This window comes from Pelecanus crispus, chromosome 6 (assembly GCF_030463565.1).
Source record: "Pelecanus crispus isolate bPelCri1 chromosome 6, bPelCri1.pri, whole genome shotgun sequence".
In the NCBI taxonomy this organism is placed as follows: Eukaryota; Metazoa; Chordata; class Aves; order Pelecaniformes; family Pelecanidae; genus Pelecanus; species Pelecanus crispus.
The window spans coordinates 48,579,078-48,650,166 of NC_134648.1; the positions used below are offsets into that span (position 1 = coordinate 48,579,078).

The 71,089-nt window shown below is 45.7% G+C and overlaps 2 protein-coding genes across 4 annotated transcripts; one reads left to right on the forward strand and one right to left on the reverse strand.

The window, feature by feature from the left end:
- Nucleotides 1–1,658: 1,658 nt before the first annotated feature.
- On the reverse strand, nt 1,659–20,564 carry ANGEL1 (angel homolog 1). Of its 3 annotated transcripts, none has more exons than XM_075712367.1 (10): nt 20,547–20,564; nt 18,001–18,600; nt 17,239–17,465; nt 16,571–16,640; nt 15,719–16,152; nt 14,909–15,035; nt 13,915–14,025; nt 13,077–13,146; nt 12,491–12,654; nt 1,659–11,636 (listed from the first exon to the last, which is right to left on the reverse strand). In XM_075712367.1, exons 2-10 carry the CDS (start codon nt 18,365–18,367, stop codon nt 11,467–11,469), a joined length of 1,740 nt encoding a protein of 579 aa, XP_075568482.1. In that variant the 5' UTR covers nt 18,368–18,600; nt 20,547–20,564; the 3' UTR covers nt 1,659–11,466. The 3 variants fall into 3 exon arrangements, with proteins under 3 accessions (XP_075568482.1, XP_075568480.1, XP_075568481.1); XM_075712365.1 differs by lacking the exon at nt 20,547–20,564 and adding an exon at nt 20,346–20,409; XM_075712366.1 differs by lacking the exons at nt 1,659–11,636; nt 12,491–12,654; nt 20,547–20,564 and adding an exon at nt 20,346–20,409 and having other exon boundaries at nt 13,116–13,285.
- A 474-nt stretch (nt 20,565–21,038) lies between these two features.
- On the forward strand, nt 21,039–43,299 carry LRRC74A (leucine rich repeat containing 74A). Its single transcript, XM_009482017.2, has 15 exons — nt 21,039–21,191; nt 23,049–23,145; nt 26,836–26,946; nt 28,176–28,351; nt 28,993–29,100; nt 29,838–29,934; nt 30,362–30,411; nt 31,209–31,290; nt 32,990–33,075; nt 33,422–33,616; nt 36,117–36,212; nt 39,801–39,944; nt 41,119–41,226; nt 41,874–41,959; nt 43,236–43,299. Exons 1-15 carry the CDS (start codon nt 21,039–21,041, stop codon nt 43,297–43,299), a joined length of 1,653 nt encoding a protein of 550 aa, XP_009480292.2.
- The last annotated feature ends 27,790 nt before the right edge of the window (nt 43,300–71,089 follow it).

A 71,089-nucleotide genomic window follows, 5' to 3' on the forward strand; every position in this document is an offset into this window, starting at 1 on the left:
TATTTCAAAGCATTTCATTGTCTCTGAGGGGGTAGACAGTGGGATGATGATCCTCTTTACCCACTGCGATGCTGGTGAGCTGTCGCTGTAAGTCCTTTTGTGGTTGAGTGGGTCAGGATACGCCTATGCCACTGCCATATGAAAACAGGCACAGAGACCTCAATCGTCCCAGCAGTGGAGGCAGGGGCAGGCAGGGGCTGGTGGGAAGCCTGAACTTTGAGTCATCTCTTCATCAGCCTTCGCTCTATTAACTTCTAGTGACTGCTACTGTGAAAGCTTGCAGAAGGCACTTCAGTCACTGAGGTACGAGTTTTAAGAGTAAAGCGTTAAAGAAGGATTTAATGACATGAAAAGGTTTTACAAGCATTTTTCCTTTCCACAAGGGTCTTGCTCCTTCCTCACCATAGTGTTAGTGCTAGAGTTACAGACACCTGTTGGTGGGAAGCCCTGCTCAAGGAGATTGCAGCTGCTTTCCTGACAGCTCAGCCTGGAGCCTCCTGAAAGTAGTTCCCCACCCCAGTCGCAGAGCTGTGCTGGTGTTCTGGCTCTTGGGATAGCTGCAGTATTTAACAGCACCACTTAGGCTAGCCTTCCCCAAAGGGCTGGGCTGGGCCTTTTTGCCCACTTACTGCCTTGACTCTTTCTACGCTTCTTTTCAGGGGAGTGTTGTACTACTGATTAAGCAGTGTAATGCTTGTCAGAAATCTGGATTGTTGTCAGACCTCTCTGAGTCCTCTGGCCTCGAAACAGTGGGGTTGCCAGAAGTCAGAACAGTATGCCTTTGAAGTGATCTGGATGCACGGATCTAGGGGATGCAAAAACTGAGCTTGGGAATGGGAGCATCCTTGAGAGAAACTGAGTCTTGTTTTATCACAGCACTGACAAGGAGCTAAACCTTCTGAAATACGACATATTTAATTTTGTTAGAACTGGGCTTACTCTTTCCCGTGAACTTGTTAGAAACACGATGGAGCTTAGCTCTACCAGGTTTTTTGTTGCAGTATTGCTGTGCCACACCCTCATATAAGCAGTGCTATTTTGGTGGCAGAGAATGGGTTCTTATCCCGCAACAAATCAGCTCTTCTGTCGAGTTAAAGCAGTGTTAATCTCTGAAGCACCACCCACAAGCGATTTAACTCAGGCCTTACAGGTTCCTAATTGTACATCCCTAACTGACGTAACTTGCCGGGCGCTATAGCCACACCACTGCAGTCTGTCCTTCCAAGCTCTCTTTGCAGTATGTACTTTTCTGCTATGCTGTACGACCAAGAGGACAATCCACAGGGAGGTGGCAGAACTTGCTGCTGATCCAAGATAAGGTTAATCCAGAAGAGGATGCCAGTTTCCACAGTGCAGTGCAACACCTGTCCCCTTGCTTGCACTCCAGCTACATGCAACAATTTGAAATTAGACAGCAGTAGCAAGCCAAGCACCCATTTGAATGTGTCCTCTGGTCAATTCTGTGTGGCTGTAAATTAACATCTTTAGTGTCTGGATGCTAACAATGATGTTAGCTGTAAAGGTACCACAGTTACCTGCAAATAATATGGGTCACTTGGAGGCCACAAACAGCCTTTGCATAACGTTTGCTATGCAGCAGACTGAAAGTTCAGATGCCACTGTGAATTGTATGATAAACACAAGCAGCAGTCAGCAAAGGAGACTGAATGTCAGGTTTTATTAAAGTGGATGAAATCCAGAAAAAAACTTATAAAAGCCACTTAGACAAAACTAGGATGCATCCTCACTGTGACTTTGGTTGGTTGGTTGGTTAGTTAATTCAGAGTAACTGGAAAGCTCTTGAGAGTAATTAGTAACTTCATACAGAGCACATTCAATAGCTGGACAGACTTAAGCATTTTTAGATGGAAAGGAGGGAAAGTGTGTTGGGGGGAGGAAGACTTCAAAACAGACGGGGCAAGTGAGGCATCAGTTGCAAGCTAATGATGCTTTCTTGAAAGCAGGGCAAAAGGGATGCTCAGCAGTGTTAGATCACCAGAGCAGAATGGCTTAAAACAAAATGCTCTGTTTGACCTGGTAATTAAGTGCTTTCCTGCAGGACGTAACTGAGGCCAATAGCTTAGAAAACTAAAGGAAGTGGATGTTTAAGGAATGAGTAACAGGTAAAGTTCAAGGTCTCTTAATCTTCAGCTGTAGCCAGACAAGAATATCCTCTCTCAAGATTTAGTTGCACAATTATGTACGTTAGCAGACATTTAATTCTTCTTATGTATCTAATGTTGACGACTTCTGAAGATGGACACAGGAGCAGACATGAGCCCTTTACTAGGGTTTCTAATTCAAGCCTTCTACTACGTTTCTCTGTGTGGCAGAATTCCTGCCCCTTACTGCTTCTGTATCTCCAGTTTAGCAGATGGTGCAAAAAACTGGAAAATAACCAAACAATTCTCCCCTTCTTGCTCTTGCTCCCCCCGTCTTTGTAACAAGATGAATCACTTCAATACAAAGCTTAGCTTCCTTGCTAACACACAAGACAGCGTCCCCCTGTGACAGAGAGGATTAGTGGAATCCAGTTTTATGCTGCAAGAAACCTGAGGGTACAATGAAAGATGAACTTTTGCACTTCCACTTCTTTCCTCCCTCATCCACCTGCTCTGGCTTCTGGTCTGTCTGCCATTAGCCATAAGGAAAAAAAGGCTGGAGACGAGTCTTTTTCACTTCTGCAGTCTTTAGAGCTACAGAGAAGGAATGAAAATAAGGAACCAGACTGTAACTCAAACTCCTTAGTGCCTGCAGAACAAAAAAATGGATCTTGAGGAGTCCTGTTAATTATTCAATGTTAAATATTAATATGATCACTCATGCAGCTCTGGGGTGTAAATTTCATTGTTCAGTAGGTCTCATCTGATGTCTGTTCTGCAGTACAAGTCCTTCTGAACTCTGTGGAAGGGAACTGCGTCTATACACAAGGAATGGATAGACGCTGCCTATGCTGTATGTGAAGTCTAGGTGAGCTTTGAAAGACTTGAACAAATCCTGACCTACTGCTAGCAAAACTGTTTTAAATGTAATGCAAACCTTGAAATAAGAGTCCCTATTAATACTTTCATGGAGACAAGTCCCTTGATACCTGGCCAACTGCAATTTTTTTAATGGATGAATAGATCAGTGAGCAAAACTTTCTGCTACAGTGTCACTCTGATATAAACTTCATATACAAAAGAGCAGGGTTGGGTGTCCATCAGTCTGTGACACACTAGCCTTTTTTTAACTCTGATATGATAAGCTAAATGAGTCTTTAGGAACTTAAGGTATGCTAGCAAGTGTTTTAGCTGGGAGTGGAGTGCTTTTTTCAGTTGACTATTTTACCTGTGTGCCACTGTATGGGTCAGTACATAGTATGCTTGGGTCTACCAGAATAAATGACTCCAGAACTGTAGTTGAAATATAGTTTCTGTTCATGCAGTAGCTGTATTGCTGTTTTCAGATCTGCTTAACATGAAGAATTTTTTTTTTTAAGTATTTCAGGTGAAAGCCTTAATCAGGTGCCTGCCCCTTCAGGTAGGCTCAGATGTGGTGTTGTATAGACTGAAACATGATTGTCCTTAAAATTGCGGAGTTTAAGAAACCATAACGAACAGAAGAATGCTCCTGTTGCCAAAGGGCAAAAGTCTGCATTAGATGGGCTTGACCTTGCTCCAGTGGCTCTGGCTGATCACTTCAGGTGATCGCTTTAGCCACGTGCTCCTTCTAAGTGAAGTATTTCAAGTGGTTCTGTTGACTAGACACTAGATACAAGCAGGAGGTGCCCTCTGTCCCATGTGTACTGTGTGTGCAAGTCTGGCTGAAATAACACCGCATATTCCAGTGGTCTTGCGCTGTTGTCCTGTCAACATTAAGACCTGCATTATGGATTTATAACTTAACCTAAGAAAGCAAGTGCTATTCTGGCTTGGTGTTTGCTCTGCCAGAGCAAGGTGGAGATGGTCCCTCTACAGCCAAGCTGAACTCCTTAGGGAATTTAATATTTTTGTCTGTTTTCCGAGCAGGTGTTTACTTGTATCACAACCACTCTCCTTCAGTGGTGCCCTGGCCCTGTCTGCTCAAGAGCAACTCAACTTAGGCCCAGAAGGCTACTGATTCCCCCGTAATCTCTGCAGAGCAGAGTTTCCCTCCAGGTCAGGGTTGAGATGGTGCTAGTGGGACCAGAGTGGTCCCCTTTCATGCACATTAGTATTGTACTCTAGCACTGATAGGGTGCTCCAAAACCATTTACATCTTTATCACTGGTACAGCTCAGAACTAAGAAATGGAAGGTTTCTTTCTTTAAGAACAATATCATGTATGTCTTTTTGTAATTAATCAGTGTGGTTCTGTGTTCCTATGTAGCCAACACAGAACATGTATTTAGATTTAGTTCTTACTGCACTTCCCATAGCCCTCATGTTGATACTTCTTCCTGCTTCCTTTGACACTTAGACAATAAAATTCCCTCTGTACTGCTCTCAGCTTGTGCAGAGAAAACAAGATGTCTGTACTGTCTTTCTTTCCAATTTCAACTTTCCCGTTGTCAGTCAGCTGAGAAGTCAAAGGCACAGCCTTGAGTGATGGTGTCAGACAGATTTATGTATAGATGCCCTGTACTTGCAACACTATGGACATGGAAGACTCTCATTCTCCTTCAATCATCTGAACAGGCGAGTATGTCTGTACGCACAGAGGCAGCTGCCAGACAGTAAGAAGTATGTATGTGGCTGTATAGCAGACTAAAACTTATCTTTTCCTCTTGAACTGCCATCAGTCAGGATGGATGAAAAAAAAAAAAAAAAGTGAGTGGATGCAGCAAGAGAAATTTCAGTCTTGAAACAATGCTGTAAGGGTTAACACACACTTCTGCTTGCACTGCTCTACTCTTCAACATATGATCCGATCTCCCTTACTGGCCTGACAAGCAATTCTGCTTAAGGTCTGTAGTTTAGTGGCCTTCCAGACTAATGACCTCACCAGGACTTCTCAAGACAAATGCTGGGTTAATAAAGGACAGTCAGCTGCAAGATTCAGTGCATTTCCCCAGTAAGGGGGATCCAACTTTATTCAGGCTATCCTCTTTCAGGCATAACATACCCCTTCTCTCTAGGGAAATGAGTAACAGCTGGGACCAGGGCCAGGATGTAGGCAAGCCCACAGCATGTGGAGGAAAGGAATAAACATCCCCTACATAACCCGTTACTCCAGAGAGGAATGGCACGTGCAATAGTCCCTCTTAGGTAAGTTAATTATATGAACAACAAATGCCCTAAGGGGAAGTAATTGCACAGCACCTAGTAGATGTTATGAGGACACAAGGGAAGAAAGTAGCCACTTCATAAGCCTACATGGCCTGTGCTCAAGCCCAGGAGTTGACAATAGACTTCAGCAGCAGTCAAAGGCTTCTTGCTCCCCTATTAAATACTTAAAGATTAATAATATTAGCCAAAAAAGACTAAAATGCTGTGACTTCTATAAACCTCTACTTCAGATGCTTGCTTGAAAATACCCTCTGCCCTATGTCTTACAGATTCTGCTAAAAATCAGGTAACTCCTGAACACCCTATAGATGTAGAGATCAGGGTGATTGCTAGACAATGAAGTGAGAATGGCAAAACAGTGACTTGACCACAGCTGAGATTAAAAATAAGACTTTCTGCTCCCTCTTAGATCAGGCTTTCCCCCTGCTACCCATAGTTCCCGCAGTTCTAGGTTTTTAAGTCAGTTAGATATGACACTATTTGGACCTTAGTGAAAAACCTTTATTGTGGAAAGGATATACAACTCAGCAAAGCAGTAATTAAAAAAATAAATTAAGGAAAAAAAAAAAAGTCAGCTGCTATGCTGAGGAGCCCAGACTGCAAAACTTAAGGCTCTCACATGCCTAAAAGCATATAGAAATTCATTCATGAGAGAGTGAGCACCATTCATGCAGAGCCTGCAGGATTACAGAAGGCAAAGGCATATGACATGCTGTGGATAGCAGGCCGTTACAGAATTAAGTTAACTCAGCTGAGTTGGCTTTCTTGGATTATATTTTTATTTTGGCAAAGAGTGACTGCCATCGTATCTCCAACCTCACTCTGGGGGAGGAAGGGAGGAGAGCAATAGCTTTAGAATAACTACTGCATTCATCTACCCCCCCAGTTCAGGAGCGACTCCTGAAAGCGGCCAATAACTGAATAAACTTAAAACTGCTGTAGAAGGCTTTCCATCCAGAAAGAAAAGACTAAAAAACTAAATAACACTACTAAGGCTTGAAGTCTTTTTTGTGTATAACAGGAAAGACTGCATGGAACAAATGCATCTTTTGTTGTAACACATGTCAGCGTCTGGTCTAGTCCTTCTCCCACTTGCCACCTCAGCACCTTGGAAGCTGCTGTGTTTGTCTAACCAAAGTTAGGAAAAATTTTCCAGCTCTACTATACAGCATTCCTATTCCCTTAGAGTGCAAGAATGTGCAGTCTAGATCTGAAATAAAATAAATAAATTTTAAAATAAATAAAAGGAAAAAGAGCTTCAAGACTAGAATGACATTCTCAATGGAAGCTGGAGGACAACTTGCCTTGACAGGAGAAGCCAAACTTGTACAGCTGACAAAAGAAGGAGCTTGAGGCATGCCAGCTGTTAAATCAGTCATCTTGGTTATCATTATACCAGGTGAGTTCTCTACTGAAATTCAGTATCATACTTTGAAACAGGATGCAGTACATTCAATGGCAGTGATCATGCGGCTTGCGCATTTCAGTGTGACGGCGCTATGGAAAGCACTGCAGGCCAGGCAGCTACAGTCTGGTAAGGAGCAGGTTACAGCCAATTAACTTGCACAATCCAATTAACTTGCACAACAGGAAGCCTACTGAAAGAAGATGGTATCCCACTAAGGCTTGTGTGCTCCTCCTTTGGATGAAACGCAAAAGGCTTCATCTGCATTTGGACAAACCATGGATATGTCTGCAAATTCCTAACAGTACATCCAATAAACGCTCATTAGTGAGGTAGTGGCAATGGGAGGAGAAATTGCACTGCAGCAACACCCTGCTTTGCAGACTGCCAACACCACTCTCAGTCATTAGGAGCAGGACACATACCTTGATCTGCTCTTAAGACAGATTCTCTCCAAGATGCGGAACTGTTCTTAGACCATCTAAGAGACTCCTCAGAGAACAGGAGCTAAGGTCAAGTACATTTCAGAGTTCTCCTGTGCTTCACAAAGCAGGTGGCATATAGGTCACTAATGATAAATCTTAAACTTTTTTTTGTTGTATGTAACAAGAGTTATTCCCATCTAAGTGTTGGTTTCAGAGCTCCCACCCCTCCCACTTAACTCTTCAGGGGTGAGGGAACCCACTCTCTTATGGCTTGACGCTATTTAAATGTTGAGTTTCTAATAAGACTCATCCCAAAGAATTCCACCCATAGCTCTTAACCGAAGAAATACAGCTGCAGAAAAAAATAAACATCAGTAACTCAGAAAGATAACTGGATATGGCAGTTGTGGGAAAACAGCTGCTGGAGAGATACCTCGTAAGGAAAAAGCATGGAGAAAGAAGCCCTCAAGCAGCAGCCAAGTTTCATTTATTAAGGAAAGGAAAGAAACTAGAGCAATTATATTGTTTACCACTCCTCACATCCCATGTAATTAGGAAAATTGATTATAAAGGGCATCCTCCTGAAGCAATGAACTTAAAACTCTGAGAAAGTGAAGGAAGTCCAACTTCTATCTAAATAGCATAACTAAATACAGCTTAGCAGCGGTGGTGCAATCTAAGCTGTTGTCTAGCCAAGATACTTTGTCAAATACGTGTTTGCCTCTACAGCTGCATGTTCCTGCAGCTTAGGAGACTGATAACAGGGTCTGTACACACACTGCCAGTGGTCTCTGGCATCCCTTCCCCTAAGTACCTGTCTCCCTGAGCTCTACATCACTACTAACATGATGTAGATGATCCTACCTCTACGATAACTTCCCTTTCTGAGTATAGCAGATATTCCTGTTGTTCCACTTTCACAACCATCTACAGACCCTCTGTAATTCATCAGAAAGCTGTGCTAATGACAACTAGTCATGCATTTAGGTCAGGAAACAGTGTTAAGAGCTACATCTGGAATCTTAGTTCTGCATCCCACCACGAGTTTCTCATTACCACAGGCTCTTATTATATCAGTGTGTGCTATTCTTAAAGCATCACAGAACGCATTATTTTCTCCCTACAACTATATACTATTTTCTCTTTTAGAGGTAGTGACTCCTTCCACCCACCCCACCTCCAAACTTCTCCTCTGGTCCCCCACAGCCGGAGGCATTCACAGGTCTCCAGATCCATTTGATGTTAACTCCAAATTGCTCTAGAACACAGGGTTTTTTTCTTTCCTGAATCAGGCCAACTCTGTAGGGGTCTGTACCAGAGCTTCTGGGACGGTGGTCAAAACAACCACAGCGATCAACTCTTCAACTCTGCCTTTGTGTGTCTGCATGCAGTCGCTAGCAATGGTCCTGCATTTCTGCAATAGTTTCACTTATGAATGCTCAAGGAAGCATGCGTGAGCCAGGGCTTCAGGTCCCTCTGGGAGGTTTCTAACCTTCAGAAAGAAGAATCAGAGGACTTGCAGGCATTGTCCTGGGGTTTCTCAGCACATGACTCCATACCCAGTGTTCAACACCTTAACCATTCCAAGTCCATACCATACTATTTCATGTATTGGAAGAGAAGGCATTAGCTTGACCTGTGGAACATCAGATTTTCCAACAAAACATAGCTGGAACCTGAAAACCTCCCCAAGAGATGCCTTCATGCAAGTTACCCAAAAGAAAAGTCAAGTCTTTGGTTTAAATAAAATGGAAGAAGCACTTGTGATGTTGAAGCACAGCTCCTACACCTCAGTTACATCACAGGATTGGCAAAGTGCTTCAGCCAGTGCAGGGGCAACCAGTTGACCTGATGGTGTACTGTGCACACCTTATGGGTCTCAACAGGTGGGGCAGAAGGGCTGCTTTCACACAAACACCCTCCCCCTCATCAATTGACCATCAGACCTAGCCAGCAATTACAACTGAAGCAGATAACCAAAGCTGTAAGTGCCAGCACTATGTGTCACAGTGGTTTTTGTTTTGCTTTTGGTTGGTTGCTTTTAAACCTTTAGTGTCTTCCAAGCTTCCTATTACAATGTTACCAACTGGTGGGAGTTACCTGCAACCAGGCTGCTTTCTGGCAACCTCTTTTCAAGCCTGGCAGAAAATAAAGCTCTCAGTTCACTGATTTCCCTTTCCTCCCCTCCCTTTACAAATACAACCAGTTACAAAATCAGAGTAAGAGTACTTGCAGAAATTCATGCAAGTGCCTGATAACCAGAGCCATAGAAATACACAGCTCTGCATCCCTCCCTCTGTCACACCACTATCACACCAGAACCATCACCTGCGAAACTAAGGGCAAACAAAGCTGCAAACTTATTCACCCCCAGATTGCTGTTCACTTCCACAGGCTCCTACATGTTATCCCAACTGGGGTAGCAAAAGCCATCCACACATCACCAGGCAAATACCACGCCATCTGGCAGGGGCAAGAAGGGAATTTGCAGTCCTTACACAATCATATGGGCACAGAACGCACTCCCCACACACCCCCCTTGTTTCTGTACAGTTTACAGAAGCGAACTGTAAAAAATCAGCAGTACTTGCTTTCACTGGGAGGAGGGGAAGGGTTCCTGAATGCAAACCATTTTGCAAGACAAACCCAATGCCAAATAAACCACCTCCAGGATTTGGGGATGTGCTGGGAGACAACAGCTAGGCCCACTTCTTCCCTCTCTTCAACCCTCATTACTACTATCTTATGTAGCTAATTTGTCTTCTCCTTTTTCACATCACAGCCAGCAAAGCCTTGTTGAGCAAGTCCTCAGAGGGTTCAACTGCCAGGAACACAAGGTGCTGCAGTTACGTTATGTTTTTTTCTTAGATTAGAAAAAATTTATTTTTCAATAAAGAAAGTAACATTTAAAATATGAAAGTCCCCCAATATAACCCAGGAAGAGAGAACGATATTTCAAGTCTCCTTGTACCTTCCCACAAAAACCTGAGGTGGGACCAGATCTCCCTGCCTCATTTGTGAACAGAAGATTGATAATGTTTCTGCCAACAGTGCTGTCATCTCTCACAGAAAAACTGAGCACCAAATGTCAGGCTGAACTGGGGAATCTGCCACAGGAACAGGTACAGTTCTATTGGTTTTGTACTGGCCAAGCCACTGCTGACAAAAGTACACTGATAGGACACCAAAGGTACACTGGGACCAAAGTGATTGACAATCTGCTCCAAGTTGCACAGCCTTCCCCTCCCTCCCAACACTTGTCAAGAGACAGGAGTCAGTCCTACAGGTTCTACCTACCTAAACATGGCTGGCTCCAGAAGAAGGCAGTAGTATGAATTTCTGCCTGGTGCAAGAGGATGCTACAGGTTGGCTGTCTGACCCCTGGCAGACCAAATGGAATAGGGAGGGCACAGAGGAAGAGTAGAGCAAGTGACAAGTATCAGCTCTTTCATCTGATGGCTCTGCTGCCTCTCACATGCCTTCCATTTCCATCTCTCCTTTGGGACCTCCCAGAGCTATAGCCTCCTGGGGTTGTCATGCTTTACAGGATGATTTTTTCCACCTGATATTCACCTGGAGGATCATAAATATTTTTCCTACAAGTGCCAAACTAGGTACCATTCTGAGACTGCTAGAAAGGAAGGCAGCCTTCCCCAAGGCCTCTAGGCTTTTGCTGCAGTTCTAGAGCTCCTGTGGGTGGTTCTGTAGAACCCCTGGCTCCATTCCTGGCAATCCCATTCCCTGGTCCATTAGTCACAGCAAGCAGCTTCTTGTAGAAACTGTTCAGCTACACAAACCCTTCTGCCAGCAAGGTAGCCTTCACACACTATTAAGTAAAAGCCATTTCCAAGCAGTTAGCAGAGCCAACACTCTCAAAGGCAACACAATAGCTAGTCCTAGAAGGACCATACTTCATGAACTATCACTGAGAAATTGAAAGAACCACTGTTTTGGTGTGAAGGAATATTGGTGTATAAATTGCTCCTTGGTAGCAATTAACTAACCAGAAGTAAGCAGCGCTGCCCTCTCTTTCCCAGCTCCTTGAAGATCTCACACAGGGACAAATAAATATAGGAGTTATGTTGGTTCCCGCAGCACTAAAACATCTGCTAAACAAAGCAGTGGAACAAGAATCCCTTTAAGAGATGGTAATGCCTGAACACAACTGGAAGCCCACCAGGAACACAGCTCAGGTTTGCAGAGACCCACAAAATACCAGTGCAAAAAGCACTCCAACTCTCCCATCCCTGCTTTTTGTGAGGGTGTGAGGGGAGAAAGTGACTTTTAGGGTATGACAAAGAAAAGTTTTCTTGCAAGCAGGTTGTGCAATCCAGAGCCTCAACTGCTGTATTCAGAACAGCTTTTCTTTGGGGGAAGGGAACCAACACTAACTCTCTCTGAGGCTGGAGATCTCCAAGCCAAAGCTAGCCAGCAGGCAGAGATGATCAGATGAACAAAAAGGATTTGGTAAGCCATTTGCCAGCAACAGGACATCTTCAGAGAGAAGGGAAAGGCGACCAAGCAGCTTCAGGGCTCCATCCCGGTATAGCCTGCGACCTGACAAAGAAAATGGAAAGAAACATCAGTCAGAGACTGGTGCTGTAGATTACCTCTATACATTCACAGAGGGATGCTTGTCAATGCTTTCCTATTCCTTCCCTGATGAACGAAGACAGCCTGCACAAACACTGCATGCACCTTTGGGCTTAGATGTGAAAGCAGTGAGCAGCCTCTAATACTGCTGTTCAATGGTTTCATACACTTGCAGGCACAGGAATCAAGCATATACTAAATTAACCAGGCAGTTGCTTACGTGGGAAGTTCCTTTCATGGTACTAAGTCCTAGCAATACCTTCAGATTCTCCCCTGAGGGGGAATTAATCTCTTCATTCTTAACCTCCTCCTCAAAGTTGATTCTGACATGATCCAAACCAGCTCAGAGACAGTTCCTGGATGCATTTACATGCAGTCTTTCATCAACATAACTCCTGTTTCAGGTAGCAGAGAGGCAGTGCCAGTGTAAGGTAACCAGAGTCACCACCTTCTAAGGCCAGTGTGTGGTCTCAATCAGACCAGAAGTCCAAGCCTTGAACTTAGGACCCCGCACTGCCTGTTACGAGGAGCACAAGTAAGATACTTATAAAAAAGAACAGAATCCCTTCTGTTCTAGCTTCTCAAAAGTCTCTGAGTCTAAGCTAAGCAGCTTCAGTTTTTCCACAGCAAAGATAAACAGTGCCTTCCGACACCTGAGCAAATGTTGCTTCCACCTTGTGCATCATTTCCATCAGTCACATCCTGCAGATCCACCCCAGCTAAACGAAACGCACTGCCCAACACTGAGCTGCACTCTGGCATGCCTCACAGCCCCTCTCCCAACGTCACAGGGATAAGCCACGCACTGCCACACTCACCTCCCCTGTTCCCATTCTTCACAGGCTCTGCCGAGTAGAAGATATAATCAACGGTGGCTCCAAGCCCCATGGGCATCGTTGTGACCTCTGGGCGTCCCCTCTGTGGCAGGAAGTGGCTGTAGACGGAGGTCAAGTTGAGGCCATGCTGGATAATGCCTGAAGACCTGCACATGAACAGCCACCGTTTACCAAAGAAGGAAAGAGAATGATGCAGTGTTCAGTACTGCTGTCACAGCTGAAGTTGCTGACGCAACTATCCAAACTATTTCTACTTTGTGAACACATAAAAGACAGTCTTTCAGAATTATTCACTCCACTTACACCAAAGACAAAGCAGACTATGAAATTCCTTGTCTCCAATACCCAGTCCTGCCTATGCCCTTCATTCTCAAGCTCACCAACACAATGCTGACAAACAGCGCCGAGCTGCTAGGACCACCCTGGGTGGATCTGGCTCTTCCAGATAGCCCTCCTTACTCTCTTCCACATTCACATTTATTTCAGTCTTTACTTCAGCCAGATTTTCAGTGCTTAGGAAAACGAGTCCAGGCTTGAAGAGTGGAGCCATTAAGGTGCACGAAATTACCTTGGGACGAATGGCTGGGGATCAGGGTCTTTCATTATGGCAGCAGGCTTGGGCCAGTGTGCAGGGCGGTCTGCAAAGGAGCAAAGAGATTCCAGCCAGACCTACATAGATCCTGGAGCAGGCTGCTCATCCCAAGTCTGAGAAGCTTCTCCTGAGACCAAACGTATCTTTTTGCCCAAGAAGAGCAGATAGCTTCCAGTCACAGCCACCTTAAAGAAAAATATTCAAAGGAAACCCCAGCTCTAAGACTAACAGGAACATCCTGAGAGTAGATCAGTGCAAACAACTGAGAAGTCATATTCTGTCCTGCTAAGGACATGTCCTTAAAGCATTTAATATTATCAAAACTCAGGGTATTTCAACCTTTGCTCTCAAAGAAAGTTCATTTGCCTTAGCCTGCAGCTTACTCAAAGGATGTCTAGAAAGGCAGAACAGAAACGGAGAGAGCAGAACCAGCCATGCCACAAGGCCCAGAGGTGAGGCAGTGTCTACTGGGTACCAGTATCCAGAGACATCTATGTTGTGGCCATTGTGACATTACAGTCTTCAGGTTTGTTCTCCCCCACCAAAAATCTTGAAGCAGAAAAAAAGAAACATATATTCCATTTTATAAGAAACAGACTCCAAAAGAGGCTGAACCTCAGTGTATCTCAAGGAACACAGTCAGTGTGTATGAGTGTGGTAAGATTGTACTCCTCTAAGCTCTCATGGCGTCCATTAGTAATCACACAGAATGCACCCTTCTGCCTTCCCCTTTTCTCACCAGGCATTACCTCCACCTCATGTTTTCATCAAAATTGAGCTAGGAGTCACAAGCTGAAAAATCTCCCATTAATACCTGGTTTAGCATCTGTCACACCTTCCAAGAGGACCAGCTGTGGTGGTCGTTCACAGGCAACATCGCAAAAATGAAACTGAAGCAGGAAGTCCCGGCTGTACTTAAGTCTGCCTGCAGAGAAAAATACAAGTTAAAAGAAGACAATAACTGCAGCAACATCACATCTACAGGGAACATCTGCACACTCTTTAGACCTCTTAGACTTCTTTAGTTTGAGAGAGGTTTTTGTGCCCAAGCACTCTGATACCATGAGAATGGGAATCACTTTATAACCTAAACATAGAACAGAACAGACGCGTAAATGTAGAAGAACAGAGCACAGTTATTGCTATCGCTTTAGCTAATGCAACAGTCATGGTCAGCACCTTGACGAAACAAATTAAGAATGTCCCCTCTGAGACACCGCAAGTTCAAGGGACTTCTAAGCAGATCAGTTAGTGTACAACTCAAGGAAATGTCTGCCGAAATAGAAAAAACAATTCTGGAGATCAGGTTGAATACAAGTTCTGCATTCAAGATTCCAACAAAAGCTATTTAGTGTGGACTCCTTTTTTTTTTTTTTAATCCTCTCTAAGGACAGTAGAGAACAGTCATGATTGTAACTGGGCTCTTAGGAATGATTTCCTAATAGTGGTGTGCAAATGCTGCCCAAAACCGCTCCCACAAACACCTGCAGCTGAAAACTGTGGCTGCTGAACATACTTTACAACTGCACAAAAGCATAAGTCTGGGAATATGGAAGAGATATGTAGAGCAATGGTTACTGGTAGGGGAACATTCAGCTCCTAACTAGAGAAAGAAAATGGCAGAAATTGGGCTACAGCAATAGACTCCAGAAAAATTAAATTTAATTCATATACCAAGGAAATGGATAGAAGAGAATCTTTGCCAAGTGCCTCATGCAACACATGCCCAAGCTACTCACAGAGACAGCAAGGCCCACAAACTGTCCATCCTCAGCAAACTCATGTTCTCAGTGCACACTGGAGCTCACCTAGTTTCTTTGGCTGGCACAGGGTGACATATTGGCAGTTGTCCGTTATACCCAGTGAGCTTGGCCACAGTGGGGCCAGCAGTTTCCGTGAATAAAACTGCTGGGAAAAGTCTTCCTGACCAGACACCTACAAGGAGGCCAGAAACATCAGCAACACAGAGAAGAACTTTTGCAAGCTATAGACAATGTACGTATATACACTCGCCAAGAGCAAGACAGAAGAATGCCCTCACAGAAAGGCATGAACTAAGCTATTCAGAATATGGTGCAGATATAATAAACCTTCAGCTGTGGGGGACAGATACAATTAGCTAAAAGTCACCTGACAAGATTCTTTGCAGGCACCTGTTACTGAACTGATGATTTAGCTTGAAAGCCAATGATGTATTTGATCATGGATACACAGTAACAGGTAATCACAAGAGACTCTAGCATAGGTGCCCATTTCAAACTGCTTTCAGATCAAACATCAACATAAAATTTCAGTAAGTCTTGGTGGAGTTGTACTCCCCTACACTTTCAGTCACCCAGACACAAAAAGTCCCCTAGCAAGGGAGAACCAGCACCTGAAATTCAGTGGGCTATTATCACTGGTCTGCCTCAAGGGAAACTGAAAGAGCAGTGGTGGAAACAACATGGACACATTTGTCCACTTCTTTCCCCAGCAATGCTGGAGGCATTGGGGAAGGCTGCTGAATAACTGAACTCAATATTCAGACTATTTCCTCACAAGAGAAAGAATGCAGCCATGCATTCCTCTAGCAGCATGCAACAAAGAGCTACCCAATCCCAGTTCTGGCTTGCACCTACCTTCCATGCTGGCATCCCATGGTAAGAAAGTTCACCATTCCGGATGAATTTGTAGAGTGGAGAATCAGGTACAGAGTTCAGGTCTCCACACAAGATGACAGGATAGTAGCTGCCTTCAGTAGTTTTTGCAATCTTGTCGATCTCTGCTAGGAGCAAGGCCATCTGGGCCAGTTTGATATCTCCCCGCCGGGGATTGAACAACACATGAGTGTTGGCTACACACAAAGGACTGACTGCCTTCAGATCTAGGCCCTCCGGGAGCAGAGGCTGTAGCAGCAGCACCAAGCCCACGTTATCCCTATTGAGGATGTCCAGACCAGGCCGGAAGTATTCTATGGGGCTGAGGGTGATCAGCTGGAACCTGCTGTGCTTATAGCACACTGCACAGCCATCTGTCTTCGTCCCAGTTCTCCGTTTATAAAAGCATGCAAAGCCTGAAAAGAAAGCACCTATTAAAAGGTTTATCCAGTCACTACTTCAGGTTCCCCCCATCAGCTGGGGAGTTCAGCAAGTCTGTGTAGCAGAAGAGGTTCCTACTACATGTGGGTACAGCGTTATACCCAATTCTGTTCCAATAATCACAGTTTATCATTTATCATTGAGGGTATTTTCTCTCTCCTTGTCCTTCTAGGACCCTCTCAGTTTTGTTATTCTGATCTGTCAACTCTCAGAAAGATGAATTACAAAAGAAAGGGTAAAGGTCTAAGCAGACAGTTCAGAAGTAGGGCCAGCAGCCCCCCGACAAGCAAGAAGAGCTCTCTCAAGATCGAGTGCTTTGAAGACATTAAGCAGGAAGCACTGCTTGGCCAGTCCCATGAGCTGGAGGTACAGACACACAAAAGCAGGACGTACCCATCTCCTTGAACGTCGGTTCCAGCTGCTCCCAGTAATGGTTCTCTTGCACCTCCTGGAGACACAGAACCTGGAAGGAAGGCAGAGACCTCACTAGCTCCACCAGTATTTGCTAGTTACCCTGTTTTGGGGAAGGAAGAAAGTGGAAAAGTGCACTCACATACCAACCCTGCAACCAGAAAGGTCATCCCTGCAACTCTGTCCTGTACAGAGAGCAATAACTTTCCGGGTCACATTAGCTTATCATTCAGTTTTCCAGTGATGAGGCAGAAGATCCTTCATCATGCAAAGAGGACTCAAGGAATGGAGAAAGTCATGAAGTCCTCTTCTATACAGGCTTCCCCTCCTGTGCTGCCTTATAAACCTGGTCCTATGCTCCCCAAACACACATTATCTCTTCTTCCTCTGCTTCGGCTGTTTAAAGAAGTTAAGCCCTGCTATCAAAGTATGACTAGTTTCTACAGCAACACAATCAAAGCAAGATAGACACCAAAAAACCAAATGCACAAAGCCTCAAACACTCTCAAAGGAATCAGGGTTCAGTTACCAAGCAGGTACTATCTTCCTAGGACTTCCCCCCAATCTTTTTTTTTTTTTAATGCTGTTAGATCAAACAAGGAATTCAAATTCTAGTGACACTGATGTGGGAAGGTCTCAGTCATACTCACATCAGGATCCCAGTGCTGGATCTCCTGCAAAAGGTTTGGAAGGCGGTAGTTCCAGTTCAGGATGTCTGGACGACAGTGTAGATAGAGATCAAGGCCCTGCTCCACCAGATCCTGGGCAAGGATGTTGTAAGACATGACTCGAAATTCAAAGACAGGAGTGTTTTTTGAGACCTGCTCTAGCACACTGGGCTGGACAGAAAGATCTTCCCAGTCTCTCCATAAAATCTCTATATGCAAGAGACAAAAAGCCAAGTTACAGCCATGCTGGATACCCTGCTGATACTTTTGTTCCCCTGGGACCCAGAAAATAGCCGTTCTCATTCTCTAAGCTAAGGTGGTCTAGCCTCTGAGCAAACCCTCGCCCACTCTGTTTTTCAGGTGTTCTTTTTGGGTGCCTTTGGGTAGTTCTCAATGGGGATGGTGTAACAGAAGACCAGAGTCAACCATACTGAAACACTCAACCAGCTTTTGGGTGCTTTTTATATTAAAAAGCCAGCACTTGGGAACAGTTCCTGGGACATGAGCATATATTGACGTTCAGACCAGAGGGTCTAATAGCACAGATACTACCAGCTGTGACCAGCCCTCCCTCAGCAAAAACTCACTTTATAGTTTGCACTATCCTGTCTAGCAGATCCTGTCAATTCTGCATGGACAGATACAATCGATGTCTTACTGACAGCAAGCCCATACAGAATAACTTGACCACATTCACTACAAATGCCCAAACCGAACATCAGATTGAGAGCTGTTACTACTGACCATGGTAGGGTACCTCTGTTGGGAGAGGACAAAATTGCACCATATCCTGAATGGGCCAGGCTGGCGGCTCTGTTGGCACTGTCTCTGCATCACGCGCTAAACTCCAGGCCAGCACAGCTGGGTCTTCATTCTGCACTTCAACATCGATAGTGGCACAGCCAGCTATCTGGTGATCCGTCTGTGGCACCACAGCTGCCCAAGGGGCACTGCCTGCTACAGCCACCGTTTCCTCTGCTGGTAGTTTTGCCAGTTCAGTCACTGCATGATCTTGCGGTTCTGAAGAAGCCAAGGTGTGTAGCTCTGTCAGCTGCTGACCAGCACACTGGGTGACCTCTGGAGCCGAATTCAGGTCGCTGAGGCTAGTCATCAATAACTCTGAACCTTCTAACCAGTCACTAGTGAGCGTAACTGATACTTTCCCCACTGCTGGAACACTCTCCCTGGCTGGCAAATTCCCTGCTCCTTCCTCCAGCCACTGCTGGAGAAGGGCTTCTTGCTCTTCTGGGACCGACCTTCCTCTGGTCGCTGCAAAGACGCCTTCTATCTGGGTGGACGTGCTCTTCGCCAAAAGCACATTCTTTCGACAGGTAAAGAAAGCATCTGCCATTTAAAAACAAACAAAACCAACATAATACAGATGGAAATCCTTTCCCACTCTTTTCTTTTTCCTATGCTTTTGCTGTAACTCTGTGCAATACAACCATTCAGTACAGCAACCCAAACAAATCACTTAGCTGAAAAAAACCATTTACAGTCTGAATAACTTAATCGGCCTCTTCCTGAACACTAGGCCACAGTCCAATTTTAGTTATGTTAGTCAAAGTCACTGAAACTGTACAGGATGGCAGTGGCTTTACCAACTCTAGGGAATGTAATTCTAACTAATGCAGCGCCACAGCCAGTCAGCCAAGCTAAAAGGCCTCGTGGAAACTATCAGCTCTCTGCAACACATGTAAAGGCACAGTCTGCAGAAGTTAGCTGATGGGGTGCATGGGCTAAGAAGTCAAGCTCTTGTAGATGACCACTCGGAGCGAGTTTCTTCCCAGGGATTGAGTAAGAAAGTAGTGCTCAGCTAAGAGGATCAAACATATCACAAGAACGTGTTGTAGAAGAAAAACTGTTCTGTTATTAAGAGATGAAAAATAAAGACACAGAGGGACCAACGTGCAGTTAAAAGCCTTATCAGAGAGAATATATGCACAGAAGTCCTAGTAAGAATTACAGATCACCTGATGACTGACATCTGTCGTAAAAAATTTTAAAAACCCTGCTGTTAATGTAACACTTGAATATACTAATATTGGTGGGGTAAAGCAGAAAAAGATAGGGACTCTTTTCACTTGTTTCTATATAAGAGATACGGCATTTAAGTTTTGCTATGAATTCTGCACAGACGCTAGTCCCTACTGTTGACTAGCAATTTCTGTTGTGTACAAATCACTTTTTCTCTCTCTACTGTACCCCTGTTACAGTGAGTCAGCCAGAGCAGTAACATACAGGAGTCAGCAACATCCGTGCATGCGTTAACTGCATCTTTCATGTCAAAGCTTTCTGTATGTGTCAGAAATGGAGCTTTAAGAGCCATAGTCCTCTCTGTAGTTTTGTAATTAAGTTCATGAACGTCAGAAACACCAAAGCACCAAGGTAATATTTTTCCACATGACTAGCCAGGCACAGCTGTTACAAGAGCCTGTTACTACAGGATAGGAGCTGAATTTGAGAGAAGTCAGCTAGCTGCTCGCTATGACCACAGCACGCCAGGGGCTGCTACAGGCCTGGGGACAGGTTCAGGCAGGAGGGTGGGCAGTCACCAGGGACTGTGAAGTAGCAGCAAGATCTGGTAAACTGAGTGAAATACGGATGCACGCAAAGCAAGAGTCCATCCATGAGTGACCCGCAGGTCCTTGGGGAGTCACAGACCTCAGAGCAGCCCATCTCCAAAGGTCTTCCCAAACCCGCAGCGCAGGTCCGGGGCAGGAGGCTCGGGCCTCCACGCAGACCGCAATCTGCCGCTGCAGCACAACAGTCGGCAACCTTTTCCTCCGAAACCCTGCCCGCCGCGCTGCGCCGCGGGTGAGCAGCCCCGGCGCGGCACAAGCCCCCACGCCACCTCGGGCAGCAGCCCCAGGCCCCCACCTGCCCGCCTCCCCGGCTGCCCTGAGCGAAGGACTCGGGGAGCTCCGCGGCAGCCGGGTCGGCCCTGGCTCCCAGCCGCCGAGGCCTCTCCGGCCGCACCCCCCTCAGGCCGGGCCGGGGGGAGGCGAGGGGCACCCGCACCCCGCACCTCCGAGCCCCCGCCGCCGGCTCCCCTGGCGCCCGCCGCCGCCCGCCCGGGGCCGGGTTACCTCGGAGGGCCCGGAGCAGCCGCGCCGCCGGCAGCAGCACGTAGCAGAGCACGGTGCCGATCATACCGCCCGGCGCGGCGCGGCGCGGCCTCCACCGCCCCGGCCCGGCCCCAGCGAGGCGACGCGCCGCGCCGGTCCCGCCTCAGCAACGCCCTTACGGCGCGGCCTCGGCCTGAGCCCCGGCGCCGCGCAGGCACTCACCGCGCCGGGCCGCCGCGCCGCGGGGGCTGGAGGCCGGCTCGGGCCTGGCCTTCCTCCTGCCCCGCTCCGGGGCCGCCCGCTCCCGGCAGGCCGCGGCCGGCGGGTGGGACGGCCCCGGCCGGGGTGGGGCCGCGCCCGCCCCGCTGCGGGGCAGGAGCGCAGCCGGGGCCCCGGGCCCGGCCCTGCGGCGGGGCCCGGCTGGGCTGCTGTGCGCGGAGGGCCGGGAGTTGCGACCCTAAGCGGGGTGACGGCAGCTTTCTGGCCCCGCCGCCCTGAAATATGTGTTTTCCAACAAAAGTTTTCACCCCCTCTTCTCCAGAAAGCCAAACAGAAAGGAAAATTTCCAGGATTTTTTTTTCCCCTGGAAAGCCACCGCGCAAATAAAGTTCCATTTGCTCCAGATGAGTTAATAATTACACAGGCTTTGCAAACACAGTTGATGAGAGTAAGGATTTTGCAGGGCGCAACCTCTGTGGACAACCACCATTGCAGATGGCTGAAACATGGGTGCGGGAGCGTGCTCTCCCTCAGCGTGCTGCTCACAGGTCATCACAGCTCTGCAAAATCACGGCCTCTCACCTGGCTGTGAGCGCACTGAGGCCTTTGCAAGTTGAGATCCGTCACATGTTGAAAGCAGACAGTTTCGTATGGAAAGAGAAGTCCTGGTTGAAGTCCACGTTTTCAATGTTTTGCTTCGTTCCACATTTGAATGTGTACCACATCTAAAGGCAAACTGGTGGAACTGAGCACCGGCTACGGCTTTTTACACCAAATACACACTTCTAATGTGTGATCTTGGTGGCCTTCTTCCAAACTCTCTTTAAGATGGGTACTTGCGATGAAGTCAAGATTCATGTCATCCCTGCCTTTTGCGCTGATGAGTGCTGCCAAGCTGCTCCCTTGATGGTGACCAGCTGCTGTCTCTTGGGTTATACTTAGACAAAACACTTTTTGAGGGACAACCTGCCTCTTACCCTATTTGTGTATGGTGATTAGCACAATAGGTGTCCATGGCTAGGATCTGAGCTGATGTTATAAAGTATATAAATAATAATCCCACCAGTCTCGTTTTCAAATCTCCAGTTATAAAACACCACGGACCATAGATGCAGTGACTTGTCTCAAATCCCACAGACGTCTCTGGCAAAGCACAGAACTGGACTGTGGTCTCCCATCTCCTGCTGCAGTAAGCAAACCTCTGGGACCATCACTGGTTTCTAGTCAGAAAATGGAGGCTGTTCTCCAGAGGAAGGATCTGCAACATTAAGGGCTGATGACTGGGGCATTTAAAACAAGGCTGTTCTTTAAAAGGAAAGATCTAAGAAAGTATCTTCAGACCCAACCCACATCAGGATAATCAGACTGAAATCGGAGAAGAATGTTAGTCAGTGCCACAAACAAGCAAGTATCTGGACAGCCGCAGTTGTTTCGCCTACACTAGAAAAAATATTTACAAATGTTGGCCATAAAATTAAAGCTGACAATGGTCATCTGCTTCAGGGTCAAACCTTCCACTGGCTTTTGTGGCATTTTGTTCTACATCCAAATATAACCCTACCATGGCCTCTAATGACTGGACTACTTGAGAGGTTTATGTAGAACCTAGGGGAATAAAACCACTAAAAATACCCTATCCTTGGGAAATGAACTTCTTCTTCTTCCGCTCTGTATAGCCGATATTACACTGTGTAGGCTACATAAACTTCAAAATCTGTACGAGAGATTATGTTCACTGAGCATCACCCATAATGGAAAGATTTCTAAGTCTATGTATTAGTCCTGTTCAATCTTCATCAGAAAGCATCTTCTGTTGCAGTTTTGGTTTTAGTCCCTTAGGAAAAGTTACAGAGTCCTTGGTATAAATGATGTAAAGCAGTAAGTACTGAACCAATTTTGGCACCAACAGTAGTTGGTGGGTTCAATGAGTACTTGATTTGAGGCCCCATTAAGTGCTGACATGTTTACAAGCCACACTTTATTACAAAACGGATGGGGAATTTGGCGGTAGAGAAGTCTGAATCTGTTCGGGACCAGTAAGATGAATACACCCCTTTAATCTTCATCTCCTTTTAAGACTGTAACTGCTGCAGTCTGGCTTTCTCATGAAATTGTACAAACTGGAATCTGAACTCAAAGGGGAGGAGAACCCTTACCAGCAGCCTGGCATAACTTTCTGATACATCTCGGAGGGGTCTCACAGCCAAAACCTCATCTGTTCTCTGGGAGTTGATGGGATCCCAGAGCAACAGAGTTCCCAGCACTGAATGTCACCCCTCGGAGTCAGAAGGTGCAGGTGAGGTCACAGAAGGGCAGCGGTGGCAGGATGGGGGGACGGGGTGGCTGCAGGCTCCGCAGAGCTTTCTCGTGACACCTGGACAGCCCCTGCAGCAGGATTCCTCTGTTCACAAGCAGTATAAATCAAGAACACAGACCTTACAAGTGGCACCATTCCTCCTGGCGATTTTTTAATTGTTCCTTTTCTGAGGAACTTACAGGGTCTAGGAGGTGCCTGTGAACTCTTCATTTACAGAAGAGAAAAAGCAAATGAACCCGCTGCTCACTGGTGGTGACATGGAGAACAAGCCTGAGAAGGACACAGGTGCGATGTTTAGTTACTAGCAAACTCAGAAATAGTCAGAAATGGCCAAAGGAAAATCTCCAGCACTCAAAAGTGACTGAGGCTGCTGCCAGCTGATCACCAGGTGGGAAGGCTTCCTTTCCCCAGGCCAGGCAGCAATGAGGAGAAACAGGAGCAGCTCGGAAAAAATAAAATGCATCAGAAGAGGGCTTGCCCATACCAGCTTCCAGGCAGCTCCACCCAGCTGCCCCTAATTCCTACAGGAGATGTTGGAGCTCAGGACTTTGTGAGACCAGCTCCTGTTTGGGCCCTCCATCGCCCAGAAGGACACGCAGGGCATGAGGGGCAGAAGACTCTTCTGAACCTGCTGCTGTCAGGCTGTGCTTGTACACAGCAGAGTCAGGCTCCGTGTCTGCTCGCAGCATTTTGGCCTGATTTCCTAGCTTAGCATGACGGTTCCTCTCAAGTTCAAAGCCTCCTGTGGCCTGTCACTTAGTCATTACAAATTAATTTCATTCTTTCCTTCATAATGCAATTACTGTAGGGTAGTCAGATATGTGGAACAACTTCTCTCTTTGGTTCTTGTTTTTCTGTATTTAAATATAGTGCAATTTATGAAGTGTTACATAATTTCCCCTAATGGATGTTCTAATAGATGAGATTGTTTATCAGAATATTTTCCATTGTCTCAAAATGTCATTTGTCTAAATATAATTTCTTATTTTTCTGTAAAGGTAGCTCTGGGGTTTTTTTTTTGATCCAGCAATAATAATTTATTGCCTATTTGGGATTAGTCCCTTTTAGATAGCTTTTCTGCAAACAAGGTTTCTGTTCTTGGCTATGAACTCTTGAAACTTTCACTCCTTAAGTGCGATCTGACATAATTGATTACCTGCTATCAAGCCCAAACTATTATACTAAAACTAGTATTTCTTATGGGGTTTTGACAGTATTAACTTCAAAAATATTATCACTAGGAAATACCTGGTCAGTTAATAGTTGGTTATCATTTTCCCTTACATATTGGATTAAATAATTGCGGGTAAAATGCTGGCTGAATTTGACTGACAGCAGCAGTGAGGAGAATGGTATAATTGTTAATCTTACCCTATTCCAGAGGCAAAATGTTGTCAAAATGTGTGGTTGTTTTGCTTTTTTCTTGGTCTAAATTATTTATATTAGGAGGGAGAAAAAAAAATTATTTTTTTCCTCAAATATCTAATATATTTGCTTATAATTTCTCTAGAAGTCTTTTGATATCCACAGTGGCATGACTTAAAATAAGAGATAAAGATTTGATATCCTTGACCAAGCTAAAGCACACACAGTTTTTTTCCAAACCACAATAAGCCTAATTTCTCAATTTTTCAATAAATGACAACATTTAGGATATTAATTCCTAAATACTTTGCTTAGATAGAAAATCATGTGTCTTGTAGCTGTTTCCTCATAGATTCCTTCAACACTTAACACTCCCAAGTTAGTATAATCATATAGTTTGTCATATCACTGAAATAACTGATTCCTTACAGACTGTAAAAAAATGCTTGTATTTGAGTGTTTGCATTAGTATCATTTTGTCTGCATACCGCAGAATGCTATGTTTCATTTCATGAGTTGCCCCAGTTGAGCTGTTGTTCTGATATATTTCTTATGCCAGACATTGAGAATGAAAGAAGTGAGGAAAACCTTGGTAGCTTGCTTTCACAGCTGAAATTCCTTAGTATATATCAATTAGATTTTAGCCTGGAGAGAAGAACAATTATTAAAATCTTCATCTGACCTTTATGTCCATCACTATTAGTACTGATTCTAAGAAAGAACACTTCATCAGTTTAGCGGCACGAACTAGGACCTTGTTGCAACGCGAGGCAAAAGATGATAAACATTTTTGCTACTCCACAGAGCTACTGAAGTGTAAATTGATAGTGTGATTTATCGAACATTTGTACAACACAAATGAGGGGACAGCATAACGCAATGTTTCCAGAGAACAGGCCCTGTTAACCTAGCACAAGAGAAGGGATTTGCAGTTAGCTGGATGCATCCCTCGTAAGTCGCACATCGAACCACGGAGTGAGCTCCCCTTGTAGCTCCTGGTTCATGACTGGTACAAGCCATGGATGAGGCAGGCTGACCAGAAAGCTGTGTCTGCAGCCCCAGCACCTGGGGAAAAGAGAGGGTGATAAAGGAGTCTCCAGACCCATCACTTTCCACTCCATTGGTTTTAACACCAATAACCATGATTCAGTGTTTTCAAATTTCTGCTTGAATAACAGTACTATTTGCTGTACCAGCGCCAACTTCTACAGCTCCACAGGGGTGCAGGGAACACTTCTGGATCTGCCTTTGAAGGCTCGGTCCACACACTGCAGGATGGCTGGTGTACTGGGCATGACAGCCACGTTATCAGGAGATAATGCAGTCTGGATGGGTTTTGTATAGCATAGAAAGTCTGCTCCCTAGAGTGGGAAGTTTATTTTCATCAGGATGTCCAGCATTGTAGGGCCATTAAGCAAAGAGGATCAGTGGGTACTATCATAATGTCCCAAATCTTTGGTTCTACTTGTCTCATGAGCTCTTTACATGGGATTTAGCCCTATTTTTACCCTTTCTTTTGTCTTTCTCGCACTAAAGTAATGCAAGTAAACCCGTCATTTGAACAAATAAAGTCTGGCAGAAGGAAATGGTCTTAATGAAGGAGCTGTAGTTGCAGGGCTGGTTGAAGCGTGGTGGTGTGGGTGCCAGCTGGCCAGTCTTTCCCTCGCACAAGTCTGCATGAACAGCCAAACTGCAAGCTCCACGTCACACATTGATGCTAAGTGACATTCAGGAAGGGTACAAAATTACAGGTCAACAGCCTGGAGCTCTAAAGGGAAATAAGGAATAAAAGAAGAAAGTAGTAAAAACAGTGACAGGCAATGAAAAGAAAGATTAAGAGCTGGAAAAAAGCATGTATTTTGTTATTAGCCAGAAATTATTTTGGCAAAATTAGTCTTCATTATTTTTGTATGCATTTATTCCTCTTAAAAAGGAATTTTCCAAATTCTCCTTCTCTCTAACTATAAAATAAATTCTGAATTGCAGTCAAGAGCAGCTGTTATCACTTCCAGTGGGTCTGGTTACACTCAGTCCCAATGTACAACAGCATCCAAACACTTTCTCTTCTGCCATGCTTGAAGAGTACTACAAAGCATTCCCAGTCTGACAGCAGAGTCAGCCAACTGTGTCCTGCCTGTGCCTGGGGCAGTGTGAGTCAGTTCAGGACAGCTAGGAGGAACTGGCATGGGTTTGGCTTGTAGGTTTGTGGGAAACTGGGATGGAGAGGGGAAATTTGCTTTTGCCTGGTGGTCTCAGAAATTGAGGAAGGGGAGACAGGCAGCTCATGAAGAACAAAGACCTAATGCAGGAGACCTGTGAGTCCCCTGCACATGGGCTGCATGCTGAATTTGGGGAGGGCTCTTTCCAAAAGCTGCCAAGCTATGGCCAGTCTGCTCTGCAGCCCCACAGTGAGCCCATCCCCACATCAGGGCCAGCACCACATGCGTACAATGCACAGGGAGCGGTGAGTACAAAGCAGGGCTGGGGAAGGAGTGCATGTTGAAAAGGGGCGCAGGCTTCAGTGAGAGTGATGGGAGGTCTATCACATCAGGGAGTCACGTCTATGCTGGGCTTGCATTGACAAAATGAATCTGTTTGGTTTCATGGCAGACCAGAATGAAGAGATATCCTATACCAATGAGTCTCCGGAATCTGTGTCGCTGGCTGATGCCTCAGCAGAGAAGGCCACGCAAGGCTCTGACGCTGACCTAGAGGTTGAAGGTGAATGTTTTCTGACTATCTGCCCTCACTAGCCTTTCCCCTTACAGAGCTTTATCTACCAACTGCTATGTATCCGAAATGGAGACCAAGGGCACAACCCTGCCAGGGTCCTGACAACCACATCTAATCTGGCAGTTGATAAAGGCAGGGGGGATGAGTTTCCCTCTAAGAGCTCCCGCTTTGACGTCAAGCACCTTCCTTAACTGCTCTCTATACACCATGACTATTCCTTTGTTCCTTCTTCTCTGTTCTAGTCCTTAAAAACCAACATTACCAGACCAGCCTGCTGCCTGGGCAGCAGGAGCAGCTAGCTGAAGCCAGGCATGGAACTGAGGCCCTGTTTGTGTGCTCGTGATGAAACACTGCATAGCAATTGTGGTCTGTGCACTATAGGTTTGCCACAACTGCCCTAGACTTTTCTGGTGGCTCTCCTCTTATCTCCTGCCTAGTGAAGTCAGTCCTCTAGCTAAACAAGTCTTGCACTCATTTTTTTAACAGTAGGATTTGTCCATAATTTGGGATGAGAACTTTTTAACTTGTTATAAATGGAAGGAAAATAAAAAACCATAAGCATGCAAGAAAAAAAGACTTTTTTGTTAGAGGCCTCAGATTGAACTGGAAAATGGCTTTGACGAGAGGGGAATTTGTCTTGAGGTCAAACCATTGAATGCATATAACAACATGGAGAAATATGAGCTCTAAGTATGGGGTTTGAGGAAGGAATTCCAAATGACAGGTTTTTGTGGAAATACAGCCGCCAGCTGCACTGATATGTCTCACTGCAGCTGTGTCAACAATACCCAATGGCCAAGATGAGAATGCTGGGATTCTTTCTGCTGGTTGTAAGCCAAAATGTTCTGAGCTGCCCTAGCTCCGCTGGCAATATCAGCTGCATGCTTCAATTAAGATTTTAAAGAAAAAAAAAGATGAAAATGTTTTTGCTTGATGTCAAGAATTCTCAATTACACCCAGAAAAGTTTAGTCACATTGCAGACTGGTGAGAAGCTACAGCAAGTCACTGGATGCCAAATGGAGAAGCAAGGAGGACACATTAACTCTTGGAGGTCTCAGATGAAGGGATGGGGAGAACCACGGAACGATCACCCTTCAAGAGTAAAACCCTACTGCTGTTGCATAGTGTTACTTAGTATTATTAAGTTAATTTATTTATTTAAAAGAGGAGGGAGGACACTGAATGCACCACTCATCAATACACTTTTTCTCTGTAGATCCTGAGAAGGCCTTTGCGGGGATTACAGGCGCAGAGCTGTACTTGGAAGCATGCAGGCTGCTGGAGGTGGTGCCTGTCTCACACTTTATTCAGAACTTGGCCAAGCCTTATATAAACCTGAACCACCATGGCCTAGGACCCAAAGGTGTTAAAGCCATTGCTATTGCTCTGGTGGTGAGTAGCCAGTAAGAGTGGGGCCACTGTTCTCAAGAACAATAGGCATTTTAGGCCTCTCTCAGGCCTGGAAGCCATCGCTGAGTACACAGTGTGGGAGAAAAAGTCAGGTATCTCCCCACAGGAGCTCTGAGCGTCCCTAATGTTTCTAATCCACTGCACCACAAAGTCTTGTATGGCAACTGCTGGCCTTTGCTAGAGTTACCCCCAAGAGCAAACTGATGCTCTTCCATGGGACACAAGTCCCCCCAGTGCTTCTAACCCCTACAGGACCAGAGGTAGGGCTGGAGGGATCGGTATCCCCCACTCTGGGTCCTGCATAGGCATGTGCTACACTCACCAATGGACAGGCCCAGGATGCCTGAGTTGGAGCTTGGAGCTGAGCCTGGGTCTCCAGGCTGGCAGAAAGAAATGGAAAGTCCTACCTACTCAAAACCTCTCCAAAAAATCATCTCTTTTGTATGCCAGCTCCCACTGCCATGGCTCTGCTATGTCCCCTGATCACTGTCCTGCTCAGGACCTGCAATGCTTTCTGAGGTTTGGAGGAAATGTCCATTGTCTGTTGAACTAAGGAAACTATCCCCTTCATTAACTTCTCAGCAGTTTTTTGTGTATCTTTGTTTACTTTTGTGTCTTCCCAGTCCAACACAACCGTCACCCATCTAGAGTTGGAAGACAACTGCATTCTGGCAGAAGGAGCCATATGCATAGTAGAGATGCTACGAGAGAATTCCTCCCTTCAAGAACTGGTACCCAATCTGACGTAGTTTGTAGCCAGAATTATTGCTCACCAAGTTCAATCATCTGAAAGAAAGCCAATTCATTCCATTACAATTTTAACCAAATAACCATTGTTCCCATACAAAAAATATTCACATTCTGAAAGTCGTGACATTTTATGCTGCTCTACTTTTAAAAAGTACAATATTCTGAAAAGCAGAAGTGTGCATGTGATAGCAGTCTAGTAAGTCTGGAACTGTTCTCTTCATTAGCAGATCTGACAATAATTGCCATAACTAAGTCTTTCTAGTTCATGCTTAGCCAATGGAAAAAATGTTTTGGTCAAGAACTTTCATTCTCCAATATGACACGGGGGAACTTTTCTAAATAGATTAAGTGAATAATGCAAAACTTTCAGATATGAACTGGTAGGAATGTTCCTTCAATCTGAAACTGTGATATACAAAATGCATTTTGATAGGCTATGGGATCTGTGTTACACTGGAAGAAAAGATTCTTGGCCAAATGCCTCTTGGCTCACTGAAGACAAAGACCCATGTGAAACTGATGGCTGTAAGGCTTTATTCCTGTTAGGAAGGATACAGAGTTAAACACACCTATAACTCACATGTTAATTACTGTCTGGCTGACATTGCTCATGTTGCTTGCCTTGCATTAACCCCTTGATTTCTTGGGCATTAAGGGGACAATAAAGCTAATTTATTCTTTGGCTTCATCCTTCTTATCCTCCCTTCTTTCCTTCCAGAACATCTCCAATAACCACCTAGACACAGCAGGAGCTGAAGCCATTGCCAGTTTGCTTTTGGATAACATGTCCTACCTCTATGCTCTTCAGCTCTCAGGTGGGCTGTATGCACCCAAACAGTGATGGCAGTGGAAGTGAAATAACATGTGTTTCATGCCAGTCTCCCATCCTGAGAATATTAGTCAGACTATGGGCAAAATGAATCTCTCAGCTATGTCTCTGATGGGCCCAGAGTAACAGTGGAAATCTAGATTTGCAGTGATGTGATGAAGTATTTGGCCTGCTCAACCTCCAGCACCTCTGAAAACCAGTCCCTTATGAGAAACTTAGATAATTGCTGGAGTGTCTCCCACATCTTGGGGTAATTCTACTCTACGGAGCAAAGTGGAATAGTGACTAACTTCTTACAGCCTGATATGGGCTGTGATTAACTGGAGGTTCCACCTAAAAGCACAGCTTCCTGCAGACCCAGAACAGCACCAAGGGAGAGATCAGTGCACTGTTAACATACTTTTCCTCCCCAGGAAACAACTTTGGAGAGGAGACTGCACCATACTTTGCTGAGGCTTTAATGGTGAGTTACCTGAAATCCAAGGTCACTTGCAGCCCTGGCTATGTAACAGACTCTCCTCATCTTGAAGCTGCTACTCACTTGGCATGATTTCACTTGGCAATGCCCATATGATTTCCTGGCATAATTCTGCTAAGTGCCTCTTGCTTACTTCAGAAATGAGAGAGGCTGGGAGGACGCAGAGCAGGAGGGACTGCATTAACATTTTCTCAGGACAGCCATGTGAGTCTGGCTGAGAAATAAACCTTCAGGACTGTGTAACAAAACAACAGAATGACATCTGGGTGACAAAAAATTTTCAAGAAGCATAAGTAACCCAACTTCATATCATTTTGCAATTCTCCAGTAAAAAGAAGACGCTTGACTTCTCTGGTTAGTTCCTGTCTCAAAGCCCCTGCATCATATGGCACCACCAGAAGCTGCCCTGAAGCAAGGCTTTGACCTGATATCAGAAAGTGCTTTCGGTCAGGGTGCAATGGTGGGAGTGAAACAGGGACAGGAACAGAATTGCAGGATGTGTTGTGGGCCAGACATGAGCTGTATGAGGGAAGTTTGCATAACATAAAGTCCCATTGCTTTTGCTGTTTTGGGAAGATAATCACTGTGATGTTATATGCCTGACAAAACTTTGTTTTGGGACACACAGTGCCACAATCTCCGTGCTGATGACCTCCCATGCACTGAAGATTTCAGTGTGTCTGATAGCCGTCTGTTTCAGCCTCAAGTGGGGGCCTTGGCACGGCAGCTGGTGGCAGCTGGCTGGAAGATCTTATTGTCTCTGCACATTTGTCTCTCTGCAGGGCAATTACCAAGTGAAGGAGCTGGATCTCAGCCACAATGAGTTCTGTGAGAAGGGAGGACAGCTCCTGGGACAGATGCTCGGTAACTTAATTTATTACTCCCACAAAGGCAGGAGTACAGGCACTGGGGGACTTGGTTGCATCAGCACAGTGAACACGTATTTCCTTCTCCAGCAAAAATGCCCCATGATCTGGTGGGTAGTACAAAAGACAGGGCACCCAGATTTAGAGCTTCCTGCCTGGTCCACAGGCTCACCCTCATCACCACAGGTGACTCTAGCAACTATGACTAATGTATCAGAACACAAATGCAGGATGAGAAACCACAGTAACAGAGCAGTCTGTGTCAGAGAAAAGAGAGCTGAAAGATAAGTCCCTTACGGAGTATAAAGCAGAAAATTGCATTTTACTAAAATCTAATAGTATCGGAACTGTTGTTTGTTTTAAGCTTTTGATTACTAAGTTCAGGGGTGATTTCAATTTTTTCTTAACTAGCCCAAACCCTAATGGTTTGAGCCATTGCATAGCAAGCAGCAAGGGAAACAGATTAGAAAGAAATAAAATTAAGCTGCCTAATTTATCTGTTCAGACAAAGTGAGATCCAGAGTGTGCTAGTAGCCCCGGAGAGGGAAAGCAAACAAAATAGTTACAGCCCTTCAGTAATCTCAAGTGCTATTAGTGCACCGGGAAAGACTTGCATAAATATCTGACGGCTCTTCTTTCCTCAGTATGTCCAACGTGCCTGCTACCATAACGGCCACAAGCCTGTGCTGTGAGCATTCAGTGTTCCTTGAGCATTTCAGTAACACAATGCCTTCAGTTTAATTAATGCTGTCCTTCTCCTGGTTCAGTATTTCCACTGATATGAACCTCTTTCTAATTACAGTCCATGTCTTTAAAAGATGGATCAATTCAAACTGCAGTGAGGGACCAGGCACTGTGCCCCTGCCTTGGACAAGCCTGCAGGCAACACAGAGATCAGTACTAAAACTACCTTCCTAGGCAAGAAAAATGCATCTCCAGACTTAAAGGTCTTACAGCTCTTCTTCCAGCTCACTTGAGGCAGAAGCAGCGGAGATTACTGCAGAATCTGTTACTTTTCTGTTTTGTTTCTTAAAGGAATATTTTTAAGTCAGCTAAACTCACCATCTGCCTTCATGCAACCTCCCATCCATGGAAAATCTGGATAAGAAATTCTCTCTGAGAATGAGAAGCAAGTGTTGGCAGCAAGTCCTACCCCTCCCAGTGTCGCAGTAGACACAAGTGAATTCACACATACCCTGCTCTAAGTAGAACTTACACCATGAGGTGTGCTATGCATGTGAATTGGCACTGGCACATATACAGCTGGGCACAGATAACCATATGAAGCTGAATTCCTCTCTTCTGCTAATCAAACATACGCAGAGTGAGTCTTGGTATTTTAGATGTGGCAAGGAGAATCCAGCCATTTTTCACAGTGAGAAACATAGACAGTGTCTATTAATGTAAGGAATCCTCCCTCTCTCTACCTTCCTCCTTCACAACTTATTCTTTGATTAAGCCAGAAAAAAAATGTGTTCCCTTTCTGCTTGTTCCCTTTCTCCCTTCTTCAACAGCCTGTTCTCTGTTCTTTGGATGCTGTGGACAGCAAAGACTCTGTAGGTACTGGTTCCTCCTACTGCAGTCAGTGAAGGCTGTTCCTGAACTCCCAGCAAACTTTCTCTTAGTCCCTAAGAGTGGGTCAGCATCTGTGTCCAGACCATTCTTCATGAGCTAACATCTAAGTTTCTCTCTCCTAGCCAGCAACACAACACTGGAGATTCTGGACCTGAGCTGGAACCACCTGAGGAGGAAGGGGACAGTAGCACTGGGCACAGGTCTAAGGGTAGGAATGCCCCTGTTTTGTGATACCCTTCACAGAGATTATTACCAGGAGCTGGCTGAAACACTGATTGGAAACTCAAATCCCTGAGGTCTGAGCAGGATTCAGTAGCTCTAGCAAGGCTCATCCTGCTGACAGTGGCAGTCAGCAGCAGAAGAAAGACTAAAGCAGTGAGTAGGTCTGGTGACTTATGTGGATGGAAAGACTGGTGGCATTGCAGAGATGTTGGATTCATTGGGGCTGCCTGGGTGTGACTTGAGGGATGCTCTTGTCTCAGCCAGGCAAGAAAGGGTAGAGTGGTACAGAAGATGGGCATGCAGTAGCTAAGATCCCTCTTCTCTCCCCGGAGGGCAATGGTGCACTGAAAATACTCAACCTTTCTTGGAATGGCATTGGCAACGAGGGAGCACTGGCCCTAGGAGAAGCTCTCAAAGTCAATAACGTGCTGGTTCACCTGGACATCAGCAACAACCAGATCAACAACGAAGGAGCCAAGAAGCTCTGCAGGGGCCTTGAAGTCAACGGAAAACTCAAAATCCTGAAGGTAAAATAAAGCCTAGGCACAGCTGGAGGAATAAACAGAGGGAGTAGAAAGATCTGAGTCAGGAGGGACAGAAGTGAGTTGTCTGAGCTAGAACTGGAGGAAATGAGTATTGCTCTGGGTTGAAGGTGAGCAGAGCAGAAGGAAATTATATCAACATGAATTTCTTCCAGGGCAACTAAATTGCACTGTTCCCTCAAAAAATCCCCCAGGGACTGGCTTGACATAAGCCCACACCCCTTATCACCCCAAAGTGGTTTATTCCTGTCTTGTCCAGTCTCAGTCAAGTGAGAACCTAGGCATTCAACAGGTCTGCATATATATATAAAATGTAGTTGTGAAGGTACGTATGTACACGTAATATGCATTTCAACCTAAGGCAAAGGTTCACACTGAAGTTTGCAGGTGGGCAAGAGTGTGCCTTTCAGTGTGTTAATGATTTGCTAAAAATTTATTCAAACACAGGGTAAACTGTCATTGCTACATCAGGGCAATGCCACAGTACTACCTGAAGGAGAGGAGTATTAGCAACCCTGGAAAAAGAAAGCCAAAACCACCTTCTAGTAAGCTAGGGATCAATAATCGTGGAAAGGGCAAAACTGAATGACCAGCCAAGCTGGCTTCAGAGGTTAGGGTTGAGAGCTAACACATCTTCTCAATCCAAGATCATTCTCTAGGAATTCCACTCAGAAAAGTTAGCTTGCTTACGAGCTGCATTCTCAACTAGATCTAGCATAACTGTGCTGAGAGCCTGCAAACAGCAGTATGGTGGTTGAGGGGCATCTTTAAGCTGCTCATGTAGGCCTGCCTTTGGACACACCTAGCCTTGTAAATCAGTCTTTGGGACTGCTGGTTTTGGTTATGTAAATAAATGTGTCTGTTTGCCTTGCTTTTAACCTGGCTTGAGGTAAGGTCACTAACTCACACCAAGGCATTCCTCGCTCTATGTAGCTGCTCAGATTGTCTTAGGAGCTGATAACACAAAGGACTTAAAGGAGGACATATCTTCTGCTGGCCAATGTTAACCAAGAAAGTTTTCTTTCAAATAGCAGAAGTGGGGACTGCACATGAAGTCCAAGGAGGGAGAGAGGTGATGTTCACACACTGAAAGATGCACATGGCAATGCCCACCCCATAACACCAGATAGCTAGACCTTGTAGGCCAGAGGCAGCCAATCAGCCTGAGCTCTGATCTGCTGTTTGGCCAAGAGGAGCCAAGGGTATGGGAAATGTCCCGAGGGGCATACCCCTATCCAGAGGGACCCTACTCGCAAGCATACATTCAGATGCAGCCCATTGTCTCAGCCTCTCCCCATCACATGACTGAACATGATCCACATCACACACTCCTGCCTGACAGATGTAAGGGACCTGATACATGGAATTTCACACAAGGAGACAGAGAGAAGGTGAGAACACAACTCCACTGGGAAGTTGCATTGCAGAGTTTTGTGGGACAGAGACAAGAGATGGTGACATAACAGACAAACCCACCGAAAGGGACCACAGTTATTCTACAGCCCTGCTGAAGAATGGGAAGAAAGGGTCATCCTTGAGGTTACAGTATGCCATCTGCCAGGCATTAAATCCTCATTCTCACCATGTCTGGATCATAGAATCATAGAATCATAGAATGCTTTGGGTTGGAAGGGACCTTTAGAGGTCGTCCAGCCCAACCCCCCTGCAGTGAGCAGGGACAGCTTTAACTAGATCAGGTTGCTCAGAGCCCCATCCAACCTGACCTTGAATGTTTCTAGGGATGGAGCCTCCACTACCTCTCTGGGCAACCTGTTCCAGTGCTTCACCAACTTCATTGTAAAAAATTTCTTCCTTATGTCTAGTCTAAATCTATTCTTCTTTAGTTTAAATCCATTATTCCTTGTCCTGTCACAACAGGCCTTGCTAAAAAGATTGTCCCCATCTTTCCTGTAGGCCCCCTTTAAGTACTGAAAGGCCGCAATAAGGTCTTCCTTTCTCCTGCAACCTTCTCCTCTCCAGGCTGAACAACCCCAACTCTCTCAGCCTGTCCTCATAGGAGAGGTGCTCCAGCCCTCGGATCATTTTTGTGGCCCTCCTCTGGACCCACTCCAACAGGTCCATGTCCTTCTTGTGCTGAGGGCCCCAGAGCTGGAGCAGTACTCCAGGTGAGGTCTCACCAGAGCAGAGTAGAGGGGCAGAATCGCCTCCCTCAACCTGCTGGCCACGCTTCTTTTGATGCAGCCCAGGATACGGTTGGCCTTCTGGGCTGCGAGTGCACATTGCCGGCTCATGTCCAGCTTTTCATCCACCAGTACCCCCAAGTCCTTCTCCTCAGGGCTGCTCTCAATCCCTTCATCCCCCAGCCTGTATTGATATCAGGCGTTGCCCTGTCCCAGGTGCAGGACCTTGCACTTGGCCTTGTTGAACCTCATGAGGTTCACACAGGCCCAGCTCTCCAGCTTGTCCAGGTCCCTTTGGATGACATCTCGTCCTTATCTGTGGATCTATGTCTCTTCTTCCCCAGATGGCCAATAATCCCCTGACCGTGGAAGGTGCCACTGCGCTAGTCATGTCTGTCAGAAAGAACCCCAAATCCATGATGGAGGAGATCGACATCTCAGTAAGAGCTTATGTGCTGGAAAGCCTCCAGGACCATACGCTGTACATTTTTAGGAAGTAGGTGGATCACAGAGCTGCCCCCTTCCAAAATTGTTTTGAGACTTGCTGTTTGTTCCATTTATGCACAGCTGTTTATAAAAGGAGGCTACTATGTGACAGCCCCTTCTAGGAGCCATGTGGAAATTACAGGGCTTTGGCCTAGCTCTGGGGAGAGGTGCTTACAGTATCACCACATTTCATTCCCTTCCATTTTGCAACAGCAGAACAAGAACAAGGAGCAAATTCCCACTGGAGGATGAATTCTCTTCATCCCCTGAGCTGTGTCCCTCCAGGGTAGCCTAAGAGGCTAGATACTGTGAAGTGCTTTAATACCCTGTCAGTATGTGTGAGGAATAGAAGATGGATGCTTCAAGGCATTGAAAGCAAAGCAATTTTATTCTTTTTTTTTAAAAAAAAAAGGCAAAAAACCCCACATTAAAAGGCTGGTGTGGAAGATCAAAGAGGCCAAATCTTAGTATGCTACTCCATAGCAAGTCAGGAGCATGACACTTATTGTTGTAACCTCATGTGCTGCTTCTAAAATTGGAGACCCAGAAATGCTCCCAAGCTCCTGAGTGGGGGCAGGGGTTGCATTGCAGACCAGCGCTGGGGAGAGATCTGGGCATGCATCGGTCTGCTCCTGGCCCTCCCATCCATGCATTGGTGCTTCATGGGAGCAGTTACAGAAGGTGTCAGGGGCCTCAGGGCCCTCCATCCACCTTTCGGAGCACCGCAATTAAAGGAAAGAGCATTTTCACAAAGATTAGGTTTGGGACTTGGAACATAAATAATATGTTCACACTTGAAACAAGTGAAAAAAAAGTTCATGGGCAGTTTTGGAGACTCACGTAATGGATTGTATTTAAGTTACATCTGCATGTGTTTCTTTGTCCTGTGGTTACTGTATTAAAGAAAGAAACTAAAACAAGGCAGAATAAATAATATTCATCTACAGTCTTTCCTGAGAGTATTGAGGGCTTTCAACAGAGATCATCTGAAGAACAGGCATTCCTCTAGGGCAGACAATTTTTCCTGCATGAATTAAGATCAAAGAGAATTATTTGCCAAGTCTGCAAGGAGTCAGGCTTCATTCTGCAAAGGAAAACTAAAATGGGCTGTGTGAGGGTAAAGGACTTCATTACGGTATAGTTGTTCTGTTAGTTTTCGTACTAATAACCTAAACAATTCATACACTTGGAAAGAGTAATGTATTTTAGCTAAATTATGAGAAATTAAAGAAATTATAGAAATGCATTTATTTAAAAGGAGGCACTCGAGAAATTTTGAGGCAAGGAGTTAGTTAACATTAAGAATCTTCAATCCAACCTAAATCTCACTATGCACTTCTGCTTTTTAGGGCTAACAGACCCTTTCTTCACCTCACCCTTCAAAAAGTCTAAATTACCTGGCATTTCACAAGATAAATGGTCAATGGCATAAATTTACAATGACATTTCAGTATCCCAATCAAATGCTTGTAGGCAAACATCTAATCTGTCTGACAGATTTCATTCCACCTGTGATGTAGGGAGTCTTGCATTTCAATTCAGAGTATTTGCAAATATACAGCTCCAAAGATCTTATACTGTCTTAAACCTTTAAGACATTAGTAAAGTTTTCTAATCTTTTATAGGAAACTTAAGGGAAGACATAAACAAAAGCCTCTTCTGCCCCTTTTCCCAGTGATAAATGTTTATCTTGACTTTTAAAGAATGAATAATTAGTGTGTGTGTGTAAGAGGAATTTTGACTAAGGATCATATCTAGAAACCTTTGCATGGGTTTGACAGCATCAGCAAAGGTGAAGTAATAGAAAGGCACATTTTTAACAACAGTTTATTGCTTCTGACAACATTTCTAAGTATGACTGTTCCCCACATTCTTTTCATAATCTACTCTTTATAGGGTTTCAACTTGCAGATACTGACTGTCAAACATTTAATAGAAGTCATGACTCAAAATAGCCAGCACCTACCCATCTTCACCATCACAGTACAAAAGAAAATACCATAGCTTTATAGCTGTCTGTGTCTCATTTTTCTGGACTGTGAACTGACTGTGTCAAAGATGCAGAAATGTACAAGCTGGCTCCCTCCAGGTACCGCCCGACCCCAGCATAGTTTGTTAGGCCAGACACAGTGCTTTGGCTGTGCTGCTTCTAAGGCCACACTGGCGTTCCACTGGCTTTCTCATGGGGTCAAGCCCAGGCTGGCAAGCTCTGGAGAGAGCTGGCAGCCAGCAGAGCCAGCTCAGGCTCTCCTGTGCTGTGCTCCCAGGACTAGGACACTCTGCTAGTGTGCATAGTGCAGGGATGTCTGAATGGCTTCTGCAAAGAGTCACTCTGCGTCCATAAAACCATTGGTGCTGAATGAAAGCTAGTAAACCCAACCAGACCCAGACTTGTTCAAGACTCTCTTTGAGTAGTAACAGCCAAGAGCTCACTGCATGGTAGACCATAAGCTTCTACATGGATCTCAAGAACAGTAGATCTTAAGCTTCTAAAAAAGAAGCTGTAAGAATGCATTGGGAGACTTTGTAAATACACTTTGGGAAAAAATACGGTGCTTGATGCCTTGGAAACCTCCTGCAATGACAGAAAACCAAAGCTTTAATGAATTTCCTGAACTGCCTTGAAATTTCCAACAATTAAATATATAGCTAACATAATACACGAACAATTCCTCTGCCATCATCATTATGAACAAAATCATAATCATGGTTTCAAGAGATCAGTCAAGGCAAAGGCGAATTTGTCATAATTTAAATTTAGAAGAATAAATTACAGTGACATCAATATTTGCATTGATAGCTTACTTTCTAGTATCACAAACCCCTAAATCAAGACACAGTGCTGCTGCCCTGTTCTGTAAGTATTAAACTGGAAAACTCACAGTGTGAGCTCTGAAATGCTGAGCTGTCACTACCCTGTTTGAAATCCTTAGGAAAAAACAAACATCAGGTCTTGTACTGCTGACTGGAGCTTGCTATTAGGGTTACACAATGAAATAGAGCTTTACCAAAAGTTCTTTTCCTCTGGAGACACCTGGACCCTTGACAGATAGATGCATCTTTCTTGTCTGGGCTATAAAGCCACATTGCTGGAGGCCTAAAAGGATTTTTTTTTTATTATTTTACAGAACTCTGTGGAACATTTTGGCCACTAACTGTTCAATTTGCAGCCTGCATCTTAACTGAATGCAGAGGACACCCATGTAGAACTACCTCAGGGATGAACGTGAATCACTTGAATAACCTAACATTAAGAGGTGTTCATTTACCTGATGAACATCTAGATCGCAATAATTTAATTTCTACATAAATTAGTAGATCCCTTTCTGTCTCAGGCATAAGAAAAGAGAAAGGAGAAGAACACTTGTTTAGTGTCAGGCTTCCATGGGATTCCTGAAAGTGAAGAGTAGAGATGGGAGAAGGCACCACCCTTAGGAGAGAATGGTTAATGTTGACTTTAGATGGACCTGTTAATACAAACAAGTCTTTGTTGTTCTTTGGGTGTCCATGCTGACTGCACTCTCCTTCCTCTTATGTACCAGAATGTGTTGGTGAATGAAACTTTCATCAAGTTGCTGGATTTCGTGTGTCAAACACATCCTGAACTAGACGTCATTTATGGTGAGGTCGAAGGCTGTATCGCCAAGATCCCTAAGCAGCATCCAAATCCCATGAAAGTGATTCAGGTGAGCTACTGAATTTGGGTCCATAGCTCCCCTGTACACAGTCACATGCTCCAAGCACTTGGAGGGATGGAGATTAGAAGGGATAAGCTTTCTTCCAAGTGGGAAATTCAACCAAGTTCCTTCAGAAAAGTATATTCACAAAGACTGTCACAATGTTCACATATCTCAGTCCACGCAGACTGACTAAGCAAATCCTTTGATCTTCAGGAGAAGCTAATGCTTTGGGATCTGAGAACACTGGGAAAAAAAAGAATCTGAATAGATGTTTGCTCGCTATGTAAAACAAACTGACTGATTTCAGGTCGGATCCAAATGAGTGTCCACCCTCATCACAAGCCCACTGCAATAGCTGACTTTCATAGAACCCTTCACTGACAGTTGTGCTTTAGCATCAAAATTAATGTGCTTTATAAAAGTAGGATATGGTATTACAAGCAAATACCATCCTAAATAGAAGTTACTTAGCTTTTCAAGGTCTGTAATTTCTATAGATAGCAGCAGATGGTGCTGTCCCCCTTGCTGGAAGGCAATGCAAGCACTTGAGCATTGCTGAGTTAAATAATCCTTTGCACTACCAACTTCAATGTCTGTCTTAGCTGCTGTGCAGATTTTTAGCTAATTGGGTGAGACTTTGCTGTAGATATGGATTCAGATGAACTTAAGCAAAAGCTTGAGCTGTTAGCTCACACCAAACAGTGCTGCTGTGCTTCACAGCTAGTGGTGCTCACATGAGCATGCTTTGCAGTTTTTAACAGCAGTTATGGTATTCGGATGTGTCCTCATTCAAACAGGCGGGAATTCAGAGAAGAGCAACTAAAGTGATCAGAGATCTGGGGGAGAGGACTGTCTCTGGATTAGACAGCCTAGCCAAGCAGTGGCTGCTGGAATGAGGACCAAATAACCATATGCAATTACCAGAAGAAACAGGTTTACTACTGAGTCTTGTTTCAAAGTAGGGGGAGAAGGAGGTATAACTGAGAAGAATGAGATTAAACTGAACAAAAGGATTTTGTTCTCACAATAGGGTGGCTGCACAAGGTGTTATGGACTCATATATCTCAGTGATAGGCTAAGTAAAGGCAGGGTGACAGATGGAAGACTAAGGGGAGAGCTGGAAGCAGATACCAGTGGCCATTTCATGGTTATGCCCATGTTTTACCTCTGCTTCTCTTAGAACTACTTGAAAGAGCACAACCTACGACTCTGGGACTTTTTTAGGAATATTGACAAGGATGGAAACATGAAGATCCCTGTGGCAGCCTTCCGGAGAGCCATGATGCAGGTGTGCCTCTGAAAGCATGGCCAGGATGCTCTTCTGGCAGGATACTGCTCTGGGGAAACCCCTCTGCTGCAGCACAGCCACCAGCCAGCCTTGCTGGTGACATTGTTCAGACTAAAAGGTTAAATTCACCCATTGCAAAAGTTAAGCCCTGAACAAAAGTTGAAACCCAACAGAAATGCTATGACATCTAGTAAATACTGCAGATGGCATCAGTGATAGTGGAATAACTTTAGAGTATCACAGGAGCCTTAAAAAATCACAGAGGTCAGCTGTTTGTATAGGATATACCAGATCTTCATAGAAAATTATGTCTTACTGCTATGGGAAAGTGAAAAAGAGGCATTTAAACCCTTGCCTCTGAGTAGACAGTTCTCTTCCTGCCAAAACCACCATGGTGCCTGGGATCAATAGCTATGGTCAGCTAGCCATGATACTATCTTATAAAAAAAAATGCAAAAAGTTGTTATTTAAATCCTAAAAGAGTGAAATTGCCTCCCCAGCACCACCCTGTGGGTTTTTTTCCATCCCTTCTTCCATGCACCAAGCCACCTGCTCACCTATTAGAAGATGATGGGTCCCAGTGTGATATGGAGGATTTTTCTGCTTGAAAATAGCCAGGTTTGCTAAGATTTCTCTTATCCTCTTAGCAATCAAGCATCCCACTGGATCGAGTCCAAATTGGGGAACTAGTGCACAAGTTAGACCGGAATCGGACAGGGGTCGTGGACTACAGGTGGGTGAGTCACTCCACTTAATGTCCTGGCTTGTCTTTCTTTTTTTAATTTGGCTCAACACCAAATAAACATATCCTTATTTACTTTGGAAGGTGAAGGGACATATGTTTTTGGCCAGTCCATTACTTACCTAAGTAAAAGGTAGATGAAATAACACCTTGCATGCTTAGAAGCCCTAGGTCAGTCTTATTTTTCTGTTTGATAAACTTGCTGTGAGAGTGCAGGGATCTCAGAGCTGAATGGCATTTTCATTCATGCTCGTAAACCTGTGTGAGAAGCATCAGCTCAACACTGTCCTCCCCCTGAGGCCAGGGGAGGATTTGCAAAGACAGCGTATCTGTGCCTTCAGTCCTTTTCCTCCATCCTCAGGGACTCTCATTTTTTCCTTTCTCTCTGATCCTTCTTCTTAGGAGACCTAGTTTTCCCTGGAAACCCACGTCAAACTACAGAACTTTTCATTCTGTTGAAAGTGCCTCTTCCTTAGTGCCTGTAGCAATCATGTCCAAATTCTGAGAGCCTGAGCAGTCAGCAGCAAACTCCTTGGAGGCTGTCAGTTGCTGCAGGCTAAACCGCTTGTCATTGGACCCAAAATTCCCCCTAGATTTCCTGTCAGTTCTGACATGTGACTCATCAGCTGAAAGCCCTATTAATCATGCCCAAATATTCCCATCCCTCAGCACATATTGATGGGTTTAAATATATGCTGTAGTCTAGTTTTAAGGCTACAAGCAATGGGTCAATTTTGCAAATGTCTTCACCTCTTAGCTTCCTAATATTTTCAAAGAGAAGCGAATTACTTTGTTAGATCTGGACTTTATTCCTTCACACACATTGGTGCCGTACTAAAAGCATCCATGCCCAGACGCTAGACAGGCTTTAGCCTGGTTAATATTGAATTACAGGTTACACGGGGTTCCCAAGGCACAAATTACAGAACTGTGGTTAAGTAGGAAGCAAATTAGGAACCATTAAAACCCAATGGTCAGCAAAGACTTCATTTGGTGTCATTAATGCTGCTGAGTTGATATGTTGGGAAAAATAAATACTAGTATCTACTCCTTATCTAGCTCTTTAATGGATTTTAGCACTGTAGCATGTGTGGTAATGGTAATATTCACCTTGTAGACAACAGTCAGAAGAGTTGTGACCTTTGCTGTCCTTACTGTTCCCACCTCAGGCTGTTTCCTCAAGGTCCTCTCAGTGGCTTTAAGATACCTGACAATGAAGGTTCACTTTACTAAATTAATACTGGTTCACCTCTTTCTTTTCAATCAGTCACTTAAAAGAGCAGAAGGCCATGGAAGGGAAAATCGAGGAGGAAAAGAAGGAAGAGCCATAAAAATGAAGCAAGGAGGCAGGTCAGACAGTGAAAGATTGTAGGAGAAATACTGGAAGAAACCTCAGAGCGGCCCTGGACTTGGGGAGGCCCAACACTAGGGAGCTCTAATAGTCTAAGTTACTGAATGTAGAAATAAAGTTGATGTTCCACTACACAGCAGGTCCCTATAGAGTCTGGTCCTTTTGGTTAGGGGCAGAAGAGATTGGTCCTTTGGAGCTGGTTACCAAATCTGTCTCACTCTGCATGCTGATGATGCTGAAGTTACTTGCAGAGATGGAGACAAAAAGTGAGAATGGGGAAACCAAGAGAAATCATTACTTTTATTATCCCCTTTTGAGGGAGAGCAGATGGACAAAGAAAGACTGAAGGAAGTGCCCTGCAGACAACCCCTACTAGACTTAGTGGTTCTGACACAGGGACCTTTGCAAGAGGAGAAGAATTAAATTCGTAAGAAACTACAGCTCATGTTGCTCAAAAAGTTATGGGTAATAAGAATTGTATTAAATATCTCCATTGGAAAAAATATGCTAGAAGGGTGGAAACCATAACAGATTTCACATGGCTCAGATACTAAACTGCTTTTTTTAAACCAATATTTAAAAAAAAGAAAAATATTTCAACAACTCTTAAGAAGGAATGAAAGCCTTGTATATATTAATATTTATACATAAATAGAATTTCTAAAATGTAAAAATATACAGATGAGCAGAGCCACAGGAAGTATATTTTGCCATATGCAACTGCCAGTATAGACTATACCACCAAGAAACTTGGAGAACTGGGAAATGTTGGCCCCTCTGGGAAGACCGGCCTTCAGTGGAAAGGAAAAGAAGCAGCTGGTTACCCTGTGGTAAGTCTCTGTATGTTTCCCAGCAGAATAACCACCTGGAAAAAAAAATCTTTGAGTTAGAGTTCAGGTGGCTCCAGTGCCTCATCAGAGGTCAACATGACTGTTGACATGATGGCTTTGGTATGACTTCTCAGTCATCATCCTCAATATATGACCGAGTGTTAGGCTTTAACTCATTACCCCAGCAGGTCTGTGCCTTCTGATACCTGTGACTCTTCTAGAATTTCCTTGTGATTGCATTTGGTGTCTCCTTCACACAGAGAATATGTGGGGTTTTGAGATGAAGAATCAGAGCAGCAGAGAGCATTTGAGATGTTGGGTAGTTTGCACATGCAGGGGCATAACACCATGGGGTTTTCTGTTCCTTTCCCAATCATTCCTAAAATGTAATTAGCTTTTCTTGATTGTTCCTAAGCACTGAGGTATGTTTTCAGAGAAACGTACACCAAACCTGCAAGATCTTACTCCTGAACGCTAAGGCTTGAGGAGGGGGAGAGCGGTCCATGCCCATCATTTTACAGTTCAAGCTCACTTACTCCTAAGACCGACCTACATTTCTGGAAGGGGCTCATGTTTAAAACAGGTCATCTTCTAGGATGTTCTTCAGTGGCTCCAAGTCTGTTCACCACCCAGTGGCCATGCTAGTGTAAAGTATCTATGCCTCTCTCCCCCTCTCAGCCCCAAGAAATCCTTTTTTTAGTCTTTTTTTTTTCAGCTTAAGAGGCATACAATGTAAATACCAACATGTGCAGGCTGAGAATTAAGGCCAGGGAGCTGGCAATACCTAATGATTTGTTATTTGCAAAAAAAGAGTGGATTTTTTGGCATGACCTGCAACTATTGTTACCTGACAAAGAACAAGATATACAGCATCCCAGATTTTTCTGAAAAACGAGCCTCTTGGCTTATCAGCAGACAGATGCTCTGTGAGTCAGTTAAGCTGGATCAGGGTGATAAGTTTCTCACTTGTTTCCAGACTGGAAAACGTTTAAGAGAGAACAACGGGATCTTGGGGTACCTGATGGCACAGAGCAAAGGTCGTGCTTCACTGTCCATACAGCACTGTGTTCTGCAGAAAAGGGCGCACTTTGGAGTGGAGGAGTAGCACTGTTAAATACTGTTAAATATCTTTGTCTTTTCTTCCCACAGTGTCTTGGGTTTGTGTTGCATATGTTACAGAGGCATCTTTATCTCATGCAGAGTGCTGTTGTGTATTAGTCACACATTACTATTCTGCTTAGGTTTGCACAGAATCAGCTGCCCAACTAAACTGATTTGTCCAGTTATCGCCCTTAAGATTCTAGATTAGCTACAGCCATCAAATATCTTCTGTAAGAAAACATCATAATCAAATAGAGACGGGTACTGGCCTGCGGCAGGTATGGTTTTTATTTATGGCTTTTATTTATTTGTGTGTCCATTTAAACTCCAGAGTCAACAATGATGTGGCAGCTAGACTGCACCTTTACACCAGGAAAAAACTACAAGGAGATGGGATGGTTTCTTTCAGCTGAAGAGTCTGAGTCGAAATTTCTATTCCAGAAGGGCTTGATAAATAAAAAGTATTTACTTTGCCAAACACAAAATCAAAAGAGATTGGATGTCTGGGAAGGAACTATAAGCAACCTTCTGTCCTACTGTGTGGCCTGATGCAATTAAAATACTAGCAAAAAACTGGGAGTGCTACTGAAAATTTTAGTTCTCCAAATCCACATATAAGCAGTGTGGTGGAGGGATGTAGTTGCAGTTTGTATTGTTGCTGAGTCTCTCTGAGCACTCTGAGATCAATAAAGCTTTTTTAAGCTTGGTGGCAGCATTTGTCCCCTTGCTGGGAATTCAGGGATAAACTGTGGTAGATACTGAGCAGGGGCGGTCGGAGAGTGGAACATGAATTGCTCTGCTGATCCCACACCTGTGAAATGCTGCAGAAGGAAATGGTTTGGCCAGCATAAATTAAGGCATCTCTGAGACTCATCTAACATACCTCAGGAATTCAGCCTGCCAGCACAAAATCAGACAGTGCAGAAAGCTGGCTAAACATAATCTCTGCGTCTTCCATGGCTTGTGAGAGTGACACAGCTGAGTGACATTGTCAGATCTCTTCAATATTAGAAACGAAATAACACTGTTTAAGTAACATGTTTTGAAAACGCAGCATGTACACCAGAGTATTTAAAGTGTTAGCTAGTTAGATGAACCTTTGGATCTCTTGCAGGGGAAATCATCTTTTTGTCGTGGATCTTATCCAGCAGAACAAGACCCAATTCAGACTTATTTCCTAGGCACCACCACAATACTTAGAACACATAATTGCATTAAAAAAGCCATCGCTAGTCAGAATCTCTGGAAATCTCAGAGTAAGTATAAAGACTAACATTATATGCCAAACTACCTCAGCTTGTTCACGTTAAAGATCTTTGATCTGTCTAGCTGAACTGGCCTAAAGGTTTTTGGCTTTACTTTCAAAGGAGAAATCTCACGGGCTGCTGAAGTGAGTACACTGACACTAGTCTTCATCTTTTAAACTTGCATCAATAGTTCTTTGTTCCAGTGGCCTCCCATCCATATAATGAGTATATCAAAAGGTGTTCAGTGTACATCAGTGGACATACACCTTATGCAAAGGGGCATCCTGCAGCCATGCACAAAATCAAGCAGCATGGGACTGGGAGCATGCCATGCTCAATGCACTGGTCAGTGCAACTGAGATGCTTAAGTCCCCTGTCCATTCATTCGCTGAGTAAAACCTCACCTCGATCTGTCACAGCAATGTTATAGAATCTGAAGAGATGATGGAGTGAAAGTTTGCAAGGACAAAATTTAATTTTGTCAGCATGAGGCAGCAGATTTGGGTCAACTGACTGATGCTAATGGTTTTTACAAGACACTGGAAAAGGTCAAGATCACAGTGGACATCTCAGTTCTTGAAAATGTATGTTACAGTTGTTCTTCTAATGCAGGTGACTCCTTATCTATCAACAATACTGAAGCTATTTCATGGTTTCTTAATCCAGAGAGCCCAGCCAAAGGATTGCATTCTGAATTTGGCCCACCAGAAGAATGCAATCAACCCATAGTTCATTCCTTGCTACCCTCTTTCTTGCAGGCTGCTGAGACAGCAGCCAGACATATGCTGCAGGCTGGACAGATTGCTCTGGTAGCCTTCTCTGTTTCAGATGCTTCATGAGGACCTTAGTTCCTCCACCGACATGCTATTAGCTGCACATCTCCCAACGGACAAATATGCTAGCTTTCACAGGCTCACGGGAAGGGGGTATCTGATCATGTCACAGGAGGACAAAGAAATAACGTCCTGCCATATAACCTTAGTCACAGGATCCTCCTTCCAGGAAATGGAGTATGTGCATTCCCTGATGGTCTATGTTTGCATTTGGGGTCCTAGGATAAAGTGTTCATATGATGGAGAAGGTCATTGGAACATGGTCCTCCATAAGGGACTGAGACCAGATCCAATCATGATCTTCCCCAGTAAGGGATGATCAAGCCATTTCAACAGTCCTCTTTGCAAGTGGTTTCTCCCCACCTCATCTTTGTGGAGCTGGAATGGGAGCCCGTTACACTGGGTACGTCTGCTGAGAAGTCCAAGCAGGGCAGTTAGGATCAGAGGCTTACCGCTGTTGTACAGCTTTCAGCATAGCTACTCGCCCTCCCCTTCAGTCACCGTGAGGGCACTGATGTGTCGATGGACCAGCACTGGCTTCGCCCAGTGTTCAAGTGCCTAAGGAGGACCAACGCTTTGCCAGCAGCAGCAAGAAGCTTGCTTCTCCACCGTCGAGCTGCACCTTTGCCTGCTTTTCCTGCCTTTCCACCTAGCAGAGGGCGCTCCGCTCTCACAAGTGGGTCCTCAGCACATTCCTGGGATGGAGCTTAACCACTGGAAGGAAAAACTGCACACACACACAGAGACACACATGCACACCCCAGGAGACACAAAAAAAAAAAAAAAACAACAACCACCAACCACAAAAAAAAAAAAACACCAACAACAAAAAAAAACATGCTCAAAACAAACTGCGCGCTGAGAAAAGGTTTGCTGAAACCCTTGAAAATCCAGCCAGGCAAGAGGCTTGTGAGCCAGCGAGGGTGCGGGAGGCCGCAGGCCGGGGGTGCGGGAGGGCGCAGGCCGCGGGGGGGGTGCGGAAGGGCGCAGGCCGCGGGGGGGGCGGTGCGGGAGGGCGCAGGCCGCGGGCGGGGGGCGGCGGTGCGGGAGGGCGCAGGCCGCGGGGGTGCGGGGCGCAGCGGCGCAAGCGGGCGGGCAGCGCTGGCGCTCGGCGCGGCTGTTCCCTGGCAAAGGGCGGCCGCTCCCTCCCCGGCCTCCCCGGCAGCGCTGGGCGGTCTGGCCTCGCTGCCACATTATTGTGCAGCGCAGTGGAAAAGCCACAATGCGAGCTGCTCTCTGGGGGGGTGGAGACAGACACAGGCGGAGTCAGGGCTCAAATTCTTGAACCTTTCACATCCTTTCTGTAATTTGAAACATACTTGTTCCCATTCCAGAACCATTTTTTTCTTTTTTTTTTTTTTTTTTTTAAATTCCTTCCTTGAGGCTGTGGAAATACGTTCAGGGGAAAAAAAAAAAAAAGAGAGAGAAAGAAAGAAAAGAAAGGAAGGAAAAAAAGCAAGCCCACTACTTATCAGAGGCTCCAAAACAAAACAGAGAAACGTGAGAGCGTAGCCCTCCCCAGCACAACTGCTTGCGGGCTCAGATTTCCCTTCAGAGGGGTCACGGCTGCTGCAGTCATGGGTTTGGAACGCAGCTGGTCCTGCCTGCAACAAGGCGAAAGAATCCCGTCTCTCCTGCAAATGGCATTTACCTCCGTTTGCTTCACAAGCTCTTGGTGTTCAGAGCGGAGGAAGCCATTTGCAAAAAGCTTGGGGCACCGGTTTGTACCTTTACAGTTCCCGGTCTCCTTCAGGGGGTAGTTCCCCCTCCCCACTCCCAGCCCCTTCCACCCCCTCTCCCAGGTGGCGTGGGCGGGAAGGGACATCAGCATGTCCCTGTCCTGGGCGCTTCAAGTCACACACCTGTAAGCACTCCCAAGCAGGGAGACAGTTCCCATGTTTAGGGTGCAGTGTACACATATGGGAGAGGAAAACTGGCTAATGTGCACTCTGAACGATTTTGGATGTCCCAAAAGGCACAGAGCGGTGTGGAGCAGCGCGGAGCGCTCTCTTGCATCAGCCAGGCCATCCCTGCCCACTCCTTTCCCCCTGAGTAAACCACAGCAGGTGACTGTGCTGGTGCAGCAGGACTTTTTGTTTGCTTTGTGTAAGGAAGTACCAATTACCAGCGACACTAAATGCCACCTTGGGTCAGAAAGTGACCTGAAGCTCTTGAGTTGCGTACAAGCAGTTGTAGTGCAGCTGCTGTGCCAGTGCTGGGCCCGGCAGTGCTGGAGCAGGGCTGCTAAGCTGTCAGAAGGAGCGCCTACCCCTCTCCCATCCACTCAGGCACTCACACCCTGCTCTTTCAAACCAGAAAAACAAGGATGAGGGGAGAAGCTTTCATGTTTGTTGCCATTATCACAGGTCTCAACTGTGTTAATGTGGTATCATGCTGTTTACATGTGTATGTATATAGATGGGTGTGAGCAACCCTTAAGGAAGGTAGGAGGTTTTCCAGGAGAGTCAAGTGGGCACATGTGCATGACCTGAAGCAGCTGGATGTCTGCCTCACCAGGAGTCACCTCTGCACATGGGGGAGATGTCATCCAGGGGGAAGGGCAGTCCTTGGGCACGGGACATAGCCCTTACACACTGTACTCCTCCCCTGTCACAGCCACTGCCTTGCTCAGCTGGGGCAAGTTGTGGAACTTGGAAAGTATTTCTGTTTCCTTGGGTGTATAGCTAGAGAAGGAAGAAGAGCAGGACTCTCTGGAAGACAGAGACGGGGCGGATACATTTATTTATTTTTTTGGAAGGGACAGTGTGACATTTCAGGGTTTCCCCATAGCCGAGTCATGCCCTTCAGCAGCATGCCCCGTGTAGGACGACAGCTAGGTTATGCCCACCGGGGAACTCCTCTCCTTAACCCAGTGCCTGGCAGCACAAGTCACCACACTGATACTTTGCAGATTGGCAGGAAACGCCACAAAGCCCATGTGTGCTTAAATATTTCACGTCATACAGCACATGTTATTCTGGCTGCCTGCAATGCTGCAGCATTTGGGCTCCCTCCCTCCAAGGAGATAAAGCATCCTGATAGCTTAGCTGTGTTTATCCAGACACCCTCAAGACAGCCTTTGTCTCTGAAGCTGGACATTTGGAGCTCACAGCATCTTCTGAATGTTGCCCTCAGACAGGAGCCATCCTGCTCAGGGCATCCCTACCATCTCTCTGTGTCCATCATTTGCCCTCAGCCTGGATTCCTGCTTTTTAGCCAATACAACTGTAACATGGTGTCTTGTTTATCACATTTCTATCATTTTTTGCAAATAAGCCTTGGCTACAAATACAAATGCTCTGCTGACTTTTTTCTTAGGCATTTTGGATGCTAAAGGGTTATTAGTGCTCTATTCAGGCCCGTGTTGGCAATCCCCACCCTTCTCTAGATTGTCATGCAAGCCCAGTTGGAGTTGCTATTAAATATGAGACAAGACCTCAGTTAAACATGTGTTAAGTTAGTGACTTCTGGGGTGTTACCAACTTTCTAGAGCTACCACATGTGACTCACTGAACTAGATGACAGACTGAGTAACAAGTTATTTCACCTGGTCATATTTATCAGAGCAGGTTTGTCCTGCATTTTTTACAGGGATCCCTGTCTCACAGGTCACAAACAGGCCAAATGGAATCTATTCCTACAGGCACTGCTCTCTGCAGTTCGTTTTTACTCTGTTCTAGTCCCACATACTTAATTCATGCCCTGGTTAGCTGAAATGAAACAGTTCAGTCCCCTCTGATTCAAAGATTTTTGGTGGAAGAGACCTAGATTTCTTGGGGTCATGGTTCAATGGACAAACTGTAGATAGGACTTCCATCCTAATCCAAATGGTGCGTTAAGAAGTGACGGAGAAAAATCAGCACTTGTCAGTTTTCCAGAAAAGATGCCCCAGGCCGTGCTCTTCCTCCCTGGCTGCTTCCCTGTACTCATCACAACTCCCGGGCACCATCTGTGGACCTCTGCAGAGCTCATGATCTGCATGCCAAAGCAGTGTGCCAAAGGTAAGTGGGCCAGAGCCTTAGTCTGCAGCCTGTCACCATTGTAATGTTGGGCACCTCTAAAGGGATATTAAGTCCTTCAAAAAGGTAGCTGAAAATTCTTCTTAGGTAGGGCAATCTCTGTGAGATGCTAGCTAAGAGAGCCATCCTACCCATCTGGCCATACTGCAGAGGCAGGTGGCATTTGGGCCACAATCCAGGAGCTCCTTAGCTGTTCAAAATGGAGACCTTCGTATCTTCAAGACTGAAGGAAAGTAAGAGAAGCTCTTACCTGTCCTTGCCCCTATACCAGATCCTAGTCTTATGGGATGTGGCTGGGATAGACATGACGATAGCTGCAGGCAGATAGAAACCTTCTGTTTTATAAATACCAGCTTGTACCCAACTGCCCGTTATGTACTAGGCTGGTTATTTATTGCTGAAGTGAGTTTGAGGAAGGGACTAGGACAGCAAGAGAAAACAGCCCACGGAAAGAGGCAGCAAAGAAGAAAGGACTACTACGACCTAGAAGAAGAGAGCTGAGGCTCTCTGCTGACAGAACTTTGCAGGGGCTGAGAGGAGACACATTATAACAAGCCAGCTGGAGTCACGGTGGTGCTGGGAGATGGAGGGGTGCAAACGTGCAAACATATGCTCTCCAATGACTTCACTCCCTGCGCAAAGGAGTATGTGCTGCTTCACGAGGGGTGAGTGCGGAGGACTGCTTTAGTAGCCTCATCTTCTCTGCTAATCTCTAGAAATTGGTTCCTTTTGAAGACATGAGCACGTAGGCAGACTTGAAATGAGGACAAGAATCCTGAACTCAGCATGACTTCTAACCGCTTGTCCCAGACACAGGCCGGGGCTCCGTTCCAGGCTCTGGGAAGCCCAAAGGAAGATTAAGCTACACAGGAGGGATCCTCCTACATCCCTGCACAAAACAGAAGCAAGGTGGTCTCTGGGTGACAGCAGGGTGCAGGGAGGCAGGGATTCTTGAACATCAATCTCTCTTTTGACACTGATTTGCAATGCAACAGTTTGCCTTGTAAGACTCTTTCTCCCTCTGATTTTATCTTCCCTTTCAGAAAATGGTGCAAATAAAGCTGAGCTGCTTCATAGCTTGTGGATGTTTGTACTATACTGAACGGCCCTCTAAGGAGAGGAGTAAAAAGGGTAAAGGACTAACATAAGTCTTTGCAAGGGACCTGCGTCCATGCCAGGAAAGGGTGTGATCCACAGTCCTGCTCCAGCTCCATTCCGTGGCCTGTTCCAGTCGGCTGTGACTTTTGTTAATCCCTGTCCTGGGGCTAGAAGAAAGCAAGACCAACAGTTCAGTTTGCTCTAACAGGACTGAGCCCTGCTTGAAAATACTAGGAAACCTCCTGAGTCAGCAGCTCACTTGCTCCTACTCTTGGAATAGCTGAGATTCCCGGACACAGTAACTTGACTCTACTCCTGGCTCAGGGCAGCCACTAGCTGAAAGGCAAAATAAAATCCCCTCCTGGCCCATTAACGAGGCCTATTCTGGGTTCAGGAGAAACCAGTCTGACTGATGAACTCCCCTGGCTCAGGGGCTCTGGCTGGGGCTGGGAGAGTTATTCTTTCCTTATTCAGCAGACAGGAGGATGTTAATGGAGAGCATATGGGAGGGGAGGGAGTACTGTGGATATTGCTGGAGGACAGCCAGACTGAATCAAAGCCCCAAGAAGCCTATTCTCCACCCGGGCAATGCTAAAACAGGCCATGGAGAGACGAGAAGTCCAGCTGTGATACGAGGGAGTTGGGGAAAAAAGCTCTCTGCCTTCCCCAGCTTTTTTACTCCCACTCCAGATGGGACAATGGGGCAGTATTGTCACATAGTCCTGTAGGCATGGTATTCACAGTGGAAGCCTTTCTGGAGAGGAGCGTGCCTCAGCCAAGCACCCCATCCTGAGAGTCCTGCTATAGACTTCAAGGAAGCAAGAACTGCCTCTGAGCTTGCGAAGTGCCATCTAATTTATGGTGCTATAGAAATGATGTATTAATACAGTCCTACAGGCTAGAGATGGAAAAGCCCTGTTAACTCCTCCAGCGCATCTCCCAGAGCTGAATGCAGGACTGTGTCTCTCACACATTTCCTCAGTTTCTGTCTGGACATGTTTTGAGCAAGCAAGCAAGCAAGTGAGGTTCCTGTATTTTTCACTTCTTAATTCTATTTTAAACATCAACCCCGATGTGATTAATGTAGTATGGATTGCCCAGCTGCTTGGATATGTCAAGCAGGATAGAACAGGGTGCATCAAAGGCAGCCCACATCTGCCTTGCCTTAAAGATAAAATGGAGGACTGGCTAGTGAAGACTTGATTGCAGCTTGAACTAAGAAGCTTCCCATTAAGTAGGAGGGCAGTTAGAATCAGCTCCGGTAAAAATTAGGTGTGTCCTTTTTGGCTCCTGATGATCTGTTAATGTAGCCCTGACTGAGGCAGATTTTGGGCATCCACGATGCTTGGCCTTACATCATTCACCAGAGCTTAATTAACTAAGGAGCCTGGCTTGTTTAGCCTAGCAAAGGGGGATATAATTGCAATCTATAAATAAATACTTCAGGGGGTGAACACATGGGGAGGAGGAAAGAGCTATTTAAAGATAAAGGACAATGCTGGCACAAGAACAAATGGGTATAAACTAGCCATGCATACATTTAGGCTAGTCAGGTTTCTAATGCTGAGAGCATTGATGCTCTGTGAAGGCCTCCCAAATAGCTTTAGTAAGGCCAGAAACAAAGCTGGTTTTAAGAGGCAGTTAGACACATTTACTCAACTGATTGTATGAAATGGCTGGCTGTGCAAGCAAGGAGCTGGACTTGAGAAGCCCAGAAGGAATGTCCTGAGGTTCTCTGGGCAGCAGTAAGTACAGGATGAATTCTGGCTAACCAGCTGCAGGGCCCAGTAGGAGCAAGGTGGGAAAGAACTGGAAGACTAATAAAACCTGAGAAACTTAAACTGCACCTTTGTTGCATAGCAGGCAGATTATCAATCCAGGTAACACTGGAACCTGAAACTAATCCCTCTCCAATGACTAGGCTGGCTGGCTTGGTTTAGAGAGGTTTGTGGGGGCAGGAGGAGATTATCAACAACAGTCAGTAAAAAAACTCTGTGATTAGTATGTGTGAAAACATAGGCAAGAGAAAAGAAGAAAAGAAAGAATGATTGGTTTTCCTGTCAGCAGGTTGAGGTTGGGAAGCCCATAGTTCTGTTTTGCCATCCTCAGAGGCAAAAAGATCTCATGAGCCAGAAAACCTTCAGCTATGAGAACATCTTGTCATGTTCGCCAGGGGAGTAACAGCTTAGCCTGACCTCAGGCTGAGACCAATACATGGTGCCCCTGCACGCAGTAATCCTTCTCTGTGAAGTCATTTGCCAAACAGACAGTGAGTGTCTTTGCCTGTGGCTATCCTGCAAAACAGTTAGAATAAGAGAGACCTTGACCCTTGACTAAGGCATGCTGGAGAGGCAGATGTCCAAATCTTAGCCTCCTTATCCAACTGGAAGCTATAACAATAAATCACATACTCCAGTTTACACCACCAGCACAAACAAGATAATGGACCTTATACCAGAAAAAGATCTGTTTTAATATAGCACTTTGTTTCATCCTGTTCCTGCTGACAGTAGAGGGATGAGGGACAGCCAGCAGAGAAGAGACAGCTATACAACTGGCACAGACCTCCCTTATATTGAGGGAATTTTCCAGTGGGACTCTCCTGCCTATTTGAGTTCTCTCTATGCTCCATAACCAGTGCAAAGCAAATTTAACAGAGACCAGAGAATCCATCTTAAAATGCCTTAGGGGGGACAGAGAATATGGTATAAATGGAACCGCAGCGATGTCTCTTCTAATTCTTGTAATCTGTCACCTAGCTGCAGCAGTGATAGGTGCTTTAGAAATCCACAGACAGCCTAAGTATGACTTGATCACATTAGTGGTGGCCCATGCATCAAGAGATTCAGAGGTTTTATTCAGAAAGGCATTAAAATAAAGACGGTTGTGCTTCCAAATATCTTTTGTCTGGGAAGAGGAGATCTCCTAAGGCTGGCTTTACTCCTGACATTTCTCATTCTTTGCTTTTCCTTACAGATCAGAAATATAACACGAAATGCCTTGTCTTGCTATTTTCATCATTCTGCAGTCAGTCGCAGTAGGAATCTGAGGCACTGAGGGTGGGAGGTGATGAACTGAGTCAAGTCTGAAATATGGTTCCTTGCACTAGAAGGATGTAGATGTGGCTTCTGTTTAAGTCACCAGTTCAGGTCTTCTTGATGCTGAAAGGTGACAGCTGTTACATGCTCTCTTGATATGAGGTACAGGGTTTCCATCCAATTACTATCTAACTTTTTGCAGTAGTCTAAGAAGCTGAGAACTGCATGAAAGCACCAACACGTTGACTGGGGAACAGCACACAGGGGAAGCTTGTTCTGTCACTGCTTGTATTTTCCTGGCTATGTGAAGCTTAGGCATTTTTCATCCTCCAGGTCCAAAGTTCTTGGCCTGGTAACCTTCATTAAGTTGAATCAACTTTAAAAAATAGGAGAGAAGATGAGGGAAAAATTTATTTTCCACTGAGGGGGGCTTTTATTTGAGATGCAAACCAACAGATTTTTTCCTTCGACCTCCCAAAACTGAAGAGAATTTATTAGTCATTTTCACATTTTTAACTGACATTCTAATTTTCTTCACAAAAACACTTCAAACATAGAGAACCTCAATAAATCTCTAAAGCACACAGTTAAAAGTGTTCACACAGGCCGTAAAATTGTAACTCTGGATTTGTACAATTCATGCTTATGGTCAGTCATGTCAAGCTTTAAAGAATCTACCACTTCAGCCATCTCGAAAAGGCAGTAAATCTAGATTATGCATTGAAAGTGCTTAGGGAGTCTGGGTATTTATACCAATGAAATGCCAAAATATTTTACTGACACGCTCCATTTTTTACATTCTTTTACTAGCAGTTAATTTTTTATGTGTATATATATATATTAATGCTGACAGTTATATTTTGGCTATTCTTAGTTTGCAACTGGCCAGGCCTCCTCTAGTCAAAACAGGAGTCTGAACAATTTCACACACATGGCACCCTGGGCAGAAGACAGTGGAAACCTCACAGATATGTGTGCGACTTGGGCTGAATATAGTTAGAGCTACATCTTTGGAAGCTCTGCAAGTGTCACACGCAGAATTTCTGGCTGTTTCTGTGGCAGTGATTCATTGGGGTGCTGCTGCTAAAGAGTCCGTGTCAGTCCCCAGTGTACCCACACAGGGCCAGAGCTGAGGCACTGTGGAAGTGAAAGGGGTGACTCAGTAGGGAATATTTCTTCTGCGTCAGAAGCACTTTAAAGCACCCGAGGGATGTACGCAGCTAGAAATGTAAACTGAAGCTTCTAAAGGGTGTCCACCATACAGTGCAGTTAAGAGACGTCCAGGTCAACCCTAGTACCCAAAGCAATGCAATCGCATTAACGTAGCTCTCTCACTGGGCTCCTTATCCTCTCTTTTAAATGTATGCACCTAACATGGCTACATTTCTTGCCTGACCCAAATTAGCTCTCCTATCTAATTTTGAGCATCTCTGTATGATGCTGCTTGGTGCTACACAGGCATCACCAGTGGCTCTCTACTGGAAGGGTGCCAAGGAGCACATTTTATTTACAGATGGAAATCACTTAGAAGAGGCCAAATTCCTTCTGGATTGACCATGAAGTCACACAAAACTGGTGGATAAAAGATTTAAATGTAGTTAACTAACTCGGACCAAGCTCACTCAGACTAAAGGAAGAGAAGGAGCACACTCAGGGAGCCCAGATCCAGCCCCAACCACCTGGCAACTCCAAACCAGGAAAAAGGCATGAGGTTTCTGATGCTGTTTTTAAACAGCTCACGGTGTTTTAATCCTGACTGCTGGGGCTCCGATACCCTCACCTGGGGCTCCGCCCACCCTGCCCATGGCCCAGGACCTCATTTCAGTCTCCTCAGGGCCATCAGTCCCATCAGGCCATCAGTGACACCACAGGATGCTGGGCTCCAACGCCCCGTGAGGGAGCCAACATCGCAGCCCAGCCTCGGCCTGTCCCCATCCCCAGGGAGGTGCACAATGCCCAGGGCTGGGGTGGTGGGACAAGCCTGGGCTGGCAGGCCCTGCCCTGCCGCCCCGCAGGGTTCCCTGCAGCTCCCTGCACCCCGTCCCCTGGGAGCCACCAGCCCATGCTGTCCCCTGGGGCTGACTCAAAGGCGTAATTGAATATAAGACATATACTTAATTCCTGGCAGAAACAGAAACTGCTTTTGGATTTGAAAGATCAGCTACCCTCTCAGCCCATGAGGAAGGTTTGGTTTTGTTGTATTGTCCATTCACTCCTCCGAATGGCTCTCGCTTTCCACTTGGAATTAGGTACCAACTCTAATGATTTAAAGATAGTGAACCTACTATGTTTTGGTTTACTTCCTATGTATTTACAAATACTTGGCATAGCAAGTGAGACAAACTCAAACAAATGACATTCCTAGGTTTGTGTCTCTCTCCAAGTATGATATGGTAGCTACAGATGACTTTACTCCACACCTTAAAGAACAGTTTAGGTGTCATGCAGTTTTGGAAAAAAAACCCAGAAGTTCAGAGATTAGAAACCATTAGAAAAGCCCACTTCTGCCAGATTATGGCACTAGAGGTCATGCGGTCAACCCTCCCTTGCTCTTCCTCCTTACCTGCTCACTTAAGATGCTGAAATGAACCAGCAGATCAAATGGCAGATCATGACTGAGGCGCTTTCTCCGGGCAAAGGAGGCCCAGGCCAAGCCAGAAGCTATACTGGTGAGGCTTAAGGGAAAGCTTCAGATTTACAGTGCTGGGTGGTAAAAGATTATTTTATCTTTGCCAGTCAAAAGCCAGAGGGACATTATGCTGACCTAATGTTATATATCAAAGCAGTGACACAGATGGAGGACAACCTACCATGTTCAAGACCTACAGTATTACAGAAATGTTTGAATAACATTGAACGTGCTGCTGACCCTGAGAAGAAGTCTACTCTGGCAGCAGGAGAGCCACTAACTCTTAGGTGCTGCAGTAACATCAACAGACTTGTGCTGTGGGGAGGCAGCCTTGTGTGCTTTCTCATGGCACTTCTGGGTGCCATTAAAAATAAATCCATACTGTAGCAATGGTATGGAACACAAGGGTGCTTGTAAGGGATCTGTTTTTATTTTCACACCATAGCCATACAATCTGGGCCAATACGGATGGCACATATAGCCATGTGGAAGATTTCATTCTTTCCAGCTGCTCCTCATTACCGTTTGCTTTCAGTAATTTCAAGGAATACTGGAGCTGCCTTTTCCAAGTCTGTGTCAGACTTTCTTCCAGACAGAGGGATTCAGGTGGCTTTACTTGTTCCATTTTTTTTCCAAAGAAATCGGACTTCTTCTAATACAGTGTAATAAGGACACTGTGTCCCCAGGAGGGACCAATTCTCATTTCCTGGCCCAATGCTGGAGGTAGGTAAGTTACAAAAATAATTCTGCAGTCTGTGGCTACTGTTGCACACTGGAGCTGGCACTCTTAGAAGAAGGTTTAGAAATTAATTGCCTGTTTACAAAGGAAGCCCAGTGTAGTCAGGACTGGCTAAGAGTACAGTGGGACTCCTGCAGCACTGCTAGAATAACAGGAAGAGTAACAGGGACTGCTATAGGAATGAGCCGTCAGCATCCAGAAAACCCAAAGGAGGTACCGATTTTGTCGGCTGCACAGGGCAGCTGTCACCGCCTCCCGCCGGCCATTCGGGGAGTGGACGGTGAGCGATCCATAGCCAGCCATCTTGTTTCCAGTCAGACTCAAAAATCCGTGTTTGCCAAGTAAGAAGGAACAAAAATGTGTTGAGCAAAAGATTTAATTTCCCAGTGCCTACAGGGAAATCAACAGACAATGGGAAGCAACATAAAAAACATATACATGAAAGACTGTTATTTAAAACCAGTTGACATAGTAATTTTCAGTGGAATCTGGCTGGCTGTAGCCAGTATTTAATTCAAAAATTCCTCAGGAATGAAGGTCTTCTGCAGGCCAGCTTTATTTGGCTGGGGTTGGGCTTTGCTTTTTCCCACATCCCGCCTGCTGAAGTTAGAGGTTGATGGCAGGGAGCCTGATTCCTCTGCCTCTTCCTGTGCTGGACACAGCCAGCCAGCATCACCTCTTTTTTAAATTGTCTGCTAAAACTGCTGTATGCAACAGAAGCTGGAGTGAGGCAGGGAAGGAACAGGATCATCTGCTCTTCCTTCTGAGAACAGAGCAAAAAATTACCTGAAGGACAATCCATAAGGTGTCAAAGCAGTTAAAGAAATGGTGTACAGTCCAGAATGGGCTACATATGGTCCCATGGCAGTAACAGCCATGTTGTTTTTTTTTTTCCTGCCTGCCACCCCATAAGCCATTAAGTGCTGCAAAAAGAGGCTTTCTCACACAGCAGACAACAGCAGCAATGTGCTTGCTTGTAGCACTAGACATAGAAAATTAAAATAATGACATATCTAAAGAACCTTCTCAAAGCACTGACCAAAAAACGTTACATGATCATTTTCTACCCTCTAAGACATTTGCAGTTGAACTAGGGGCACTTAGAAACTCTGACTTTACAAATGAGGGATACAAAAATTAGTCCTACTCAAATGTTCAGCAACACATGTAGCAGGTAGAGAATACACAGCAGGCTGATGTGGTTAAGCTATTCCCGTGGAAAGCCCCTCACATGACAGTAGCAAGGTAAACCCAAACCCACCCTAAAATCACTAATATACCCCACTACACTTCCCCTCTCTCTCGTACACCTCACTTGCTCTCATTCTGCCTCCTGGGATGTTCAGCCCTAAGCCTGCTAAACCCAAGCTATTGTCTCTTGTTGACTCACTCTAGCAGGCTGGGGAGGGGGGGTGCAGCTGATACGGCAGCTCCAGATGTGCTTTTTCTATTCTTTGAAACTGTTCATCAGAAAAACAAAAAGCCCTGTGTTGCTATGGAGACGGTATCTCTGGCACTGATGTACCCAGTGGGCGGCAGCAGCTTCCTGGCTGTGGAGACGCCCAAGGCCTGGTACTTGTGCAAGCTCCTCACTGCTGGGCGTGCTCTGAAGCAGAGGGTTCAGCTTGGATGACAGGCAGGGCTTTCTCGAGGTGGCCAAGAAAATTAGAAAGCAGTGGACCCAAGGATCTGGGGATTTTACACCTGAAAAGATATATCAAAGTGAGACTAAGGTGAATTTGGAGGCAGGCAAAAGCTGTACAAACCCCCGAGAGGCAGTGCACAAAGAAAGCTGGTAGCCTCTTTTGAGATGAAAACGTTTTCAGATGTTTGAATTATTGTATTTATAGAGATAATACTAGGAATAGTGGAGAAACTAAGCAAGATCTTTCTGCAGAAGGAGATGATTTTTTTTTTCCAGGAAAGCAGTGGAAACACCATCTTTTGAATCATTTAGAACTTATATCTGCACTTGGTAAAGGAAATGATCCTCTGTCAGTCCCCAGGAGACACATGAAATGAGACCAATTAGGGCTTCTCCAGCTCTAAATACTAGGACTGTGCAAAGACATACTTTATCCTTATTATCTTTGAAAGTGAAAATGAATAGGGTGTGCCCCAGCTGAATTAAAATCAGGGCTTGCATTATGTAAAAAGCCAGAGTAAATTATCTGTTCTGTCCTTAAAATCTCTGAAAACATGAGCACAGGGTTACCAGATTGACTGAGAATATCTGTTCATGAAGGCCAGTCTTAACACTGTCCTCTTGATGAAGCCTCAGAGGACAGTGAGAATAGCAGGTAATCCATCTGGCCAAGGGTACATTGCGGTATACAGTGAAAGAAATTTCCTTGAACCAGGGGAGTGATCCCTAAAACCTGAAACTTCTATCTGTTTTAAGTGTATACTGTGTTTACCGTATCTGACTACCACTCCTTTTCCAGGCAGATACTGCTAGTGATCAGAGATCATCCAGACCATTTTACAGCCCAGATCTAATAACCGGGCCGCTTTCATTCCTGGTGTAAAATGGTGCATCCTAATTGAACTCACAGAAATCACTAGAATTGTAACAACGTTCCTCTGACCCTTCGACTCTGCAGTGGGCAGTAGGACAGGGATCCACAAAGTGGACAGAGTAACCCCACTAATAAAGATTAGGCCATGGGATTGCTAGAAGAATCGCGTTGTGGGTTGCCCCATGGCGTAGATGTAGATGTGACCTTCTGGATGTGCTCACAAGAACCTTGGGAAAGGTCTGGAGTATTGCCCACTCTTGTCTACATTTTTCTCCCCAAAGCAGTTTTGCTTCATTACTGTTCAAGAAACTGAGAACGGCTGTTGACAGGAAGAAGCCCTATTAGCAGAGACACCCTCCTGGAGGTGGTAAGGAACAGACATTAGGCTGCTGTCTAAATCATGCAGCAGTCCAGCTGGCCAGGGCTTATTCGTCCTGACATCTGCTTTCTGAGGTACTGCCATCCATATTAGATTCCGTCAAAAGCCATTTTGCCACCAAGCTGCGTAGCTTTCTGGGACGTGTGTCACTGCAGGGAGCCCACCATGCCCCATCCATCGTCCTGGAGAGATGACATCCGCCCCAACAGCAGAGACTGGCAGGGGTTACAATGCCTTTATTCAGAAGCATTGAAGATCTCTCCCCCCATGGAGATACTCTGCATTTGGCTGGCTAAAATGGAACAAACTCATAATTTGCTATTGCAGAATTAGGAATGCAGACACTTGTGACGTTTGCTCTGAAGCCATCTAACTCGGGACAGTGTTCCCATCGGGGCTCAGACGCAGAGGTGTCTGACTGGATGACACCTTCTCAGAGGAGTCCAAGGTAAATAGGTGCTACAGGATGGGGCACTGAGAATTCAGCAGGTGGTGAAGAGTGATCCCACAAACCAGTGCTGTGCTGGGCACGCTGTATAGCTAGAAGACCCATCTTGTTTTCAAAATTGAAATTCTTTTCCTGGCCCTGAAATAACGCATGGCTCTGCTGGAGAACCGTGGTGTTAACTGGTATTCCAATTTGACCAATTCAATTTGCTTCCTAAATCTTCCATATCATAGATGGCTGGATGCAGCATCCTGCTACTTCAAATGTTGCATAGCGTTGCTATGCTTTGTTAAATAACTTCCTTCTTCCTTGCCAGAAATAGCTACATTTCAATAGCGAGTGAAGAGATCCTAGTATTTATAGTTTCTAGAGCTTCTAGTTGGTATCACTGAGACTGTATTAAACATAAATCTATGGTTTGATTTTGCTGTCTGGAGAAGAAGCAGTTAATAGGGAGGAGCATCCAGTATGGTCAGCTTAGCCACTCCACCAGTTCCTGCCAAGTAAAGGACATTTCCGCCCAGCCACTCTCTCCGCACCCCCTTCCACTCATCTTTGTATTCAGACAGCCTGAAAGACACTACTCTGGAGCCTGAAGAAGACAGGACACTTCACTAGCGCTGTTGTAAGCTTAAGACTCTGTGACAGAATATTGAGTTGCTTTAGACCTTCAGCAGGCTGATGATGTTCCCCTTCCTTGAGAGTCAGCCCACTGAACAATAACAGGCAACAGGACCAGTCAGAGTTGCTGTCAGGGCTACTGGGAGGGCACTGCTGCTGGCAGGAGTGTCTCAGGAGGTGGATGTACCCAGCAAGCTAGTGTGCTGTGATCACTCACCCGAGGGCTCATTTAGCTCAGAGGTGGTATATGAGACCTTGGCCCGTCTCCAGCTCTACCCTTCCCCCTTCTCGCAGGAATAGCAGCACGGGTTAAAAGCAGGACTGAAGAAAGCACAGCCTTACTTAACCACACATGAAAATAAAGAAACATCTACAGCAATATGGGGAATCAAGGGAGAGGAGATGAAAGGAAGGAGGGAGATAGGAAAAGAGGGAGGGAAGGAGAGGATGGCAGGGGATCCTTTCCAGCCCTGCTTACAAGGTGCTGGATAATTCATGGCTCTTGTTTACACTGCTCCAGACCACATCACAGACATTCCCAGTTAATGGCTTCCATCTGGAGCAGCCATGTGCTGCCCAGCCTCCCCCTCACCACGCTGAGGTCCCTGCCAGCAGAGGAGTGTCTCCCTCCAGACCTTCCCACCCTCCACTGCTGTCACCGAGAGGACTGGTGCATGCGCCATCTCTCCCCAAGACATTACTGTCAAGTTTCCATGACCCAAGATAAGGGGGCTGGGATATACCTCAGACAGCGGAAAGCCCTGTTAATGTGGGGCCCACAGGATGTGCTGGAAACGCGATGCAGGGACACCCAGTCGTTCTGCACAAGCTCAGCCCAAGTCCAGCAGGGATTATTAGCTCTGGCTCAGCATCAACCCTGCTGGACCTGGGCTGCTTCCCAACAGGACCACTCAAGTGTCTCCACATTGTGCTTCCCAGGACTCTGGGTTTGGGAGGGTTTATTAGCTTCGGCATGTTGCCAGACATGAGCTGCCTTTCTGCATCTATATAGTGCTTGAACTAAGAGAGCTTCGCCGTGCTCAGAGCACAGTGGAAAGACACCTGCTTGGCTCTAAGGGAGCCAGGTCTGGCCAGGTTGGTGGTAAACCAGGCTTAACAGGCCTTGCTGGATCCAGCAGGATTTGCGTGAAATCTTTCAGGTGTCTTTGCACCGTAGTTCCCAGCCCTTGCAGCTCCAGCAGTGTGCTCCTGAAACAACCCCACTGGTTCTGCCCGGGGCGGGTTTATCAGGTTGGGCTCTGCATTTTGCAAAAGTGGCAAAGCCACTCAGAGACCCGAACTGGTGCTGGAAGCAGTGCGGTGACAGTCGCACGCTGCAGCACAAAGCCTGAGTTTCTGAGTCCTGACAGACCTGGCCTGGCTCAACTTCTCCGCATCTGCGGTGAGGACTGAAGTGCAGACGCAGAGCTGTGTGTGGGCTCCAGGACCAGAACAGAGAGGATGCTGGAGGACAAAGGCGCACAGTGGAAGTGGAATGGCCAGAGAAGACAGTAGCAAGGAGGGACTGCTGCAGATCCGGGTAAGCTGCATCCAGAAGATCCAGCCCTCAGCTTGCCCAGAGGACAGTAAACGGGGCCTGAAAACTGAATGTAGATTGTCATGACATGCAGAAACGTCAGTGAAGTTGAATTCAAACCCAGGCTACCAGGGCAGTTAAAGCTAATTTATTTGTTCTGAGTGTCCTAGGCCTTGGAGGTGTGGTCAAGACCTCTGAGTTCTTAGAGGTGTGGTCATGGGTTAAAGGGAGAGACACCGGGAGATGAGCTCCTCACTCTGCTCTCTTTGTTTCTGTCGTGGTCTCTCTCGCACTCTCTCTCTCAGCTAAGCAATACATTCCCAGCATCTGTCAAGTCTGATCTGCTCTGAGCTCCAATGAGAGGCAGGCGAGGAGCTGAGATGGGAATGAAACAGATTCCCGGTCCGTGATGAGGCGCTGAGACTCCTCACCGCGCCCCATGTGGGTTGCCCTGTCATAAATCATCGTTTGTCAAATTCAATAAGCATCTTTAACACAAAAATGACGCTATCTCCTGGGAGCCCCAAGTGCCTGAAATTCTGCACAGATGTGGAGATACCAAAATATGAGGGAAGGGGGGAGGACAGGGAGGGTGGAGGAAGGAGGACAGATTTCGCATGGCAGAAAGGGGATTCTTGTCTACTCTGCTCCCTCCCCATCCCCTCGCCCCCCACCCCACCACCACACATGCAGCCATGTACGCCATCTTCCTGGGAACGCTGCAGACCCAGCCCCTGGCACATGTTTTGCATCCTCTAAAGGGAGGAAGCAGGCTGTGTACGCAACATGGAAAATCCATCCACTTCGGGGGTCCCAAGCCTACCACAAAGAGCTCCCCTGCTAGCCCAGAGACACAGGGATGGGAGGAGGCCCCTGGGGAACGGCTTCCTGCTTTGGACAGAACAGGTCATGGGGTACATTTAATTAGAAATCACACTGCTGCTGTTTCCACTCCCCCGCCAGCAACATGAGAGCTGAAGTCTGGGTTAGACACCCCATCCCCTATTGTGCAACAACAGGAGGCAGGAGAATAGGGCCACCTCAGGGGGTTCAGCTGTGAAATCTCACTCCTCGCTGGAAGGCGCTGCACGCTGCCCAGAGCCAGGGACCAGCACTATTGTCAAGAAAAGGCTGAGTGCGTGCTGCTGTGCATGCCGAAGCTGAAAGCAGACTCCATTTATGCACATACAGGTTGCATTGCACCGTACATTATCCATGCCTAAAATGCCACGTATAAATAGGGATATATGCAAATACCCATGACAGCCATTTTTTCTCCCCCTCGGGACTACAGTGCCTGTCTCCAAAATGTAAAGTGCAAGTCTCTAAAGCTGCTTGAGCTGAAGTAGCAGGCAGAAGAGAGAGACCAGCGTCCTCTGCAGATCAGGCAGCGGGGGGGACACAGATCACGACATGCCGTCACGGCCAGCTGAAGCTCAGCCCAGCTGCCCGAGATGCATCCCAGATGAGGTCCTGCTTACATGACACCCACCAGCCTGGCTGACACCTGGGCTGGGGAGGATAAAGCAGGCTCGAACAGCCATGCTCTGGGGTTTTTGCAAGCAGGGTTTGGGCACAGGGGGATGGTGTGGCGCTCCCCGGCCAACGGCAGGCTCGCAGGCAGGCTGAGCTGCGTGGCTTTCTCTGCACCTGCTCACACACACCCCTGTTGTCAATGAATCGTTCCGATCACTGCAGACAACTCTCTAACCACCTATCACCATTTATTCTTTCTAAGATATGTGCACTACAGAGCAGCCATCTTAGAAAGAGTGTGAAGCTTTCTGAAACCTTTTACAGAGGCTATTTTGAATCCCTCTACCTACTGAGCCACACAGATCCCCTGGTACCACAAACCAAATTGTGAAGTTGCAGAGGGGCAGTATAAAAACATTACAATTCAAAATAAGTATTTAAAAGATCTTCAGTAGATAAATATGCCTTGACTTTGAAGGTCAGAGTATTGATCCATCTGAAGGCTAGAAGCAAGTACTTTGTGCTGCACTTGTGATCCTCCCCTTGCTGTTATTATCATTATTGGCATTATTGTCGCAGTAGTGACACCTCAAAGACCTATTCAGGATCCAGATGCCATTACACTGGGGACACTGAATTCAAATGAAGAGACGTGTGATGAACAGTCTGATTCAAAGCAAAACCGAACCTATACATGACAAAGCAAGCGCAGCAAATCCTTGTGAGTCAAGCTCCGTGCCGCTGCAGCCAGACTGCTCCCAGCACCCAAGCCAGGCCATTAGAGAGGCTGTAGGATCTCTGCACCATATTGCAGTCCCTCCTGGAACTGGGCTGTTGATATACCTGGGGACTAAGTCCATCCTGTAAACAGCACATATATCACAGATCTGTGCACCTGAACTACTTTTGGGGCTGCTCCTCAACACGTTCCTCCTTTTCACCCAGAAATTTTGCACAAGTGAGAAGAGAGGAACGAGGCCATTTGTCTGGGAGCAGCTCCCTTCCCACCACAGCTCTGACAATGTGCCTGATGCCAGGTGGTCCCGAGCCAGTGGCCACTTTACCCACCGGCAGGTGGAAGGCGCGTGGCTGAGCGCTCACTCCAGGCACGCACAGATGGAGAGTACGCGCCCTGAGCCGTCACTCCGTGCACGCACAGACGGCGAGCGCGGGCCTTGTGCAATTGCTCTGCGCGTGAAAGATGGCGCACACCTGGCTGGGCCGCCGGCCTCCGCACGCCCTGTGCGCCCGACGCGCTCGCCCTGCTGTAGCGCTCTGCCTTCTGCCCTGGCAGCTGCAGAACTGGAACTGCAGTTGCAGGCAAGCATGTTTCTGCCCGAGAGAAATCCAAGAGGCCTAATTTTAACCTAGCGCACATGGGGAGGAGGACAAGGAAAGCGCAGCAGGACAGGTTGCTGCAGAGGCAGTGGGAATTCCTGGCAATGGGGTAATTGTTGAGGCAGCTACCTATGGATCACATTTCTCCAGCAGCAGTGGGTTAACCTGAATTAACCCCAGGAACGCTATCTTGGGTGTGCCTTTGTGTTCTGCAAATACACTCCACAAATCCAGTTAGGAGGGTATGCCCAGAGAAAACTGGTGAAAGACAGACTATGGTACTATATAGGTCAGTTATTTCAGACATGGAAATGATTATCTGAAACTGGGGTGGGGGGAGGTAATCTTAAAGAAATAAATCAACTCTTTCCTCCACCATAATTCCTTGGTGATAGCTTTCCAATACGATAAAGCTGTCTTTTTTTTTTTTCCCCTGCAGGGATATGTCTGACTCAAAGACTGCTGGTCTTATAGGTCTGAATCTTGCCTAACTTCAGTCTTAGGCCAGGTAAATTCTGCTTGGTGAGAGAAGTAAATATTCTTGTTTAGACTACCTTCCTTAGCAATACCTTATGTGAGTATGCTGCCCACACACCTCTCTCCTTTGTTACCATTTTAACAGTGACGAGTTGCAGTCCAATTTGCAGAATTCTCAGGCAATTAAATCCCAGGAAAAATCTCATGCAGTAAGTTTCATGAAAATGAATGGCCGGATAAAGTACTGCAACCCAAATTCGTGTCTCCACAGAGGGGAAGGGGTGCAGAATCTAACTGTGGTACACTCTAGTAGCAGCCAGCTGACCAGTCAGCCTGCCTGTACTGGCACCCAGTCAGCACACAGGCAACTTGTGTATGTGCAGTTTCCTACCCAAATGGGGTGTTGTAAAGATGTAGAGATGACATGGGCTACTGTACAATTCAGGGAGAAGGGTGTGAGTCTACAGGAGACGAAGCATCACTCGCGTATGGAAGATTCTGTCAGCGGCACCTGTTCAAAATTGCTTGAGGGTCTGCACTGAGGCAATCTCAATAAAGACTAATTGCTAAGTTCCTGAGAGTCCATAACTCTGAAATTAATGCAGAAGGGGAAAGGAAAAGATGTGTGTAAATATTTTTAGCACGTGGCTCCACAGTTAATGAACAAGATAGTCATATCATACACGTACCCATATATCTGCTCATATCCTTCATTTCTCCTAAACCCCTAGGGTACTGGTAGTAGAAGGTCACAAACACAAAGCAAAGGTCATGATGCTGACAAGATATCTTTATTGCTAGACAACTCCCCAACCCACCCATGATAAATTAAGGCCCTTATTCCTGCTTAACCCATAACCTTTGTAGTAGACCCTAAAGGTCAGCCATTGCAAGTTTTCCAACCAGAGGACGGGGGCAGGTATGAGATTCATATTCAAAGGTCCCTTCTCTTCCTATCTGATGCACAAATCAGTTCACATAGCCGCAGCAGTACATCCATACCCACACACAGCACAGACACACAGAATACTTGCACAAACGCACTGCAGAGGAGATAAAGCTAATAGTTTACATGCAAACACATGCCCAGACATGTGTTCCTTCCTGGAGATGCCCCCTCCCCCTTGTGCTTTACACATTATATAAGAATTTTATTCTGTAGTATGCTCTGAGGAAGGCGGCATTTTGCCAGATTTCAAAATGGCCTCATTTATCACCTAAATCCCCTATGAAAGCTAGGGAATAAGGTTTGTAAAACAGCCCAGATTAATGAGGCTGCATCTACATCTTAATAGCTTTTGTGTGTGCACAGTACTTCAATCTGCGCTTGTGAGCAGTGCATATTTCTGTGGTTTATGGACTCTCTTTATTCCTCTTATTCCTGGTATATCTGTGTGTGCTTGCATTTCTGTCTAATTCTGTGTGTGCACTGCCTGCATGCAGCACATAAAACCTCCTTCTGTGACTGTAGCTAGTTATGCCGCACACAGGTGAAATTCTTCCTGTGAGTACCTCCTGTTCTGCAAATGCGATCTGTACAGGGAACCTATTTATGCTGGGGTTTTGATATCAGTAACGGCTGGCATACTTTTGTGTGTGTTAAAGTCACCACTTCAGTGCCGGCTCCTTAGGCAACGGAGGCCCATATTTCTTCCCTGTGTTGGGGGAATTTCATTTTGCTGCTATATATAAGAATCCTGGTGAAGTAATTAACAGAAGCCTCCAGAGGCCTGGTTATGAAAACAAGGCTCCACGTGCCAGCTTCAGAGGAACCTTGTACTCCTTGCAAACTCCTCCAGGCAAGGAAGATATTGCAGCTGCAAAGGGAACATAACCCAGGGCAGGGAAAGGCAAGCACTGAGGAGGTCCATTGAAAAAAGCTTTAGCAGAAAGCTGGAAAACACAGCAAATTAGAAAAGGAGGTTCCAGATGGGACAAAAGAAAAGGGCATTGGTTTCATCGACAGTGAAGGTTAATTTTTAAATTACATACCAAAAAACCCCTCCAAAACCATTTGACCGGTGTCAATCTAGTGGCTCCAATCATCTCTTATGTGGGACAGAGGGAATACATGGAAAATCCCCTTACAGAGTTTCCCCTATTGCTCTTTCTTAGCTGCTTCTCCCTGGATCTTGTTTGTCCTTTCCTTATCCATTTCTCCTTCCATCTCTCTGATGAGGAACCGCTCCTGCTGCTCCTTTTCTCCGCTCTCCCTCCCCCTGTCTGCTGTCAGCCATTTCACTTGGCTTTTTCTGCTCTTGCATTCACTAGAGCTGAATTCAGTGACAGCCCCTTGGCAATTTTCCTTTGCTGGTGACTCAGGTAATTGGATCTGGTGCCTTGGGGAGCTGCCAGGCATGATGTCACAGCTCTGCAGAAAAAAATACCCTATGTAATTGCTTGATACGCTAGCTGATGTCTCATCCTGGTGGAAGGAAGAACTCTGAGTTTGGGGGTTGCCAAGATTTCAGAGACTCGGGACTCTGTGGTTGAGGTGAATAAAGAATTATCTTCATTCTTGTTTACACAGGCTCTTACTTGTTTACTACATGCTCATTAACTGCCCCATGAGCAGGGAGTCTGAACATTCATAATAAATACCACAGTCCCTTTATGAAAAGGGAAGGACTGTGAATCCTTCATTAAACAAAAGAAAATGGGAATGAAACATCAATACAGCACAAGAATGAACAGCTCTACACACGATGGTGTGACCCTGCATCAGGCGTTTTTCTGCCCTTTAACGACATTTGCCTACCAGCATTTAAATGCACTTGGATCCTTCAATTCTCCCAAGACTGCAGGAAGACATCTCTTTTCCTAGCTGCAAGGAGAAGATCTGGAGGACAGGCTAGGGATCAGAAGGGGTCAGCGTTATTCTCAGGGTAGACATCAGAGTGTATCTGAAATCCATTAAGTGAAGCAGCAAGATGAGAATGAGCTAATGGGTGATTCTTGCTAATGCACTAATAAAATGGAACTGAAGGTTTCTGGCTCTTCCCTGCACTGCCCCATCTTGTTTGGAAAAGAAACTCTCGGGAGTTTAGTATTCAGAAGAAGTTGACTGTTCCAAGTTCTGCTTTTCAGATGTTTTATGCTGATCTGCTTTCTTTTGTAGACTTAAGGAGTCCAGCCAGCAAGGATCTGGCAGGGTGAGATGTTTGGGCCTTAGCTCTCTTCCCACAGTTCATCTGCAAGGCTGAATCCATTGCTAGAGGTATTGATTGCTTTGCCAAGAGGAGGGGATGGGAGTATGAGAATTCAGAGAGGAAATCTTTTATTGTCTTCACTGCAGGAAACATTTTCCCCAAGCAAAATGGGACCTGGATGTGGCAAGGTGCTTGCAAATGCCTCAAAAGACCTCACAAGAAAATTGAAGCCTTGTGTCAGATATGACCTGCTCTGGAACTCCAAAACGACAGACGGGATTGCTGCAAGAGA

Coding starts and splice junctions, on each gene's coding strand:
- ANGEL1 (XM_075712365.1), bottom strand. CDS start 20,409: ATGATCGGCACCGTGCTCTGCTACGTGCTGCTGCCGGCGGCGCGGCTG. Junction 16,641..17,238: donor TCCAGCACTGGGATCCTGAT/GTGAGTATGACT, acceptor CCTTCCTTCCAG/GTTCTGTGTCTCCAGGAGGT. Junction 12,655..13,076: donor CCCCAGCCATTCGTCCCAAG/GTAATTTCGTGC, acceptor GTTCATGTGCAG/GTCTTCAGGCATTATCCAGC.
- LRRC74A (XM_009482017.2), top strand. CDS start 21,039: ATGGCTGAAACATGGGTGCGGGAGCGTGCTCTCCCTCAGCGTGCTGCT. Junction 21,192..23,048: donor TGTTGAAAGCAGACAGTTTC/GTATGGAAAGAG, acceptor TACAGGGTCTAG/GAGGTGCCTGTGAACTCTTC. Junction 33,076..33,421: donor CACTGGGCACAGGTCTAAGG/GTAGGAATGCCC, acceptor CTCTCCCCGGAG/GGCAATGGTGCACTGAAAAT.